General features: G+C 36.9%; 1 protein-coding gene across 1 annotated transcript; it reads right to left on the bottom strand.

Moving 5' to 3' along the window:
- Positions 1-15,604: 15,604 nt before the first annotated feature.
- Positions 15,605-39,900, bottom strand: LOC137766095 (uncharacterized). The gene is made up of 7 exons (XM_068545812.1): positions 39,875-39,900; positions 32,049-32,193; positions 28,784-28,877; positions 23,294-23,409; positions 20,930-21,072; positions 17,527-17,724; positions 15,605-15,650 (listed from the first exon to the last, which is right to left on the bottom strand). The coding sequence occupies exons 1-7, from the start codon at positions 39,898-39,900 to the stop codon at positions 15,605-15,607; spliced, it is 768 nt and encodes a 255-aa protein (XP_068401913.1).
- Positions 39,901-72,089: the final 32,189 nt, after the last annotated feature.

The following is a 72,089-nucleotide window of genomic DNA, read 5'->3' as shown; positions in this document are numbered from 1 at the left end:
GCCTATTTCACTGAATTTTCTCTTTTTTTTGTCAAGAAAAAAGACATTTTTTTCTGAATGTGGCAATAAAATATGTGATTACTAACAAAAGAAGACCAAAAAACTTACACTTGTTTTAATTGGAAAAATGATGTTTTATGTATGGTGTTTAATTTTGTGGCCACTGTTGATGAAGAAGTACTAAAACCTCGAAGTGTTACTCATGAAGACGTACTGGCTAAGAAGTAATGAAATCATAAACATTTAAGCAAGATTTGCATTCGTGACATAAAGAAATATGCTTAACTGTTTGAAAGAAAAAATATTGAAATGAAAAGCTGACAGAAGTATATGTTCACCATTTCACACATAGACATTCTATTTCACATATGAATATTAGTGGTGTATGGGTTAGCTATAATGTAGCACTACATACAATTGCTGAGGCTTAGGCAAAAGACTGTGGTAAAGATTTTTGCTTGGAAATTTCGGGTGTCTCTGCCACAAAGAAAGTAGCTGAAGTACTTTCTAATGCTCCCACAGCCTATTCAGGAATGGGTGAAAGATGTAGAAAACCAAGTCAGAACAAATAGAGCTAGCAAAGTATGTTTGACTACAAGTTGATAGATGAACAGATATTGCCACGTGGCAATTCTTTATTTATATATATATATATATATATATATATATATACACACACACACACACACACACACACACACGTGTGTGTGTGTGTGTGTGATTTGAACATAATGGTGACTATTCTGTCAACAAATGTGGTTCAGAATTTAATTTTAGTTTGGGAATAAATTCTGATGACATAGCTTCAATGACAGGAAAATAATCGGAGTACTTGCCCAGATTAAGGAGTTTGTGCCAGAATGTAAATCAACTCACTGTTTCCAACATTAATGAAATCTTACCTCAAGGGAAAGAAAAAGTCAGCTGAACTAAACAGCCAGCTAATTAGTAAAAAATGTGAGTAAACTAAAGGTATGTTAAATTCTGGACTACTTCCTTTATTATATGACAATAAGGAAGCTTATTGTAAACAACAACTATACATGCTCCATGGTTATCCAGGGGGAAAGTTCTACCAAGAATGCTTGAGTTATGGAACAAACTCAACGTTTCTACAGTGTAAGAAACCAGTTTGGTCTCAGCTTTTTACAGATCTTCAACAAGATGCCAGGCTTGTTTCTTTGTCTGAGATCTGAGATATTTTAAATGATATTTGATTTTTCCATGCGAGGAATCAAATGCAACATGTTTTCCAGTGGCAGATGAGACCAAAGCCCAAAATGGAAACTAGGAGCTTAGAACGACAGTCTCAATAGATTGTTACAGCAGGTCATGTAACTGAACAATTTTCCATGAAGTAGGCGATGACCTTGATGAAGCACATCAGCTAACTGAAATTTCCATAGGTTATTTTTAGAGGTGGAAAATGAGGAATGGGGCATGTTTGTTTTAGAATATGGATATACATCTATCACATAAGAAATTACTCTTGTTCTATGCACCTTTGCCTTTTGTTCTCTCTTGCTTGGCTCCCCTCTGTTTAATTTCTAGAGAGATTAAAATAGCATAAATGAAGAATGTGTCATTTAGTATTGATTACTTTTCTTTGCTAAGAGCATTCCCCTTTTGTCATTCTTTTTTTTTGGTAAATCCAGTTTTTATTCCTCCCTGTTGTATGTGCCTAGATAGTCCTTGTTGATGATGATGATGGTGACGGTGATGATGATGGTGGTGGTGTTGATGATACTGCTGTAGATGACTATAATTTAAAAATCTTAAATATGTGTCTCTTTTGTTCTCTTCCTGGAATAGCAAATTTTACCTTCCAGGGCACCATTTGACTCTGTCACCGAAAGTGACGCATTTAGTTTTTTGAGATATCTTGGTATAGTGGCACAACAACTTTAAAAATGGCATTTTAGTGGAGAAAAAAATTCTATCAAGAACTATAGCTATGTACAAATTACTGCCCCTTTTTACTTTTTTGTTCTCCAACAGTAAGTTTCTCTGTAGTTAAAAAAAAAAAGTCTGATTCATTTACTCATTTAACAAACTCTTGAATCCTGTGAAGGTTTATTCTGCCAACAGATGTGGTTCTCTCTAACCCTTACGCTCATGAAAAAAGGAATACTCATGATGTCCTGATGATTAGTGCAGGTATAGGGTGCCAGATCCTAACTTAATGATCCATTAAGCAGAAATACTGGTATTTAGAGATTCTGAAACAAATCCTAGTTCCAATTTTTTGTTCTGTTCTGTAGATTAGAGAATAATAAGCCCTATTCCCCCACGTTTCATCTTGAGTCAATGCCAACCACACACACATGCACCTTTCTCTCCTGCCTCCCTCTGGTCACCCTAATGTGAAATGCAACTATCCAGATACTGCACTTTTGTAAGGTTTGAAAGGCGTCTGCTACTGAGATGATATGCCAGTAGGGAATGGCAGTGTCCAGGCTTTACATATATTGGGATGAGGAGGATGAAATTTAGGTGTAGAACACACGTGAAAGTAATCTTGGCTTCTAGGCAGCATGTGATCAGTTTTTTACTAGGCCTATTGTGAAGTCCATTGTGATTGATGAAAACACACACTGGGCTCCTGGAGAATGTCTATAAAATGGGGTCCTGGTAGATTTATAGTGAAAGCTATGAAGACTGGAGGTGATGTAGCAAGAGCACTGGTTTGGGAGTCCTAAGACCTGGGATTGAGCCAGCACCCACACTTACCAGCTGGGTGATCGCAAGAAAGTCACTCAAAGTGACCCTGAGTATCGGCTTCCTGAGCCATGTAATGGGAATAATATCACCTCATGGACAAGTTATGAAGATTGCATACAATGTTATGAAGAAATGTTTTACACAGTATACACAGATACACTGCTTCATAGTAATGGGTACTCAGTTTCTCTCATGAGTTCATTCTGCAGTTTACGCCTAAGGCTGCTATGTCAATCAGTAGCTTTCAGTGAGAAATGGCCTTCCTTAAACATTGTATAATTTTCTAGACTTTTCTTGGCATTTCTAGTCCTTTTGAATCTTTCTTTTGGGTTCCCCAGAAAGACTCTTTTCAAATCCAATTTGAATGCCTTCCGGCGCATCTGCCTTTCCTCTGCTCAGGCATCTGCTCTTGCTGTGAGCTCCCGGCTGGCTGGCTCAGGCTTTACTCAGGCCTCGCATCATGGCCCTGCTCCCTAGTTGACCTCTGGTGCCTCTGGATAATCTGTTCTCTCCTCCATTTTCCCACCCAGTCTCAGAGTCTAATTTACCTTTCTTTCCAGTTGGTTAGATAATACTACACTGTTCACTTTCCTCTTTCAGAGAAGAGGGATAACATTGCCTAGTGGAGACGTTTAGGTCTCTACTGAGAGCCTTCTTACAGACTTTCCACACAGACCCACCTCCTGGCTACTCCACCCTTACTTTTGGTCTGCTGCAGTTTTCCCTGGTACAGACTACACTGCCAAATCTGATCTACCAGGCCGGGGGATTATTCTTTCAGGGATTCCACTGGGGTTCTCTCCAGTCTAGGGTCTCGTGTCCCTCAGTAGAAACTAGGTTCAGGTTGTCTTCTATAAGCCGTCTGGGTTCTGTGTAAATCAGATTATGTGGCTAGATACTGGTGGGTATGCCAATAAACTCCTTAGGCCAAAGTACCAGAACCTTACCTAAGACCCCCCTTCTCTAAAAATAATTTGAATGAAAATAATGGACTTGTTTGGAGAGTAAACATTACATATAACTAGATAGACAGTATCAGGATATGTAACTCCTCAAAAAAAAAAACAACAAAAAACTCCTTTAGTATTAATACAGGTCCTGATGGATTGACTTTGTTGTTATTATAAAAAGTCATTCTATTCTTTGTCTCTGGGAGCAATTTTTGTCTTAAAGTCTATTTTTTCTGGTATTAGTGTAGCCATTCCAGTTCTCTTTGGGTTACTGCTTGCATATTACATCTATTACTGTACTTTTACTTTCCATCTACTTGTATCTTTGAATCTAAAGTGTATCTCATATAGACACATACAGTTGGACCCTTTAAAAAGATTATCTGCCTTTTGATTGGGTATTTAATTCATTCATAATTAATGTAATTACTGATAAGGTAGAATAGTAAGACATGGCCAATCAACATCTATTATTCAACCAATTGAAAAAAAGATGCTATCATCTCCACCTTTACGTGAAGACCCAGCCAATGAAAAAATAAAATATTTCAGTTCCCAAATAGCATAACCTTGGTAATTTTCTTTGTAATTTTTATTTGATCAGACAGTCCAATTGAGATCTGACTTTCATGCATCTTTTCCCAAATAAACGTTTTCTCAATAATTTCATCTGAATCTTTGCATGACAGTGAAGTAAATTCTTCTTTACTTGTATAAAAGAACTTTAAAAGGGAGCTTGATATCTATTTAAATAGAAATCCCCTGCATATATATAACATACTTTAGAGTGAAACTACATTTATTACATACTAGCTAAATACTGTTCCCTGTATGAAACTTTGAATCTGAAATTTACCACCTCTCTCTTAAAATATATTAGCAAATATTAGCTATGTAATAAAGATATCCGAACAGGGACAGCTGTTGGGAGATGGAAAGGGGAGGAAAGGTAAAGTGAAAGACAAAAGAGAAATTATATTCCTCTTTCAAATTGAGAAAGTAAAAGACACCAACTGAATATTAATTATAAGTTTGAATACAAAAAATGATATCCCAGCATAAACTAAGATTTTTTTCTTGACTAACCAAGAGAAATAAAACGGAATTAAAAAGAGAAAGAATCTACCATGCAGTTCAGTGTTATTTAATGCACCACTTGAAATTCCTTGTACACAGTCCACATTTTCAAAATACGTGAGAGTGGGACAATTTCTCCACTTTTTTTGAGGCACATAGTTTCAACATAGAAAATATTTAAGGCTTATGCCGTTGAACTTAGCTGAGCAACAGAGGGTGTAGAGCTGCATAAGGCAGTGCTTCTGAATTGATGTTGGTCCCTAAACAATCTGACAGTCTACAAGAGGGAAAGACCATTGTATTGAAAGGAGCATTGAGTTCTCTTAGACGTAACATGTTACTTCAAAGCAAAGTAGAAACCTTATTTGTGTGACTACACTAACCCTTTTTGTGACACTCTAATCACTCATTGAACAAGGTCACCCTTTTAGTTCTCACAATGATGGATTTATAGAATGTTAGTGTTGGACAGTTCATTGAAGACCTTGAAACTCAACTCCACATTTTGCATATGAGTAAACTGGACCCAGATAGATGAAGTGCATCCCTCCAGGTCTCAGAGCTAGTCCCTGGCAAAACAGGCATTGGAGCCCAGTCCCATAGCCTTTTCTTGACACCAGCAGTTCCCACCCCTGGTTGCACATTAGAATCACCCAAGGAGCTTAGCAAAAATAGTGACACCTGAACTTCACATAGATCTGTTTGAAATCTCTGGGGGGATGGAGCTAGGGCATTAATAGTTTTGAAGGTCCCCAGATCATTCCAAAGTAAGGCCAGGACTGAGAATCACATTTATGCCACTCTCTTGCAGAGTGAAAATATTTACAAATATTAGCTCATGGATCAAAATATTTTTTCATGAATTATTTTGCTTTTGCTCTCTTAGCATAAATGATGAAGCATCCATTGCTTTAGGGTAGGCAGATAAAAACCAAGGACAAAAGAAATCAGTGTTCAGCCTTGATTTTCAAGATAAACTTTAAAAAGTATATAGAAAAGTAATAGTTTTAAAAACTAGACTTTCAATGGCAAGAACTAGGCAAAAGAGTTTTCTGGATTCCAAAATCTTTAAGTATCAAAAGTCAGATGTCGATGGACTCAGGCATGGCGTATAAGGGAACCACAGGAGAGAAAGGATTAAGGATATGTTGAAGGAGTCATTTCCAACCACACAGAAATTAGAGTAAAAACAAAAATGATGACCACTTTCCTGGGCTGGTGGGTAGAAGGCTCAGAGAGAATTGGAAGCAAACAAGAGATACACATCATAGGCTGGTTACCGGGTATATTAGGGTTCTTCAGAGAAACAGAAGCAATAGGGTGTGTGTGTGTGTGTTTGTGTGTATTTATTTATTTATTTATTGATAATGTATTTATGTATTTATTATTAAGGAATTGGCTCATGCAATTATGGAGGCTGGCAAGTCCAAAATCTGCAGGGTGAGCTGGCAGGCTGTAGGCCCAGGGAACAGCCAATGTTGCAGCTCCAGTCTGAAGCCCACCTGCTGGCAGAATTTTGGGAGGTGGATAGGTGGGGAGGGCGTGGGAGGGGGAGAGTAGAGGAGGTGGTCTTTTGTCCATTCAAGCCTTCAACTGATTGGATGAGGCCCACCCACATTGTAACCAGTAATCTGCTTTACTCAGAGTCCATTGATTTTAATATTAATTTCATCCAGAAAAAAAAAAAAAAAACCCTTCACAGAAACATCTAAAATAATGATTGGCCAAATATCTGGGCACCATGACCCAGTCAAGTTGACATAAAATTAACCATCACACCCGGTATATGTCCAATTGTGCTTATACCACACCTACTTCCTTCTCTCTCCTTTCCACTCTGCCCCAGTCAAGATTCAGGGGAGAAGAATATCTGCTCCCAGGTGGATCTGAAGACCCAAATGCAAAAAAAAAAAAAAAAATCCTAAGAGACTTGGATTTGTAGGATTACAAATTTGTAGGATTACAAATCCTAATTTGTAGACTGAAGCGCCAATATGAGGATCGTCAAATCCCAAAATCTTATCTACTGCCAGAATTACATTTTAAAAATATGATGGAGTAGAAGTTACACATGTGGTAGCATGGGATCTAAAAATCCTGGCATAGAGTCTTGCATATTGTGGCTGCTAAATAAATATTAGCTGCCCTAAGAATATTGTAAAATATCGGATTATTATCTAGTGAACCGCCCACTGTTACAGCTTTTAAATCAGAGGTAGAGTACATGTGCTCTTTTGTGTAGGTTAAAGGGCTGTGGAGAGTTAAGTGTGGGATATGCATAAACCTTCACCCAAAACTTAGAACAATAATGCATGATAAAATTCATTTGCTTTTTATAACTTTATTTCCTCTCACCAGTGGGCCATTTTCTATGTTTATCCATGATAATTTACTGAGAGAAAAAACACACAGCTTTTAAAAAATGTGTTTTAGACAGATAATGGTTTTTAAAGCAAGGGAAATATATCTAGTCATTGAACAGGTGTGTGCTTGCAAAAGCAAAATAAGTGACCCTTTTAAAACACAGTTTTTCATCAAAATGAGTTTTACTTCTTAAAAAATGATGGTGATATACCCTGTGGATACTTAATATAAATTCATCTGAAAGGCATCCTAGATCTTTTTACCCAGTGATCAATTGCTTTGTCTTTATTTTTATTTTAAAAAGCTAAAGAGAGAAGCCATAATTCTCCTGAATAATACAGACCAATATTCAGCTATTTGCTTGAATTTCACAGCTCTGTGTGAGATAAATGTACATTCATATTGGTTCCTTATTTTAATCCTTAATTTGCACAACAAAGCTTTGCTGTGTTATTAGCTTTCTGTGTTATACAGTAGGCAGAGAGAATATCATTAACTGTCTCTGACCAGATTGGCAGTAGATTGAGAATCTGTAAGAGTGGGATCTATAGAACTTAATCAAGATATTGTTTTGATTGTTTATAGATTTTTACTTAGGTAGAATTCAATTTAATGTTTAATACGAAATCTATCAGCATATTTGTATGTATATATGCAAACACATACTCTAATATTGAGAGTAGAGTAAGATTGGCATGCTATTAAAATGGTATTTTGGGGACTCCCCTGGTGGCACAGTGGATAAGAATCTGCCTGCCAATGCAGGGGACACAGATTCCATCCCTGGTCTGGGAAGATCCCATATGCCAAGGAGCAGCTAAGCCTGTGAGCCACAACTACTGAGCCTGCTCTCTAGAGCCAGCATGCCACAACTACTGAGCCCACGCACCACAACTACTGAAGCCCGTGCACCTAGACCCCGTGCTCTGCAACAAGAGAAGCCAAAGCAAGGAGAAGCTCGCGCACCACAACGAAGAGTAGCCCCCGCTCGCCACAACCAGAGAAAGCCCGCGCACAGCAACGAAGACCCAACGCAGTCAAAAATAAATAAGATTAAATCTTTGAAAAAAAAAATGGTATTTTGGCCGTGGGACTCAGGAATGCCAGAATCCTTCCCCAGAAAAATACCTCCGACAATTTTCTGGAAGGTGATAAATGAAGAGAGCAATGACTAGTTAAACAAAATAACACTTTATTATAAATTAAGTCTCTGCCCCAAAAGCCATTGGCAAAGTCTAGTAAATTACACTGGGATTGAGTAGAACTTTCACCCCAGTTGGATATGTGAGTGGGTGCCATCCTACTGAGCCCAGATTTAATATTAGGAAATGACCATCTTTACAAAACAAAAAGCTACACCTGCCAGCCCAGGAAAGCGTGGAGACAAGAAGCAGAAAAGAGCATTTGCTGTATTTGCCCAGCACTGAGTAGGCCTAGACCACCGGACAGGCACCCCTCCCAGACCAGGGCAGAGTCTCCTGCTGAGCAGGACAGTGACAGAGGCAAAGTGTGTGCATGTGTGTGTGTGTGTGTGTGTGTATGTGTGTGAGAGACAGAGAGAGAGAGACAGAGAGAAAGAGAGAGAAGGGGGAGGGGAGGGAAGGGAGGAGAGAAAGCTGGAGCCCTTACCACTTTCCAAGTGTAGAAGGAGGAAAATTAGGAAAAGGAAAATCAAAGCCCCCTTGAAAGCTCCACCCATAAAAAATGCAGTGGAGTCAGTAATCAGTGTCCAAGCAGTTCAGCCCTCTTTCCTTGGCCTGGAGAAAGAGGGAGAACAGAACTTCTAGCTTGAGGTCTGATTTGGTCAGGGGAAGGAGTGAGGAAATGGGCAGAAAAGAAGCTGGAGCAATCTCAAGGCTAACCTCTCTCCCACAGAAGAATTCTTGTCTCAGTGAGATTTTTGGTATTCATAAAATATTTTTTCAGCCCTATAATGTTGTTTCTTTAGATACAAGTTTTTTCCAGCCCTAGAGATTTAACCTCAAGGAGGATATACTCGAATTTCACACTCGTCCACTTAATACTCATTGAGAACAAGGTTTTGTTTTTGAGGGGTATAAAGAAGAATGAAGATGAATCCTGCTCTTGGAGAAACTTGCATTTTAGACATTGTCAAAAATAATTAGACTATAAGCTATAGAATGAAAAGTACCTTAAAATATTTATAGCTCAAGGACACTGAGGGTTTGGAGAAAAAATTTTAAAAATTTAGCAATAGTAGATTTTACTATGACATTTGTAGAGTATTGTAATAAGTTTTGGAGTAACCTTTTAGAAATTCTGAACAGATCTCATAGAATACTTCTTTTGAAGAGAAAAGAAGCAGATAAGCGAATATACACCTGCACAACTCAAATACTGACGCATCTCTGCAAAGCTCTAAAACTAATTAGAAATTTTGTTTCATGACTGCATTTAGCCTTTAAAAAGATAGGCATCTATTAACACAGTTTGGGAATATAATGACAAGCAATTAGTTATAATTGTTCTGGAAAGAAATAATAACCGGAAGCAGCTGACTTCTAAAGGAATTGCAAAATAAGCTTGCTAACTTAATTCTTAAAATTTGATACAGGGAATTCATTTTAGGAATCTTCCTTTTTAGATGTATATAGAACTTGAAGAAGATAAAATTCTTTTCTTACTTTGGGCTTTCTAGTTAGCTTTTCTACCCTTCTTTCACCATCCTTACCCCACAGAATCTTCATTTAACCATTTATATTTCCCTTGTAATGTAAGAGAAAATATCAGGGTACTTTTAAGAACCTGGAAGCTAAGAAAAATTCCCTGCAAGATGGAATTAATTATGCTTATTTGAAAGATTTGAACAATTAGTTGGAAACTGCAGAAGGCAGATAGCAGTTCATTACAGGGAAGAACTGCCTAAAGATAAGAATGGATCAAAAATAGTTTTCTCAAATATTTCTAATCCCTCAATTTGTTCAAATGTGAACTGGAAAATCTTTTACTGGTTAACATAGAGTTGATCCAAGCATTCATTGGATATTGGTGGGGAGCTGGACTAGTTGATATGTAAGGTTTCTTCATACACTGAATCAGTTTCTCTCCCTGAAATTATTTTCTAACAAAGGAGTTATTTGCACTGTGCCCTCTCTCAGAAAGTTGTAGGTGTAGGATCTACACAATTAACTCCTGCCACTGTTTTGAACTAAGCCATTCAGATAATCATGAACCAACACACATGCGCCATTCAGGGTAAGAATGAAATTGGGACACAAACTTAGATGTGAAATATTAAGTGGCATTAGGAAATCTTTTTATGCCAATCGCCCCGTGTATTGAAGAGGAACTGAATATTTCAGAAGGATGGATGTACCTAAAATTTTTAAGAATGGGAGCTTGGTATGGTTCTATTGAGTTAAATAGAATATGGCCAGAAGTTACCCATCTTTGGCACCTATGCACAAAATTCCCACAAACATAGCTCTACTGCTGCTTAAAAAAAAAAAAAATCCCTGCATACTTCCTAACAAAGTATGTCTGCTAGTATGTTTAGGCTGTGGGAGTGAGTGGCTCATATCTCTGGGGATTATAGAAGATGCAAGGAAGTATTTTACACAGGTCAAGTGAACAGATTTATTTGAAATAATAGCAATACCACTCTTGGACCTGTCATTGTTGATAGCTATTAGAGCTGCTGGCACCACAATGAATAGGTAGACTCAATTTTGGGTTTCACTTTTTTTTTTTTTTAAATATTACTTTATTTATTTATTTATTTTTATTTTATGGCTGTGCTGGGTCTTCGTTTCTGTGCGAGGGCTTTCTCTATTTGCGGCAAGTGGGGGCCACTCTTCATCGCGGTGCGCGGGCCTCTCACTATCGCGGCCTCTCTTGTTGCGGAGCACAGGTTCCAGACGCGCAGGCTCAGTAGTTGTGGCTCACGGGCCTAATTGCTCCGCGGCATGTGGGATCTCCCCAGACCAGGGCTCGAACCCGCGTCCCCTGCATTGGCAGGCAGATTCCCAACCACTGCGCCATCAGGGAAGCCCCGGGTTTCACTTTTATTCAGTCCATTGGCCTTGGTCCAATCGGTTCCCTCTGGCGTAACCATCACCAACTTAAGTCAACCCCCTCTGGCCACACTTCCCATAGAATCTGTACCTCTTAAGATCAGGAAATCAGATGGCTACTCAACACAAGCTATCTCTTAGAAATAGTGTGATATATATCTTGAGACCCTTGCTTGCAGTGCATTTAGCCATTATTCTTCATAGCTATCCACCCAGCGCCTCTTATGAAACCCATGATTTTCTTTGCAGTTAGAATGTTTTTGCCTGCAGGTAATAACTCAATTCAAACTAGTTTAAACAATAAAACACTTTGTTGGCTGTCATAACTCCCCAGTTTTTCATGCTCTCATAACTTGTGTCTATTTCTAATACTATTGCTCTAATTAAAAAATTTTAATACATTTCATCTAAAGTATTATAATTATGTCCTACCTGGTAATTCTACTACCCCATTCATGGTTTCCTATAATAGGCATTTATCCATTTATTCAACATTTTGCATGCCTACTCTGCTATTTGGGGGGGGGGGGGAAACACACCATTGAATAAGTTAAATTGCAGTCCCTAAATTTAAGGAGCTATATTAGCTGGGAAAGGCTAGGCTACAGTACAGCATCAAATGGAATCCTCTAGGTTGATGACATCAGTGTACTCTCTCTTGCTATACGTCCTTTGTAAGATGACTGTAGCTCTGCCCCACATCATATTCACCCCAGGACCTAGACTGATGGAGCAGACTTTAAATGGAAATTTGCCTGCTGGTGTGGCCCAAGGAAAGAAAGTGTGACAAAGCACAAACTGGTTCTCAAAGTTTCTGCCTATAAGTGACATATGTCAGACTCACTTATATTTCACTAGCCAAATCAAGTTGCTTGACATATCTGACTTCAAGGAGTAGAGGAAGTATACACTTCTTCCAGGGAGGACAGTGAATACTGATAACGAGTAAAGCAATCAACCACATGACCTTAAAATTTAGATCAGGGGTCAGCAAACTAGAGCCTGCCACATATTTTCGTAAACAAAAGTTTTATTGGGACACAGTCACACCATTCATTTACATGTGGTTTATGGCTGCTTTTGCACTAAAAATGGCAGAGTTGAGTGGTTAGGACAGAGACCATATGGCCAAGAAAACCTACAATGTTTATTCTCTGGGCCTTTACTGAAAACGTTTTCCCAGCCTGAGTTAGAGAGGCAGCAGGTTACATGTGTAAACAGCTAAAATGAGATGTATCCCACTTTCCTATTTGCTTCATGATTAAAGCCCCTGTTTTTCTGGAAGCAGGCAATGTCTAAAAATTGTTTTTTAATCAAGTTGAGGCATTAATGAGAAAACATACCATAAGACCAATATTTTTTAAAAAGTACTTTGGAACTGCAGAGGAAACAGGTCTGATTGAAAAGATGAGGGAAGATTTTTGGAGGAAATACAATCCAAAGCGAGCACTGAAGGGAGAAAATATGTTCTCAGGCATGGCTTCAAGGGAAAAGTATTGCAGAAAGAAGCAAAAACTTGAAGAAGGAAAGTTTAAGGTATGTTCAAGGAACAGTGAATCCTTGATTATGATTAAATGCTAGGATTTGTGATGGAATGTGGAAGATGAAGGTGTCCCTGGAAACACAAAAATACCATCTTGAATTTTAAAATTAGAACCAAATTATTAGAAGAGGCAGCAAGAGTGTTGAAAGGTGTTCAGGGTTTGAATCTTGGCTTTGTCATGTGATAGTTGTGTGACATACCTTTTGTGTCACCGACCTTGAGCAAATTACTTAACCTCTCTGAGCCTCAGATATCGCTGCCTAGGAAATAAGAATAACTAGAACCTCATAGTTTTTTGAGGATTTAAATAATGGATACATAGTATCTGTCCTATGCTTGATATATAGTAGATGTTCAAAAATTATAGCTATTTTTATTAATATTACTCCTTAAGCCATTGTCAATATGCTTCTCTGACTTTTGCAGCCAGCCCTTTCCTAACTCACATACAATTTCTGGTCTTTGTGCCCCTTTTCCTGTTGTGTCACCTGTCTGGAAGAGTCTGCTATTACCTGCTACCTGTGAAAAGTCTACTCTTCTTCAATATCCATCTCAGATAGCTTTCCATAATTTAAAATTAAATCTCTTCCACTTATTCATATAATAGATATTCATAACACATTTCATTGAAATTAAGGTCTTATGTGTGTGCTGTCTTCAATCATTCATAAGATTCTTGAGGAAAGGACCTGTGTCTTGGTCTTATTAGAATCTTTGTTATATAATTTTACAAGCAGCATTCACTCTTGGCAGAATGATCCAGAAAATATTTTATTTATTTCATGCTAGGATCCCTAGTTAATCAATAAACCATCTTGGGAAAACCTTAGTTCTGCAACTAAGTTGATCTTTATAAATAAGGACAAATATAAGGTCATAAGTTGATCTGGGTGTTGACCTTTCTCTAAATTTTGAAAGCAATTAAATTGAATTGTGTTCTTTCTTATTAGCATGTAGGGAAGGCAGTTTTAAAATCACACTCATGAAATTCTCTGATCAAAAAGAAGCTTTATCATTATTGTTTGCTTTCTAAGTATTTAATGAATAACATAAGGCTTAGGACATCCCTAAATTTCTGTTGTGTGAAAATCACTAATAAATGACAGAATGTTTAAAAGGAAGAAGTCAGTGAATGTGGCTTAAAATTGTACAAGGTACTTCCAATTGTCCCTTTTCCTTTTGATAGGTTCAGATATTTAAAGCAGCACGCTCCAAGCACACTCAGGCTTATAGTCTTGAGAGTGGACCAGATGAGTCCCTGGAGTGTGGGAAAACCTTAGAGCCCTTATTCATGTTAAATTTTTATCCCATCATTTAAAAATCTCTAATTTTATATTTTAAAATATATATTATATGTTTATTTAGTATTTTATGTATATAATTTCTACATAAAAATTATTAATTAAATACTAAATTAACTAATAAAATAAAATAAATTAAATCATTTAAAATGTGTGTGCTCAAAATTTATTTATTGATACGGTATAGAATTAAAAAAACTGGAGATAATTGGTTTAAAGGAAATCAATATACATAAATACATAATGTGTATATATATATATGTTGCAATATTTAGTCATGCATTTCTTGTTTATTAATTTTTAAAGACAATAGTGATTGCTTTCTTTCTATACAGATTGCATTAGGACACAATGCATATTTTTGAAAAAATATTGGTTTCTGGTGGTGAAGTGTCTTGTGGTAGCTTCAGGATCCCATCCAGCATTTTTAAGTTTGGCAAACAGGAGAACACTCTAAAGCAAAAGTTAAAGAAAAAATAAAAGTAACTATACTGAACAAAAGTATTGTATTTCACTTACTCTCTTTATAAATGAGTAGACTTTGCCTATTGTTACAAGAAAGATGAGTGGCTATCACTTTATTCTGTTTTCCTTGTCTCTGCAATGAGGTTACAGTAAAATACTATTCACGTTCACTGAGCTGATGACCCTCCCATAGCTTGCCCTCTCAATGAGCTACTAGATAGTTCAGCAGGTTCTAAGTATTGAGCAGAGGAGTGGAACTGCATAGTCTGTTTTTATAAAAGAATGTCATTCCAGTTTTTACAAAGTCCTATAAAGAAAAAAAAAAAATCAATGAGTGGATTTAGCCAACTAACCATAAGAGAAAGAATGAGGTCACAATATATGTACACATTATAAAGTTCAAAGTTTTTGTTTTCTTTTTTTTAAAGTAAAGCAAGTCCAAGTTGTTTAGTGATAGTTAAGGAAGAATTCTGGCTGAGAGTTATAAGAAGGGGTGGGAAATAATTTTGTGCTGAGTGATTTTGCCTTGACAGAGAGCATTTTTGAAGCTCACATTTCCAATTTAGACAGTCACTTCCAGGTTCAGGAAGCAGTCTTTCATGTCAACCCAGTTAAACAGTAGTTGTATGCCTAGCAGTGTTACAAAGCAGCATTTTCTTTCAAGTGGACAGCTTTCCTGGTTGGGGAGTTCTGGGGGCTCAGGCCAGAGGAAATGCATGACTCTGGCATTGGCCCAGGATGAAAGATGTTTGAAACCTCTCAGGTGGTGTGCCGAGTCAACTAATGATGGTGCCAATCTCCTCGAATGCTCCCGTTGGCTGCATGACTTTCTTAGCTCTAAATGCTTTCTGCACATTATCTCATCCTCACGACAATTCTGTCAAGTTAGTTTTTATCCCCCATTTTAAGTAACTTATCCAAGATCATAAAGCCTGTAGATGACTGAGCAAAGATTAAAAGCTAAGTCTTCTGGCTCCAATGTTCAGACTTAGCTGGCAGGAACTCCTAGTCACTTTCTTTTTAAAAAGTCAAACTATGGTGAACTAAGATAACACTGACTTCTGAAGAATGGTAGAAGAGTTTGCCTGTGGGTGTCCCAGAAAGTGGGCTGCCCTCTACCTACTGGGACTTATACTATTAGCTCTATCGTTAAGTCCTTTCTCTTTTGAACTGTGCTGTCTTCTTATTGGAGGATCTGAAACAAAGGAGGAAGGGAAAGACAGTCACATTTCTAGGTGTCAGTGATCAAGAACAGCTTATACTTAAATAATTCTGATCATGATGTAAAGGGCCATTGAAAGTTTGGCCTAAATCCTCGACAGAGACAAAATGACAAAATGAATGACAGTGACAAAATGAATGCTGTTATAATCCTCGTGTGGAATTTAGGCTAGATAACTAAACCCAAATTTGGATGAACTTGGGACTTCAGCTTAGTTCCTTAGCAGGAGTGGATACTTAAATCCTTCCCTCATACTTTAAAATGACCACATCTTTCTATTTAAAGCAACCCTGCACTACCTCAGTCAATACAACCTGGCTTTTTATAGCGTGAGTGTCAGTGTATATCCACCATATTGGACTCAATCCAATAGAGTGAATACTAGGAAAATGGAAAACCTCATTATATCCCTCATTCCCACATAATTCTATACCACATCATGAATTCTGAAGACAGATTTATAGTGAGACCTCAGGGCATATCAGATTTCAGATAATTAATCTAACACTACTGTTATAAGGAATTCTTTGAAGGGAGGCAAGTGACTGAGTTGGGACCAAGGTGTTTTCTAAAATCCCACATATAAATTAACCAAACCGAAATATAATACTAATAAATTATCTCTATGACTAGAAGTGTGCTTTTTTATGAATAATGTTGAAAAGTCCAGCTAAATCTCCTCTGACTGTAGGAAATAGAATTTTAAACTTCAAAACATTATTATGGTTAAATATTAGTTCAATATTAAAGTAACTGTGCTGCTAGTTTTCACTTATGTAAAAGCAATTTGAGAATTTATTGTCACAGAATATGAAATTTTGCTTTCAGACTACATCAGAGGGAAGGCAACGGCAGTCATGAGATTTATGTAGTACCAACAGAGATTAGAATTTTTACTTTGACAATTTTCATTGTTCATCACGGGTTGAAGAGTCTAATATTATACAGCCCTCTGGAATACAGTTACTGTCTTAGGAAAATGGCAGTGTGAGAAAGGAAGGTAATGAGAACTGTCTTTTGTTGAAATTGGATGTGGAGGTAGGACTATAATAATAGACTAGAAATGGAGTCTAGAGATGATCTAAGCCTCTGTATGACAGATTCACACTGAGAGAGGAGATGACTTGTGGTCATCTGGGGCAAATATAGGTTCTAGAACTCAGTGGCTTGTTTTCACCCTTTTAATTCCTGTTAAGTACCCTAAGAGTGGTGCTGGGAATTAGCTGGAGATAAATAGGTGGGCATATTACTTGGTGCACACTCCAAGGTTGTTTAGATTACATTATTATCATTAAGAATGTTCCCAGTAGTGACAAAGAAATAAAAATGGTTTATTCTTGGCAGGTTTTCCAGCTCTTTCCACCACTAGAGTAGATCAAATCAATTACTTTTTTGTACTCACTTAATTAGTGGTGCCCTTGTGGCCCAAAGGGATGAAAATAAAGCCAGAGAATAAACAATTTATAAGATGGTCACATGGACCTTGATAGGAACCTATATTTAGAAATTTTTTAAAAGACATAGTATCTATTAAACATTATGAGAGAAAATGCATAGGATTTGAAAGTCTAAAATGAAACATCTTAGTGTATGTAAAGTCACATTACAGGAGGAGCCTAAAGTTTGTACAGCAGTCATAAATTAACTGAGAGAAGAATGTATTCAAGATTAAACTCACACACACACAAATCAGTTCAAAGTTCTTTAGGTGAGATTAGAAGCATGAGAAGTTCAACACATGGTAAATAAGATAAATACTTGCTGAGCAAATTTAATCAAGAGGGGAACACCTGTTAAAAGTATAATATTCAATGAAGTACAAAAAGTGACAAGGCGTTTGGGGCCTCACCGTTTCCGGTAGTTTTGGTGAAACTCACAAGAGTTCCTCTTGAGCGTAAGGGATTCCAATGGCGTGCACCGTAAACTGGAGAGCCCAGCCAGAGTCTCAATATGGTTTTCAGCCAAGGATAAATGCTGTATCTGAGGTATCTTTGGCAATTGTTTGAAAGATGTGAGATGGTTTTTGTTCATATTTAAAACTCTGCAGCTGGATATAAAATATAAACATCTTGTCATTTGTCTCCTAAAGAGGATGGTAAACTACTAAATCTTGCAAAACACTAGCATGCCTCACCTAGACCATAGCCCCTCAAAGGTGCGACAGTGATATTTTCTACAAATGTGATTGGGAAGAAAAGAGAAATATGTATATTAAAATATTAAGAGAAAATAAGCAGGATATATAAGACTGTAAGCTTGTGTAGGGCAGGAATCTGTTTTCTTTTCCAATGTATACACTCGGTACCTGGCATTGTATGTGGTCCATGGTGGATTCTCAATAAGTCCTGAATGAAAGAGTGAAGAGCTGCATGTAATCTCAGCAATATAAAAGTTCACCCAAAGAAACATAATAACTTCTGAAGAGTATTGCCCCTAAGTAGTGAGATTATAATTATTTTCCTTTCTTTCTACTTTTCTGTAGTTAAATTCTATATTGAGAAATAGCATTTTAAATCAGGAAAAAAAAGGCCTTTTTATACCAAAAAAACCTAAAAGCTATCCTTAGGAAAAGAAATGTGCGTTAGGCATTTAGGTTGAATACATTTTCCTGACAGATAATGCTTCTTAATATTTTTGCCTTAAAACTGTAATTATATAAAACCATGCAAGTAGAGACAATCATTCCAAATCTATCACTGACACCTTACCTAAAGGAAAAATTCCTTTATAAGCTGGGGTTTAATACCCTGAGACATGGTACTTATTTATGAACCTCATACCCCACAAAGACATTTGGTAAATAATTATTGCTAATGGTAAATATGGTGCTAAACAGAGAAAGGACAGCCACAAAGCAGCATGAAATACACAAATTCAGTTTGAACCCACCCAGATTTCATTGTAATTTTTCACATCCATTATTGTCATTTTTCTTGTTTTCTTCCATTCCCTCTCCATATGGATATTTTACAGTCTTTTAATCATATCTTTGATAACTTTAGGTTTCCACTCTTTCCTAGGTTATACATAATCTTTATTTATTTTTTTAAATAAATTTATTTATTTATTTTTATTTTTGGCTGCGTTGGTCTTCGCTGCTGTGTGCAGGCTTTCTGTAGTTGCAGCGAGTGGGGGCTACTCTTCGTTGCGGTGCACGGGCTTCTCATTGCGGTGGCTTCTCTTGTTGCGGAGCACGGGCTCTAGGCATGCAGGCTTCAGTAGTTGTGGCATGCAGGCTCAGTAGTTGTTGCTCACAGGCACTAGAGCGCAGGCTCAGTATTTGTGGCACACGAGCTTAGTTGCTCCATGGTATGTAGGATCTTCCTGGACCAGGGCTCAAACTCATGTCCCCTGCATTGGCAGGCAGATTCTTAACCACTGTGCCACCAGGGAAGTCCCTATACATAACCTTTAGATGCACGTTAGTACTGTTGCAATTTCTAATTGAAAACCCAGCCCAAGCAGATCCTGTCTCTCTGTCCTCCTTGCAATCTGTTGTTTTCTCATCTGCTTGTCATTCTCTCATTTTCAGTGTATACCCTGCCACTTTCTCAGCCTCTCAGATTCACCCTACCACACATCCTTAGTCAGTCGGATAATGTTAGGGGAGACGAGTGGCAAACCAAGTGTGGTTTTTCCCCTGGGGCAGAAGGGAAGGAGGCTATGAATATACATGCATCAATTTTCTTCTCTCTTGATACATTGATTTGACAGTTGTAAAGTTTGAATTGCAATTATATAATTTTATATGATACATCCTATTTCTAAAGAAAGAAAGGACAAAAGAATACATCTAGAGACTACTAAAGCTCGGTCAAGTCTTTTCTTCAATCATTGGAGTTTCTCTCTCTCTTCTTTTTTTACATGGTAGCAAAGATTTGGAAGTTTACTGATCTGGATCAAGTCAAGTTCACATACTCCAAATTAATGGTCTTCGAGTTCAGTGTTTCCAAAGTAGGCTATGTTACTGTTAAAATTCGTCGTTGTTGTCTGTTTATTTAAATGTGTATTAGAAAAATATAACTAATGCGTCACTATTTTATCCCTAGAAGAGAGTCTGGGGAAAAAAAACTGAACAAATTAATATCAAGTAACTGAATAAGTTAAGGGGACAGTGATATTAAGATTCCTCTGAAATTTTTTATTTAGGTATTTTTAAATTTGTCATTTGAAAAGAACATAAGTAAAATCAAATGCTATCCAAGTTTGTCTAAAGTTGGGAAGGGGCTTTGAAAATGACCAAAGATACCAAGGGACCATTGCATATTCTGACACTTCCTCTGTCTGCCTGTTTCCCTCTCCTGTGCAACTATGATGATCTCTTTTTTTTTTTTAACATCTTTATTGGAGTATAATTGCTTTACTTTGCTGTGTTAGTTTCTGCTGTATAACAAAGTGAATCAGCTATATGTATACATATATCCCCATATGCCCTCCCTCTTGCGTCTCCCTCCCACCCTCCCTATCCCACCCCTGATGATCTCTTTTTGTTGCCCTACCTCAGCCCAGCTCAGAGATGTATCTTAACCTGCTCTGGGATTTACCCTTCCTTCTTGTGGCTGCTTGATTTCCTTCATCTCCTAATTCTCTTCTGGGAACCTCTGTCTGCCCCTCTGATGGCTACCAAAGCTCACTCCAGCTACCCGTCTGCCTGGTGAAGCAAAGGGCAGCTCTCCACAGAGTTCTCAAGCAATCCTGAGCAAAGAGACAGATTATCTTTAACTTCAGGAGCTTAGGGTCCTTGGAATATCAAGGAGGCCATATAAATTTTAAAATTTTTAGTTTGTTTTTGTCACTGTTCTGATAGGCAACCCCTACCCCTCCATTAGAATGTGACCCTGAAGCCAAGACTCTTGTCAACTACCTGTAGAGTCTTTCCCCACAAGTGTTCAAAGAATATGACAAAAAATCACTAACTTAGAATGATAATGTATATATAACGTAATTGTATTTCCAGTTGACAATGCAAGGAACATAGCAGGCTTTTCTGCCAATATGTTCTATGATTACAAATTACTCCCTTAAAAATTGATAATAACAGTATTAATTTGAAAAAGAATAGATCTTTCCCTCTAAAGTATGACATTTTGATGTATAAATTTCCCTTTTTGCCTTGCCCAGGCATCGCTTAGCACTCTCACTAAGACCTGACCACATGAGAGGAGCCACAGTATGAACAGACAATGGTCACGTACCCATATAGCAAAGACTTCACTTTAACTTAGTAACTGGACATGCTAGGGAACAGATACCTTGGCAATCTTGCGGCACTTAAATCCACCAGTGAATTATCCACTAACCAGAGGGTTTCAACTCGAATTAGTCTTCTAAGAATCCTGTTAAAATTTGCAACTTGATAAGGGTCCCCCAAATCCTGAAATGAAAGGTTCAAATTCTGAAGGAAAAACAAATAAAAAAAAAAAACAAGTGCTTTATCAACTTTTAAAAATAGTTATTAATTTAAGATGTGTTGCATATTTAAACCAGCAGTTTTTACTATTTTGTTTTTCGGTCTTCTAAAATATTCACAACATCCAAACACACAATTATTGCAGAGCTTCTCAAGGTAGGGAGGGAAGGTGAAGATCCTGACTGGATCCTGATTAGAATTACACACAAGGTTGGTGGGGAGGGGGGGGTGTCAGGGAGAGAGGGAAAGACCCTCAAACAGATTCTGAAACTTCTCTAGGGGTAAAAAGTAGAGGAGGTAAAGCTCTGTTTGGCTTTAAATGATTAGTTATCTTTAGCCTCCTTGGAAATACTCAGAAACCACACTTATGTACATTTCAGAGTAAGATACCATCATTCAAAAGATGGAAAATAAGATTTTATTTAAAAATAACCTGGGATACATACATGAAGATGACTTGGCATATTTCAGAGATAGTGGGTATTTTATTTTTACTTTTAACATCAGTCAACTTTGATCTCAAGGAAATTAAAACCACTCTCAGTGGTAGCATTGCTCTTGTAAACTCTATTGCTAAAAGTCAACTTAACTTTTTGTTTCCAAAATTTTACCATCAATTTCTGTGAATAGAAATTATTGCATAAAATGACTTTTTTTAAAAAATTTGAAGCAAAATAATTTACTATTTTAGGGAAATATGGATATCTCTATCTAAAAAGATAAGGTCTTGATATTTTTAGACATTAAACATTATAAAATTTATTACTTTAAATTTTATTTTCCCAAAGTATAAAAGGTCTTAATTTAAAATAAAACCAAAGAAATATTAAGATATTATATTTATCATTTCTACATTAAATATCACCTTCTCAAATAGGATTTTTTGACCACTATTTCCCAATAAGGTTTTCTGTGATAGTTTAAAGTTTATTTAGTCATTCTCTGACAGTATAGTTATCTAAAGGCCAATTAAACTTTCTATGATAGTTTATTAGCAAGGCTCCATTGGCCTTTACAATATATCCATGGTTTAAATGACAGCTATAAAGAACGAATGTATGTATACACTGGAATGATTACCTCTAAAAAGAATCCTGGGAGTGGAGGTCAAAGTTTTAAGTGTATTGTTTAAATTTTTCAAATAAATAAATAGGAGCATTGTTTAAATTTTTAAAGAGTAGAATGTATCCATCCATTATATAAGAATAATTAAAATTAATTTTAGAAAGAAAACACTGTACTGGGAAACAATATTCTATTTTCCTGTCTTCTGCTAATAAGCTGTGTGACCTTGGGCAAATCATTTCTCTCTCTAAACTTTCCTTTCCTTTTTGAAAGGAAGGAGTTTGGACCAGACCTTCCCTGAAGCTCCTTCCCACGCCCTAATTCTATAATTCTGCGACATACAAGATCGATCTGTGAAACAAAAGTGGCAACAGGAGATCCCAATAAGTCTCATTTTGGGAAGATTTCCTAAAATCCTCACATACAATTTGATCACTTCAGAAAAAAAATATTGACATCTTACTCTGCTATAAAGAAGTTGATTTATTCTTTTATTGCTACCAATGGCTTAGTCTTCCCAGTTAAATCTTCAGTCCTCTGCTTAAACATGACTTGCTCCAACTGGAATTAGAAGCTTGAGTGATGGCAGCCCCATAGATTGGTAGTGGTCGGGCTAACTACAGGGACTGTTTCAATGCCAGTGGCTCAGCCAGCTGAGTCATTTTCAGCACCAAGAGATCACAGCTTATATCCTTCACTGGTGAAAGTTTGATTTGTTTCAGGATAGCTCTGTTCAGACACAACTGGCTGCCCTAGATCTTCAAAACTTTTGGCTTACTGCATTGTTCAAAGGATTCCAGATTGCATCATAAATTCATTTATAAGGATTATTGTTCAACATTTGACTTTTTTATTATTAAAAAAAACCAATTTCATTCTCAATTCTTTTAAACTTTTTCCAAAGTTCAGCAATATCAAGATAAAATAAAGATTAGAGAATAAGTAGCAAGTCTTGATGAAGAGAAGGGAAGGAAAAAGAGATGGAGAGCCCAAACACCACTATTTTCAGAGAAAGTTCTAAAGATGTGCTTAAAGTTTTGATGTTTATGCTGGCAAATACCCTTAAAAAAAAAAAAAGTGTCGTAATTTAATCAATGAGGGAAATAGGCTTTTTTTTCTTCTTCTGTTTTTAAGTTCTCACCGTGCAGTCCTCCCAGTTTTCTTGCAGCCATGTTTCCCATTTGTTTTTTTCAAGGACTCTTTTCCGTGGAGGCAAGGTACACTCCTGTCTGAAGAACAACTCTTCCGCAGAGGGTCCTGAGCAGAAATCACAAGGTGAGATCTTGGAAGTAGGTTTAGAAAGACAGGATTGACAGCCTCACTGGATGCTTGGCCGGTTGTTTTAAACTTCCACTAGCTATTTGGATTGAGGGAGACAGGATTGGACTCTTATGCCCACATAGTGTGAGCAGTAACAAAATGTATTTATGCAACTTAACACACTCCTGCTTGCCTGCCTAACTGGGTTGGGGAAGAGATGGGGACAGAAAAGATGCCAGGACTTGACCACTTTGTACACTTTCTAATTGTTGAAAATCATTTTTCCTGAAATTTGCTGAATAACTTTCCTCTCATGTCTTCCAAACAAAATAAAGTGAAACCTCTGATTTGAGAACAATAAATCAGATGCGCAGGTGTGACAAGAGTAAATTAATCACGAGATGGTTGTTAAATATTTAAGCCACCAGTTCCTTTGTTTCTCTTCCTGCTGCAGGAAGCCTTGTGGCATTTCTGATGGGCTGACTTCCTAGGCCCTCCCATCACACGATGAGTTATACAAGAGAGAGGAAATAGCAAACAAATCAACAAGTTTATTCTTTTCCATCTGTTTTACTTTTTTTAAGTTTACGGTAGAGTGAATACAGTTATCAGAAAAAAAATAGGGTTGCAGATTATTTTAATTTAAATTGTTCACAAGTTTGCTATCTATGGTCTAGGTTTCTACAGAGGATCAAATGTCAGCTTTAGCTTAAATTCTCACCTATAGATTTCTTTTTAAATGCAATTTAGCACATTGCTAGGAAAAATGTCCTAGCTAAAATATATAATATCTGTATTCTTTATTAGACTCTTTAATTCTGGGCAAATATTTTGAGGTTCAGAGATAATTTGATGATTTTCTAGAGTGATTAAAGGGGAGGAATGACCTCTATTAACTGTTCGGAAAAGTCAACATGTAGAGTTAACTTTTAATCTTACATAAATTACTTCTAGCCCAGGCAAGTGAGAAAAATCATCAGTATAATGGTTTAAATTTTCATATAATTTTCTCTTTAGGGATCATGACGTCACTCCTGACTTTCTCTCTCTTTTGTCTCTCAATTCAATTAATCACCTAGTCCTACCAGCTTTCCCCTTGAGAACCTATCCCTTCCCTTTCAATGTCCAGACCCTCACATCTTCCTACCTGAACCGAAACTACTTTCTCTTGGATCTCCTGGTTTGCAATCTTCTCTCCTTCAACATAGATGACACAAATTGCCATCCAGCTCTCGTAAAACACAGCTTTTACCACAGGACTGACATATTCAAAACATTTCAGATTTCTTATTGCTTACCAAATAAAGATGAAAAAGCCTAGTTCATCAAGCAAGGTTTTCCACAATCTTATCCCAATCTCCATTTCCAAACTCATTTCCTACTATTTTCCAAACTTATTGTCTTCCAAATCGGGTTTGCACATAACTTCCAGGGTTAGGGAAAGGATAGATATCTTGTTTCCAGTCTGGAGTTAAGTAGCAGGTAATTGTGTGACTCCAGATGATTAATTTTAATTTTCTGAGCCTCAGTTTTCCAAGTTTGCAAAAATATGGGGAAGACTAGCATCAAGGGCCCATCAAGGGCTGAATTTGGTGAGAAATTTATGTTTGAAGTTGATAATGTTTTATAAAAAATACTGATTTCTAATACTTTTACACCAACATAGGCTTCTTATTGCCATAGACCCCTACACTCTTATCATGCTACCCCAGGCAAACTTCATTCAGCTCTGATGCCAACCAAGCCCCTGACAGCAATCCTAAACTAAATGATTTCAATTCCCTTCCAACTCTAATATATTGTATTTCGAGTCAGACCTGGGACCATTTGTACCCCTTTCCCCCGACTCCATTTTTCTGGAATGCATGATTCCCCTCATTTCAAAGGTGAAAAGAGCACAGAAAAGATATTGAAGGTATCAGGAACAAACTTCGCTTTTGTGGCAAGTTCATCTGGACTGTGATGTGAGATAATGAGTCCGTTTGTGAAGAATTTATGGAAGGCGATAAGAGCAACAGTCCAATATTCCATTACTGACAAAAACATCCGTTTTTTCATCAGGCACAGGTGGAAGCCAAGAATCTAACCTGTCCTTTTAGACATTTCCCTCATAACAAACTGTAGTGTTGCCACCCAGGGAATCACTTACCCCTGAAGGTGGTAGTATCCCAACCCCTTTACAAATAAAATATCCTTGTGCTAAGAAATGATCTTGTTCATTGATTAGGATGATTGGAGTTAAAAGTTATAGAACTGGAAAAACTGGAACCATCACCTAATTGACTGGGGAGACCTCAGGATTTATTGTCTTCAATACCCCCCCCCAAACTTGGTAGCTTTCTTTGTGCAATAGATGCCCCAGCGTTATTAAACTCTGCCCTGTATTGTTTGTTTGAGTTCTATCGATCTTCTGTTCTTTCAATTATTTCTTTTTAAAGCAGCTTTCAAAGATTTCTTTGAAGTCGGAAGCCAAAGGTCTCTTCCACTGTGAGGAGTTCCATTAAATTGGATTCTTTTTTTTAAACTCAGACCTGGGTGATAATTGAAGATATATCTTAGCAGCTGAGAACTAAATTCTGGAATACCTGACAGCCCAGGGATGTTGGCTTTCACCTGCCATCTCTGAGCTTGTTCTTTTGTCCCCTCACTGGATGTGTAACTCCTAACAGCAGTGACTGAATTAACTTGCTGGGGGATTTTCAAACAGAAAGAATCTATTCTCTAAAAGAATTCTGCCAACAGTTTCCTCTTTTGCTTCATTTAATTGGGAGGAGTTAAGTCCGTCTCTATCTGGCAATCAAAGCCTTGGGAGATTGCTGTTTATCACACACCAGCTAACCTTTCTTTTCATAGGGACTCTTCCTGGATGTACAATTTGAGCAACTGAGATCAACTGAAGTAGTCTTATGGGTGTTTCAGGATCTAATCTAGAAAGAGGGTCATTCTTATCAGAATGCTTCTAAGATGCACTTGTTCTCCATCTCACAAAAACACCCAAAAACCACAAAGCAAAAAACCCAAACACTTCAACAAAATTTAGGGCAACAAACAAAGGACATCTATTTTCTTCACAGTTTGCGGTGATGGGATTTTCCACTATTTCCCATCCCGTAGATCACACTCCATTCTTTTTACGACTAGCCACTTGCGAGAGAATGGGTGTTGTTAATGATTTGTAGAAGCAAAATGTGCCTTATCTCTGCAGAGCAATGATAGCCTCTGCATGAATGGCCACCGTGGTCATGACGAAGGCTCGGTTTGCTGAGTGACGACCTCAGGGCATGACTTGGCTGCTTAAATCAGGGAAGGAGGGAGACCACAGCACTCTTTACACATGCTCATTTTCAGTTTACTCCTAGATTTTATTCTTCTGTCGTGTCTTCCAGTTTCTTCAGTTCTACAGTTCTCTCTAAACCTCAACTCTCCACCTGTGCGCCACAGACAATTTCGTTTTGCCTCGTTGTGCTTGCCACAATTATCAACCACTCCCCTCACACACACTTACACACACATACACGCGCGTGTGCACGCACACTTACACACACACATACACGCGCGTGTGCACGCACACATGAATGCCAACACCCTTACTTTCTCAAATTTTCACTTCCTATTCAAATTTCTTCCTTTCCTGCCTCTCCCCAAGCCCCCTAAACCAGTGTTTCCCATAGCGTGGCCCTCAGATCATCTGCAACAGAATTGCTTGTGATAATTTTAACAAATGCAGATTCCAGGGCCCCACTCCAGACTAACTATATCAGATTATTTGGGCATGCTGCCTGGGAATCTGTGTTTTCCACACACTTCCAGGTAATTTGTCCGTACACTGAAGTTTAAGAGCCAATTAAACCCTGCCTTCGTTAGCCCCTGATGTAACCCTTTCTCTTTCTTTTGCTGATGAACTCTATACCTGTGACACGCATGGCCTCCACGGCCTCTGGTCTCCTTCCTTCCTAATTCCCCATAATTTCTTTTTCATTACTTATTTATTTATTCATTTAAAAATTTTTTTTACAGTAGGTCCCTGTTATCTATTTTAAAAATAGAAGTGTGTACATGTCACTAATTCCCCATAATTTCTTGCTCTTTGAAAAATATTCTAAGTTCTCCAAAGGGAAGTTCTAATTTACCTCTAATAGTACTATCTAATAATATTTTATTATTATAAAATAAATTAATAGAATATATAATATAAATCATTATAATATAAAATAATGTTTTCTTATATAAGCCAGTGCTTAGCTGCAAATAGATATGGCAGAGTTAAAACATGAGAAAGAAAATGATGTTGTGTTAATCACCCTTTGTCAATTGAGTTTGAGGGAAAGAAGAAAGACATTGGTGGGTAAAGTAATGCAATGGAGCGGGGAAATGGGCAGATGAGTATATCTAAAGCAACTTTTCTTAAATCAGTATTACAATTGTACAATAGACAATGTATCTGCAAGTCTGCAAATACAGATATAAGGTAGCCAAGATACTTGATGTTTTGTAAAGAATAAATACTCACTGCAGCAGGAATTATGTCTAATATTATTTCATCAGCTTATGGGGGATGCAAAAGAGACAAGAGAAACGCACACTTTCTGTCCTTACACAACTTATCTACTGAAGCTACTTATAGAAATCAAACATTATGTATATTGGGGCTGCAGATAAAAAATTCTTCATACTGTCACACCAGTACACTTGTAAAATCTGACAGGATGAAAAAGGAATAGTAAAACATTGGTTATTTTACCAAATTTAAAATGCTTAGTGAACATACTAATGAGACTACCTGGTTTATTTAGATTTTTTTTAAGCTTTTTAAAAAACCGATATAGGATTAATCAGCTTAAAGTCATCCACTGAAGTGACAGTGTTATTCATGACCATAAAATTCCAACAAAGATCATTGGTTAAGTAAAATTAATAATATCCTTATGATGGAAAGATCTGCAACTTTTAAAAAACTTGTTTGGGGTAATGTTTAATAACATGGTGGAAAGAAAGGCTCACAATACAAAGTGAAAAAACTCAAGAAACACAATTGTTCACATAATTTTGTAAAGAAATATGTACATGCTTTTCAAAAAAAGACTATCTGGAAATAAAAGTCACAGTGACTATTTCTGGATAATTGAATTACAGGTTCTTCTTTCTCTATTTTCCAATATTTAATACTGAACGTTTATTATTTATATAATCAGCTATAAGAATATACTTTTAAAGGTGGCTTCACTATATTAACAACTCTATGGTCTTGAAACGGGAAATTTTTCTACCTCCAAGTAATACAGGTTTTTAATCCCCAAGTAATGTCTTGTGATCCTCAAGAAACATCCACTAGGAGCATGTACGCAAAGACCACACACTTCTGTTCCTTTACCTTCTCTTACTCTTGGGCAACGCAGTTGACTTCCTTGGATGTCATTTTGTTCTACGTTGTGCCAAGTAAGGTACTTAAAAGAATCTGATGGAAGCTTTAAAATAAGAGAGAAGAGAAATACCATCTGGCAATATATAGTTCACTTACTTTTATGGGTGCAAGTAATACAAACCCATCCCAAACATTCAGCCAAATTGAACTCCAATTACCTAATGGTGTGCTCATCAACGTTATCTTAGTCCAGTCTAAATTATGTATTATTCAACTTTGCATCTCCAACACCTGCAACTGATTTATGTTTGATGACAAATGACAGCAGAAATAAATATATTACCCATTCATGAATCCACTTTACACCACCTCTGATAAACTGTCCTTTAATATTTATTGAATAGCTCATAAAGAATCTCATTCCATTTTAGAAGAGTTGTAATTGTTAATGGCTCTTCATTATATGGACCCCAAGTAATCCCTCTAAGTTAGTCCAGTTGTACAAGTTCTGCCTTTTGAGGCTACACAGAAGAATCCCTCCACATGTGACTACTATTTTAAGTGTTTGGTAATAGTTGTCATCTTCTCTGTCATTTAGTTATTACTAACAGATCATGGTTTACAAATTATTAAATATCCAGGGAAAACGTGGTTCTCCTTGGGAAGAGTTCCATTTTATTGACATTGCTCTTAAAATGTGTAGCCAGTATTGAATGAAATATTTCAGGTCTGGTCATCTTCCTTTTCTGGACAGTATATTATTGACCAGAATATGTGCCACGATCACATCTAGGGCAATCTTATGTTGTTTACTATTACTGAGGTTGTAATCAATCAAAATGCCTGTATTTTACATAGCTTATGACAGTTTCAAGGTTAACACAAACAAAAAGGCATATTACTCAGAAAGGAATATTATGTTAAATACATACGCCATAGATTCATTCTTCTGTTAGCCAGTGTTATGCACATATATAAATGAACCCGGAATATTTGATTTGAAGAAATGTCATTACAATATTTGGAACAACTGCATTCGTTTCACAGAGCAGCATTTTGCATAGTTTATGCTTTGCTTGAGCTGTACATTTGTGTGACTAATACTAACATGAAAAACATTTCCACCATTAAATAAGCTTATGAGGCCCTGGATTAAACCGAACTAAGCATTTCTCTTACTACAGGACTTCTCTGAGCCTTTAGTATCTTAGCATATATTGTGAGTCTGTACTACAAAGTGTTCCCCTGGACTTTTAAACCATAGAACCTTTTATTCTTAGGGCAGCACATGGGACTAGTGCATCCTGCAAAACAGAATTTGGGAAAAGCTGCCTCAAAATAAATTGGGAAGAGGTGGCTTTTTAATAATCAATTAGCTTTGACCTTTTACTTAATTACTTCATCACTGAATGACCTTAGTTGTTCCATAAATATTTCAATATCTTCATTTTAAAAATAACAAAAGCTCTCTCCCTTATTAAGAGCAACATTAAAAAGTTAATTAATTCTTGAGCAATTCTTTGAGATTATTTGAGGATTGGCTAACATACTTTCAAGGAATTCACTCATTCTTCAGAACTATAGTTTAAAAAAACAAGAAGCACAAATACATTTCAGATTATTGAAAGATGTAGTCTCTGGCCCATTCTTGGTTGTTCAGTTTACATGTTTATGGAAGCTTCTTTCCCAACCTGTTATGTGCTTTTGGAATTTTTTTGCTTGCTCCTACCATAGAATAAAAATTTCTTAGAAGTTAAATTTCCTGTAGTTGCCACACCCCATTTACCTTTTGGTGCTATTTCATGAGACTCTTGCTGGGAAACAAAGAATCTAAGCTAAAGCTGTATTTGAGAATAAAGTTTCCATTTTTCAAGTGACATCTAATTTTGTCCAAAAACGTGTCTTTTTTTTAAACTCTTCATCTTATTTGATTTGTAAAATTGCATCCATCCTTTAATATTCATTGCAAATGCTGCCTCCTCCATTTTTAAAATTTATTTATTTTATTTATTTATTTTTGGCTGCGTTGGGTCTTCATTGCTGTGCTCGGGCTTTTCTCTAGTTGCGGCGAGCCGGGGCTACTCTTCGTTACGGTGCGTGGGTTTCTCATTGCAGTGGCTTCTCTTGTTGTGGAGCACGGGCTCTAGGCACACGGGATTCAGTAATTGTGGCATGCAGGCTCAGTAGTTGTGGCTCATGGGCCCTAGAGCGCAGGCTCAGGAGTTGTGGTGCACGGGCTTAGTTGCTCCGCGGCATGTGGGATCTTCCCGGACCTGGGATCGAACCCGTGTCCCCTGCATTGGCAGGTGGATTCTTAACCACTGCACCACCAGTCCCTGTTTTTGAAAGGAGTTATGAGGTTGATTTTGGGATTTCTGACATTGTAGGAAAATGAGCCTTTGCATTTCTTTGTTTATATCTATGTAAGGCTGTCAATGTGTTGCAGTTCTGTGACCGTTGTTTCTTCTTAAAGGAATAGTGAATATTTGTGTCTTACCCTGTTCTTTTTTCTTTTTTAATTCTGATGGACCAATTGATTAATCCATTCGTTCAATAAATATTTTTGAATATTTTGAATTTCAATCCATTCATTTATTCAAAAATATATATTGTACCCTTGCTATGTGTCAGGCACTCTGTCAGACACTGAGGATACGAAGTTAAATAAAATATGGCATTTGTGCTTGAAAAACTCATTTTCTGTAATTTGGGAGGCAGACATATAAATAACTCATTTTGATCCAGTGGGATGAGTGGAACAATTTTGAATGAAGGAAAGGAGAAAAAGCCTGGATGATTCCACTTAGATGTGTTAGAGAAAAGTCTTGGAAGTGGTGAGTTTAGGAGGAGAAAATTTTATCTTGTGGCCAAAGGACATTCCAGAAAGAAAGGAGATAAATCTTAGACTAGGGACAGAATTTGAACTCAGTGGGGGAAAGGAAGGGACGCCACTTTTGTTTCTCTGGTCATTATCTTTTCTACTCATCTTGGTCTCTTTTGTCTTCCTTCCTCCACCTCAGATTCTTTCCCTTGCCTCTTTGAGTTGGGACTGAGAGTACCAACCTTTTATTTTCCCCCCAATTACAAGGATAGGTTTAATACACTTATTAAAAGTTTATACACTTATTAAAATACACTTATTTAATAAGTGTATAAAGTTTATACACTTATTAAAAGTGTATTATAATTATACACTTATTAAAAAGTGTTAAATCCAAGGTAAAACACATTTTTAAACTTATCATTAGGTAAAGGGCTAATCAAAAATATTTACCAGGGATGATATTCCAGAATCCGAACATGAATAAAAAGTTCTGTTCCTCAAGAGAGCCGACCCAGTGTGTGACTCACTCAGATCGGAGGCGTAGGATGAATTAGATGGATGAATCTCCTGACTGCTTGTGTTTTGACCTGAAGAGCTGAATGAAAGAAAATGCTTAAAGTCTTTAAATGTAAATACCTTTGTATAAAACAACAATAACAACAAATTATAAACATCAACTTTCCCAATTAGAGGAGAGATAAATGATACCCTAGGAATTCTGTCATAGTCCTACGCACATTTTTTTATGGCTAACAGTCACTTAAGACAAATTCTCTCCCAAGGTAAGGGTGTCTACATAGATTGCAGATCTTAGAAAAGTAAATCTAATGGTACACACGAATACATGTTTATAGGATATGAACGAGAAAGTCAGCCCTAATTTTGGAATATCATTCCTAGTAGAGCTATCATTGCAGATTTGGCACAAACAAGCCTTAAACTCCATACTGTTTTTCCATTGATCTGGACCTTCCATTTTCCCTGAAATTTCCCCCAAACCTCTTACATTTCCTCAAATTGGTGGCAAACATATTAAAAATTCAGGTTCTTTAATCAATTTTACTCACTTTGAAATAATACTCAAACATTTCACTTAACAACAGTCCAGTTCTCTCTGTATTCCCATTGTTATGCCACTGGGATATAAAATGTCTTTTTCACTCTCCTATATTTATTATTCACTGTTATTCTTGCACTTTTCCCTTTCTCCTTAGCAATGGTTATATGTTTCTCTTTCTGTAATTGGTGCTATATATTATTTTAAGCCAATTAAAAAATATCTAAATATGCTTTTTCACGTTAAGTAAAACTAGAAATTGTATCTATTTCTGACCTCTTTTTACTCTTCGGGGATCATTTTTCAGGCTCCAAGAATCTTAAGAGACAGAATTCTATATTTATGACACAGTTATTATGTAGCTCTATAGCAATTTTACTTACAAGAAACTGACACTTCTTGTATATTGAAGTTGCCTTCATGAAGTACAATGTAGAAAGGTTTTTCATTTTTCATTCATTAACTGATGTGCTATAGTAGAAGAGCATAGCCATTACGTCATATTCAAAAAATAGCACTACTGTGCCATTAAGAAAATAAAACTGTGTCCTATTATCAAGGAGAAAATTATTCCTCCATCTGTTACTAAATAACAAATCAAAGACTTGGTCTCAATTATGTGAAAAAGTCAGAAAATATATGCCTTTCAGTTCTTTTCCACTTGAGCAATTCTTTAATAAGTTGGATATTGTTTCTTGACATTACCAAAGAATACCTTACCATAGCAACAAATTAACAAACATTAGAAGAACAACATTACATTGTGCAAAATTTATTATTCCTGAGGCAGGTAAATCCTACTATCTATGACCAGAGTTTTGGCCAACAATCAGGGAGAAAAAAATGGGGCAAAATGGAACAGTATTTCAGGGGATGAACAGAGGATAAAAGTTGAACTGACTTTTTTGGTTCACTTGTCTTTATGAAAATATGCTAGCCATTTTCTGCCAAAATGAAATCAGGAAAATAAGGGTAATGAACATGACTGAATCCTTCTTCAGTGACTGGTGTTCTGTGATTCTAGACTTCAGTGGTGGTTACACAGTGATGAGAGGCTGACTCGTAAGTGTGAGAAATGGTCTTATTTTGCTTAAAGCAGAGAACAGGGGAAAAATAAGTTCACATAACCAAAATATCTGATGAGAGAGATCCGGCTGATTGGGTTTTCAGTACACTTTTCTTGTGTAGTGCTGCAAGACCAAGCCCAACAGCTTCAAGGTAAAATCACGTTTACAAGTACCTGAAAATTATCGCATCATCTTAGTTTACATTAGATGATTTGAGAGTTTAACTTAAAGAAGTACTTGCGCCATTACCCTGACTACTACTAGACATTTATGAATAACAGAAGGTAATTAAAACTTCGGTAACACAAGTACATTCGCAAATAACATCCCCACTATTTCTTTTTCTCTCCTTTTTTTTTTTTTTTTTTCTGCCGGAATGGAATGAATTGAATTTGGTGTAGAGTTTCAGCTAAGGACAGATGATCTGAGAAGATTCTAACCAGTAGATGACTAGTCTGACTCTCTTCCAGTGTGATATCTTTTTGTGGGTGCCAAAGGCTGGATTCCTTCTCTCACATTCATATACGCTTCCTGGGCGCCACACCAGAGGGCAGTGGTGAAGGGCAGTATGCTGGAATCTTGCAGTAAAACCTTTGGGACATTCTGAAAAATCTTCTTTGTTCCGATACTTCTATCTTAAATTCCATACGGAAGTTTCCTTTGGTCTGCTTTTGGGGGAGAAATATCAGCAAAGAAATATAATTTCTGATCCTTTAGTTTTAAAAAAAAGAAAAGGTAGATCATCCTCAAACTTCTACTCCATCTGCTTTAATGCACACATCACTGATGTCAAAACTGCAAGACCTGTGAGTCTTAGGAGTCTCCAAACAGCTACTGCTGTGACCTCGGGTCACTTAGCACCTCTGGTGGTTCCTTACCTTTAATATTCAGAAGATGATGTGGACTCTGCCTGAGTGAAAAGGTTTTCTGTTTTGTTTTGCAACATTATTGCCATGATGACAACTATTACTAATATAATAATTTTACAGTAAACATTTCTTGAGCACTTGCTATGTGCTAGGCATTGTACTAAGAACTTTACGTAGATTAACTCATTTAATCATTACAATCACCAAACAAAGTGGGTAACATTATTATTTTGATTTTAGAGATGAGGAAACTGAGGCCCAGAGAGGTGGCATAACTTGCCCAAGTCACACAAGTAAATGACCAAGTGTTCTTAAGTACTAGGGTTCAAATAAGATTCAGATAAGCTACTGTGATTCTTTAAATAACTGTAAATCTGTATCATTTATTAAGGTGCAGTTGTTAGTAAGGAAAATCATTAATATTGATTTTTCTTATTCTGATTACTCCACTTAACTACGGATAATTTACTAGTTAATAGAACGTGTAAATCTTAGCAGTGACTATTTACTGAAAACAAAAGGTAAGCCTTTAGTAGTAGAACCTATGAGAACACCATTCCAGATAACATCAAGCTGTTTTTAAAACCCTCTCCTGTTGCCCCTCCCCAGAAGAAAATAAAGCTAGACTTGCAGTTTAGTTGGTATATTGGTTTATTCATTTTTAATCTTTCTGCCTGCAGTGAACAAACAGTTATCATAAATTACAACTCTAAATCCTTATGAAAGAGAAATTAATTTTATTAATGTTGTAGTATAAAGCTGCCACAGAGGAGGTGCCGTGGCTAAAACTGTACATTTGTCAGGAGTAACTTATAGTGTCTTTAAATTAGGTGGTATTATCTGAATTGGCCATCTATTCTTGGTTTTAAAAAGTGTAGAATGGCCAACAAGAAGGAATCGGGTGAGCTGAAACTGCAGGATGAAAAACAATAATAATATAATCTATTAATTCATGAGCCCCTTTCATTGGAAGATTGCAATGTCCTTTACAATCAGGAATTTATAAGCCTCATAAATTGTTGGCTGCAACAGGGTGCTGTTTAATTAAAATGTCAAATTGGTGATTATGTAGCTTTGTAAGGAGAGTGAAGGAGAAAGTGGCAGATGGCCTAGTTTCTGAGGTGAAGCCGAGCTCTTGAGGTGAGGGAGGCTGTATTGGACACACACCAACCAGAAGGCCAGAGGTCACCTTACAGACACCCAGCGTTGTCTAAATTGCACTGCCTGCGACTCCATTTCTAAATGTTCAATTTACATTCAGTGCTGCATCATGAGAGCTTTGTATTTCGAAAGGAAGAAAAAACTCAATCGTATTTTTCAGTTAGCAAAGGACACTCCCCAAATCCTCAAATGCTCTCTTTCTCCTCCCAAAATATTGAGCTAGGTTCTCAAATCTAGTGGTATCTTGCTAAACCAGGTACTTCTTAGGTTACTGGCTAGAGGAAAATTACCACGGACTCTAGAGCATTAAATTTGGGTGAAAGGAGATATCAATCCAGCCTCTTTGATTTCTTTGACCATTCTTCTTATCTTTTAAAATCCAGAATCCCTGTCCTCTCTATGCCTATATTTAAATGTATTCATTTGTAAAACGGGTGATGATTTTACTATCTGCATGCTAGAGATGGTGATGAGATAATATAAAGTACTGGGAAAGGAAGTTTCATGAAATCAAGAAGTAATTTGGTATCATAATGTGTTAGTTTCTGGAATGGCAAATTTGGTATACCAAGTTATTACGTTCAAATTTGGGATGGCTCTAAATTAATTTCCCAGAACTAAACCCATAAATTGAGTAAATAATCATATAGCAATGAACTGTTCTAAAAAACTGTGTGTTTTACAGATATCCCTCAAATTTTAGTACCCAAGGCCCAGGATTGTAACAGATATATCTGAAATTATTTAGATTGTTGATTCTAAAAACATAGCACACTAATTGTAATTTTGAAAAATATACAACTAAAATGATCATTTGTCTATTTCTATCTGAATGGGTCAGGTTTTAATCTTATGCGACCTTGTAGTCTTATGAATTTTGCTTTTCCCTGTTGTTCCAACCCCATGTGCATTCTTATAAACACAAACAGGTCCCCACATTAAGGTACAACAAAAGTAAAAGAACAAACATGTATCAAACTTCTCTAGAGGGAAAGCTTGTAAACTTCAATACCTATTAGTGGGTTCATTGATATTTATAGAAATAAGAAGTTATATTAAAATACCAAAAACAATGAAGATAGACTGAGATACCTCTATGTTCCATTAACAAAATTATATTTAGAAAGTTTTAGAACTTTATTGTAACCACATATATAGCTGTTATTTAGAAGATTCCCAATACTTAAGAATGTTTTACTACAGAAACATAGATCAATGGAACAAGATAGAAAGCCCAGAGATAAACCCACGCACCTATGGTCAACTAATCTATGACAAAGGAGGCAAGGATATGCAATGGAGAAAAGATAGTCTCTTCAATAAGTGGTGCTGGGAAAACTGGACAGCTACATGTAAAAGAATGAAATTAGAACACTGCCTACACCATACACAAAAATAAACTCAAAATGGATTAGAGACCTAAATGTAAGACCGGACACTATAAAACTCTTAGAGGAAAACATAGGAAGAACACTCTTTGACATAAATCACAGTGAGATCTTTTTTGATCCACTTCTTAGAGTAATGGAAATAAAGACAAAAATAAACAAACGGGACCTAATGAAACTTAAAAGCTTTTGCACTGCAAAGGAAACCATAAACAAGACGAAAAGACAACCCTCAGAATAGGAGAAAATATTTGCAAACAAATCAACGGACAAAGGATTAATCTCCAAAATATATAAACAGCTCATACAGCTCAATATTAAATAAACAAACAGCCCAATCCAAAAATGAGCAGAAGACCTAAATAGACATTTCTCCAAAGAAGGCATACAGATGGCCAAGAAGCACATGAAAAGCTGCTCAACATCACTAATGATTAGAGAAATGCAAATCAAAACTACAATGAGGTATCACCTCACACCAGTTAGAATGGGCATCATCAGAAAATCTACAAACAACAAATGCTGGAGAGGGTGTGGAGAAAAGGGAACCCTCTTGCACTGTTGGTGGGAATGTAAATTGATACAGCCACTATGGAGAACAGTATGGAGGTTCCTTAAAAAAGCTAAAAATAGAACTACCATACGACCCAGCAATCCCACTACTGGGCATATACCCTGAGAAAACCATAATTCAAAAAGACACATGCACCCCAATGTTCATTGCAACACTATTTACAATAGCCAGGTCATGGAAGCAACCTAAATACCCATCTACAGATGAATGGATAAAGAAGTTGTGGTACAAATATACAATGGAATATTACGCGGCCATAAAAAGGAACGAAATTGGGTCATTTGTAGAGATGTGGATGGATCTAGAGACTGACATACAGAGTGAAGCAAGTCAGAAAGAGAAAAACAAATATCGTATGTTAGCGCACATATGTGGAACCTAGAAAAATGGTACAGATGAACCGGTTTGCAGGGCAGAAATTGAGACACAGATGTAGAGAACAAACGTACGGACACCAAGGGGGGAAAGCCGCAGGGGGGTGGTGGTGGTGTGATGAGTTGGGCGATTGGGATTGACATGTATACACTGATATGTATAAAATTGATGACTAATAAGGACCTGCTGTGTAAAAATAAAATAAAATAATATTCAAAACTTAAAAAAAAAGAATGCTTTACTACTCCCTATGTTGTTATAATTTTGAAAATTCAACCACATACAACACTACAAAGGAGAAGAATATAGACACTAAAGGACAACATGTGATTAGGTAGATCTTGTGAACAGAGACAAAACTATAATAAAATTCCAAATGAAAGTGACAGTATGTTAGGAAAGTAGTATGACTAAGACTCATTTCATGATGTGCAGAAACGTGATTGAACAAATACTGACACTAAGAAAACTTCTTTTCTTTTTTTTTTTCTTTTTCTTTCCTCCCTCCCTCCTTCCTTCCTTCCCTCCCTCCCTCCCCCTTTCCTTTCCTTTCCTTTCCTTTCCTATCCTTTCCTTTCCTTTCCTTTCCTTCTTTCCTTCCTTCCTTTTTCCTTCCTTCCTTCCTCCTTCAAAAGTTGAAGGTTAAAGTTTAAGTTGTAGCCTAGGCATTACTTTTTACACTGTCTCTAAAGGAGAGACAATTTTATAAAACTTACTAGTTTAAAAAGAATAATACTGATCATAAAGATCAATAATACTGATCATAAAGTACTTTTTTACAGAGCTCACAAGTAAACTTCCTCTTGGTATAGTGTATTCAAGGGTGTTAGCAAGTAGGAAAAATAAAGTTTATAATTGTTCACAGAACTTCTACCCATGTAACTATTGTTTCACATGCCCAATTCTAATTATGACACAGTTTTTAACATTAAAACCAACATAACATCTAGACACTGCTTGAGATGTACACAGTTTGCTAACAAAAACGAAACTTCTGTAATAGAACTGCTTCAGCCTCTGAACCTCTTCCTAAGTATCATTCCTATCTTAACTCTAAGCAGTAAATTTAGGGAGCTATAAATACATTTCATACACTCATGAAACCACAGTGTATTTCATCCTGAAAATTGAAGGTGCAAATCTCAGCTTTTTTAAAGATGAGAGCCAACTTCAACACTAATAGAAGGACAAAAAAATTCAAGAAACTTGCAACCCCCCTAATTGTATATTGTCTAATTATCAGCATGCTTTGAGAAATATTTATGTAACAGCTATAACGTTTAGGAGTGAGGAAACAAGGATTGGGTTTTGGCCCTCTTATTTAATCTCATTTGTGGCTTTATTGATCTAGTAGAAGTCCTGTTTTGTGCTAGTAATTTCATTTAAATATAATTAATAGGTACAAACTAATATTAACTAATAATTCATGGATATTAACTAATAGATATTTCCTTTTGTCTGTCTTATCTGTTTTTCCCCCTGAAATTCACACTCGTTCTTTCTCTTAAAGAGCCCTGTGTAGCTATAAATGTACCACTGCTAGACAGAGGTCCAGCTCTCTCTGTTACGGTATTGATCACCTGAATTGCATTTGTAGCTTGTTGCCTGCTATAGGGGAGACGGTGGCTTCTTTCTCCAAGCAGCCATCATCAGTAACACAGGTTGCATGATTTTACATTTTTAAATGAAATTTGATCCCGGAATACTACCTATGTTTGTTTGTTTGTTTGTTTGTTTTCTCTTAAGGAATGACTGAGGCTACTTTTTAGCATGTCATTTGCTTACCTTTCACACATGTCTTGCTGGTGCATAAAGTTCCTCTGGCCTTCATAAGGCTATTTTTCTGAAGACAGTTTTCATCCTCCTCCCAGGAGGGGCTATGAGAGCTGTCCACCAAGAATCTGCAGCCTCCTTTGGGGGTCTTCCATGTATTCACTGTGACCAAGGGAACAACCTGTTACCTAGCAACCTGGCCCTTCAGTAGGTATTGTTACCAATCTCTCAGTGCTCATCTAAGGAATTCCTGTGCTCCTGGAGCAGCTAATGGTGATCATTGTTTCCAGTGAGTTGCCTAAACTGTGGTAGAACTGAACCTTGGCTATAGAAACATAAATTATAGCAGAGGGAACAAATGGCCTTAGCATCCCTGAAAAGTGTGCTGTCTTCAGCTCCATTATTTCTTGAATTGTTTGCATCTGGCTTGAGTTTAGTTGAAGTGGTACTCGTGCAATGTATCCCTCAGTATTTGGTTTCGTACTGCTCTCCTGTAGTTTCAGAACAAGCAGAAGAGGCAAAAGGGAAGCTATCTAATTCCAGCTTGAACCTTGCTCAAATAAAACACCTTTGAATTGAAGGTACGGAATTCTGCCTTGTTCAGCACAAGGAAAGAAATAGCAGATTTTCGTTTCAAAGCAAATTTTTACAACCTGTCACAGAAAAGGGAGAGAATATTATATTATATTGTATACTCGTTTACTGGTCCAAGAAGTCTGCTCAGAGTGCCTGCTATGTGTATAGATAGCGCGGTGAATTTTTAACTTCAGGAGCTGATAAAACAAAAGTTCTCTAAACCTGTTACTTGCATGCCTCCTTTCCCTCAAATAGAAAAATGTTAGCTCTGCTTTTGGGTACTGAGAATTTGTTGTTTGCCAAAAGCACAGTAAACACTTTCATAGTCTTTACCGCTTCAGAGAACAAGACATTTAGGAAACCATTTTATTCAAAACGTCATTTGAAAACAAGATATTTGGCATGTCTTGGAAAAAACATTATGTTTCCTTTTCATTCCTTTTTCCATGCAGTGGTAATCCATCCATAGACTAACACTTTTCAGTAACCTTAGAGATGTGCTTCATATCAAAAGAGTGAAAACACATTCTCCTCCACATTATGTTTCTGTTAGAACTTTAATTTTACATACAAAATGCTTTAGGCTGAAACTTAGCATAAAAACTTTCTATGCTAAAAAATATAATTTAACATATTTGATAATGATCTACAAATTTATTTGTTTCTATTCAAGTTAGTATAATTTTTTAAAAAAACTATCAAATATCTAAAACATTACATCGCAAATTTTCTGGATATTTTTCCCATGATAGGGGTAGAGATGCCAAATGTCAGACATTTCTTTATCCTTGTCTTTTCTAAGCATCCTCAGAATTTCCCCAAGTCCAAAAATTGTAGACCAATGTTATCCCAAAATGAATTAGGTAAGATAAATTAATCAAAAACTGGTCTTAGTTTATCTTTTTAGCTTTCTAGCTCCAAACAACAACCCCATACCTCCACTGCCTTGGGCAAAACCTATTCATACTCCAATGTTTCGATTCTGACTTTTCCAGAATCCTCAGATCCAGTGTCTCCCCCGGTCTCCCAGTTGATCCTCACCTTCCCTCTCTCCTAACTTCCAAGATCTCTGCTCCCATCCTTACTTTCACTTAGCAATCAGAAAAGAATTTCCAGAGGGCCCCATCATCCATTTATCCACCTACTCTCATCTACCTGCCCATTTACTCTGCTTTCTTCTCATTAACAGGTATGACATCAATGCTTCTATCTTCATTTGTGGACTAGATCCTATCACTTCATCTCTACTCAAGACAATTGATCCAGAAATTCTTCTGCATCATCAATTTCTCCTCTCTGCTGCATCATTCCCACAAAGATATAAACATGCTGTAATTTTTCCCATTTAAAGCAGAAACAAAACAAAAATGTCCTTTGGTCCACTTCTCCATCCAGCTTTATCCCGTTGCTTTACATCCATTACAACATGGGGGAAAAGCTTTGCAAATATTGTCTATGCTTGCTGCATCCAATTCTCTCTCCATTTCTCTTGAACTCACTCAAGTATTGTTTTCACTCCACTACTCTACTGAAACTACATTTACCAAGGCCACTAATGACCTTCAAGCCACTAAATTCAATTGGTCAGTTCCTAGTTCTAATTTCTTTGATCTATCCACTGCATTTGAAATGTCGAGTTCGAGTTACTCTGTCTTCCCTGAAGCACTCTTCATTTGGCCTCTGGGACCCCACACTCCACTGGTTTTCTTTCTACTTTGTAATCTCTTTTGCTATTCCCTACTCATCCTACCAATCTCTTAATACCGGTGTGCCCAGAGCTCAGTCTTTAGACTTCTTTCTCTCTTAACTCACTCTACTAGTGACTTATCCAGTCTCATGGCTTTAAAAACAATTTATATGCTAATGATTCCAATATTTATAACTCCATCCTAGACCCTTCTCTGTCTCTTGAATCCCAGACCTATATATTTACTTGCCTACTTGAAATTCCTCTGGATGTTTTATAGTCACCTCAGTCTTAATATTCCCAAAATAAACTTCTAAATCTCCTATCCAGATCAGCCCCTTTCATACCCTCCATCTATTCAAACCCCAAATCATGGACTCATCCTTAACTACTCTCTTTCTTTCAAATACCACACCCAATCCCGGATGAAATCCTATAAGCTCTACCTTCAAAATATAGTTAGAATCTGACCACCTCTCACGCCCTCCATGGCTACTATGAGACCCCATATTTCTTATTTATTTATTTATTTATTGAACTATAGTTGATTTATAATATTGTGTTAGTTTCAGGTGTACAGCAAAGTGATTCAGTTATATTTACACATATATATATATTCAGATTCTTTTCCATTATAGGTTATTACAAGATATTGAATATAGTTCCCTGTGGTATACAGTGAATCCTCGTTGTTTATCTATTGTATATATAGTGGTGTGTATCTGTTAATCGCATACTCCTAACTTATCCCTCCCCCACTTTCCCCCTTGATAACCATAAGTTTGTTTTCAATGTCTGTGAGTCTGTTTCTGTTTTGTAAATAAGTTCGTTTGTATCATGTTTTTAGTTTTCATGTATAAATGATACCATATAATATTTGTCTTTCTCTTACTTCACTTAGTATGATAATCTCTAGGCCCATCCATAGAGAAGGTTGCTGCAAATGGCAATGTTCCATTTTTTATGGCTGAGTAATATTCCATTGTGTGTGTGTGTGTGTGTGTGTGTGTGTATATACACACCACATATTCTTTATCCATTCATTGGCACTTAGGTTACTTTCACGTCTTGGCTATTGTAAATAGTGCTGTTATGAACACTGGTGTGAGATCCCATATTTCTTAACAGTATTATTACAACAGACACTTCACTGGTCTCCTGCTTCAGACCATACTACCCACATTCTCTCCTCAAACACAGCACCCCGCGTGATTCTGTTAGTATGCAGTCATTCTTCTGATCAAACGCTTCAGTGGTTAGCTGTCTTACAAAGAAAGGACCAGCATCCTTACAAGGAACTACAAGGCACTGATGTATCTGATGCTTTTTAGAAAGTAATATCTCAAAATTAAAAGTACTTTTGAAATGTCCTCAAAACAATCAAGATTCAAACTGAGTAAAGTCCTTTGATAACTTCCAAGTTGACTAATATCAGTTAAGGACAGTTAAACAGTTGGTACATAATGTTAGGCAACTAACTTTTTAAAAATCCTTCTACTTTTCTCTTAAGCTTCAGGACCAGTTAAAAGAAGTATCCCAAATTTGGAATGTGAGCTATTTAAAGAAGGCTACTGTTTACAAGTACTTCTCTGTCTGATGGAGTATTTTTCTCAGTATTGTGAAATCAAAACAAAAGATAAAATTTGTGGGTAGCTTAAGACAGTGGCAGCAGGCTAGTTACCAGATCCTTAATACGTCCTCCAAAAATGATACAAAACAAAAAGAAGAGAAAATATATCTACAGAAAAACTATATATTCTGCAGACCTTGAGCACGGAGAGTACTAAAACTTCAAAATAACTATGAATAAAAAAAAAGTTGAGTGGATCTCTCATGTGCCAGCTCCAGCCTCATTGCACAGCAGCACTTTGGGGCAAGCAAAGGCAGACCAAGAAAAATTGTGGGAAGGACAGAAAAGGATGAAGTCCAAAGTAGATTTAAAACAATCACAAAAAAGATTAAGTCCAGCCTAACTAGAATATACTATAAAAATGTCCAGGCAAATCAGAGCAAGGACTACAAGGAAGAGACTTCAAAGTATGCAAGATGTAAAAGCACAGGCATGATATAAAGGGGACATCTTTGAAATACATAACTTCTGGGAGAGAAAAAAGGTAAAAAGGAAGTGAGAACTTCCCTTTGACAGGAGATAGAGAGGAAAAGAGGAGAAAAGGGAAATCTAAAGGATCTTATAAAACAAAGTAAGTCACTAGGGCTTCCCTGGTGGCGCAGTGGTTAGGAATCCGCCTGCCAATGCAGGGGACACGGGTTCGTGACCCGGGCCGGGAAGATCCCACATGCCACGCAGCGGCTAGGCCCGTGAGCCACAACTACTGAGCCTGCGCGTCTGGAGCCTGTGCTCCGCAACGGGAGAGGCCGCGACAGTGAGAGGCCCGCGCACCGCGATGAAGAGTGGCCCCCGCTTGCCAGAACTGGAGAAAGCCCTCGCACAGAAACGAAGACCCAACACAGCCAAAAATAAATAAATAAATAAATAAATTTATTTAAAAAAAAAAAAAACAGTAAGTCACTAAATGGAAGGACTCACAATCCCTCCTGTGTTTGGTAGAATAATATCCACCTCCCCCAAAAGATGTCCACATCCTAATACCTAGAACCTGGGAATATGTTACCCTACATGGCAAAAAGGAATAAGGTAGCAGATGGAATTAAGGTTGGTAATCAGCTGACCTCAAGACAGGGGGGATTTTGTGGATTATCCATGTGGACCCAATGTAATCACAAGTGTCCTTAAAAGTATAAGAGGGAGGAAAGAGAATCAGTGTCAGAAAAAGACAGCCAGCCATTGCTGGCTTTGCAAATGGAAAGAGGCCATGTGCCAAGGAATGTAGGCAAAAGCATTATCCATAAAAGAGAAAACAGTTGATAAACTAGCCTTCATCAAAGTTAAGGCCTTATGCTCTTCAAAAGACACTCATGAGAGAATGAAATGACAAGGCACTTGGAGAAAATATTTGCAAATAACACATATAATATATCCAGAATTTATAAAGAACGCTCAAACTCAATAACAAGGTGGGGGGAAAAGAACTAAAAAATTGGCAAAATATTTGAAAGGAAATTTGACGACCAGAGTACATATGTGGATGGTGAATGAGCACGTGAAAAGGTGTTTAACTTCATCAGTCATTAAGGGAATGCAAACTAAAACCACAACAAGATACCATTACATACCTACTAGAATGGTTAAAATTAAAAATACCAACTGTGGAGAAATTGGAACGCTCTTATACTTCACGTGGGAATGTAAAATGATACAACAACTTTGGAAAACAATTTGGCAGTTTCTTTACAAGTTAAATATACATCTACCCTTAGACCCATTCATTCCACTCCTAGTTATTTACCTAAGAGCAATAAAAGCATATGCAATACAAATATCTATACATTAATGTCCGATTAGCTTTATTTGTAAAAAATTAAAAAACTGGAAACAAACCAAACGTCTAAACAAAAGAAGTAAATGGATTAAAAATTATGATATATCTATACCATGGAATATTACTCAGCAATAAAAAGGAATTAACTAATGATGAAAATGAAATCTAATCTATAGTGACAGAAAGCAGATCAACGTTTATTTGGGAATGGGGCAGGGAATATGGGAAGGGGCAAGAATGGGATTACGAAGGTGTACAAAAAAACATTTTTGGGTGATGGATATGCATATTATCTTGATTGTGACAGTGGTTTTACAGGCATATACATATGTCAAAACGTATCTAATTGTATACTTCAAATCCATGCAGTTTATTATATGTCAGTCACACACACACACACAGAGAAAGAGTGTGTGTGTGTGTGTGAGAGAGAGAGACAGAGCCACAGAGAGAGAGGAAGAAGAAAAAAAGGAGGAGAAGCAGGAGGAGAAGGAGAAAGGAAAGAGAATGAGAAGAGAAGTAAAATGATGCGGAGGTGTAATAAAACTACAACAGTCACACGTAAGCTCATGTCACAAATTTCTGTGTTCATGGAAATAGCCCTGTTTTTCTCACTGATTGTCTTCATAAGTAATATATACTTGAACTTTAAAATGAGATTAAATGAATGGACTACTGCTTTGATCTCATTTATACATGAGAGTTCCACATAAGTTGTTATTTCTTTACAGGGATGCATTGCTTACAAATATTGGAAAAAACACTGTTTTTTTTTTTTTTGATACTCAGAAAACCCTTCTAAAATGAACCTGTGTATTTACTAGAGGTACTGATGATGCATTTTGACTTATCAGACTTTATCGTGGAGTGGAGATTTGCATTCCTAGACAGGCAAGGTGAGCCATCTGAGCTCCCTCATCCCTGTCAACACTTCAGGCAGAGTTGTGCTTTTATCTATTTTATAAATGGGTTTCTACATAAGATTTAGATTGATAAAATTAAAATCAGTCATTGGCAATTCCCATGAAAATGGAAACAAGGGAATGGTGGGAAAAATGAACTCAGAACATGGTACCAGGAAAGGGTGAACCAATTTGCACAGCTGCAGTGTGGGAAGCCGAGGGGCTCTGGGGAAGTGAAGCGTGAGATGAAGAGTGTAGATTTGGAGATGATGCCCAGTAATGAGTACCTACCAAACAAAATTACTTTGGGATAGCCTTCAACACGTCTACCAAAATCTTACAAACATATGCGAACTACTAGCTAACTAGCCCCCCTCTGCTCTTTCTGCATAATGGTCTTCGCCTTATACTAGGTAACTAACACCCACAAGTAAGTTCCCTGTCTACATCATTCACTACTTGATATCTCTTATGCCAAACACAGTAACTAGAATATAATAGGCATGAAATAAGTATTGGTTAAATGAATGAGCAACAGTACGGGGTCTAGAGTCATCCTACTGATACGGAAGATGGAACCAGTCCACAGCTGAGAGGTGGTCATTAAGCTGGAGAATACTTCACAGCGTTACTACTGCGAAATGTTTGTGTGTTTACATGGGCATTGCTTATGGAAGACATTTCAAGAGACTTCTTTCAGTAGAAATGCACTTTAGTTCCCAACAGATTGATCTGGAGTCTTCAGAAAAGGAAGTGCATATTTTCCTATAGGAATGTGAAGAATAACTGATCGGAAAACAAGAGAAAACCTGAGAAAAATTCCACGGCATTTCTAACACAGATGTATGGATCCTGTCTCACATTCTATTCTTTGGGGAGAAAATAATCATGGAAAAAGCGTTCATTTCCTTCCTGTAAGGTTAAATTGGAGACAAATTAAGGTTTTGCCCTTCCTTTTTCCTGTGGTGTGAACAGTTATGTGCTTAGTGTAACAAAATTTTGAGGACCTGGCCAGGGTCTGGCACATAATAGGTACTCACTGGTGAGGTGAAACCAGGGAATTGGGAGTTCTTCGAGAGAGTACTTTTCTAATTAGCTGAGAACAAGATCTTACCTCCAAAGAGAAATAGGCAGAACAAAGACTTCAGCAGCACCCATTAAAAAGCAGACTAAGAGAGTTCTAAACTTAAACTGAGAGAAATTGTTATTAGGCAATAATGATTAAGAGAAAGCATGAGATGATAGGTCAGGTTTCTGTCATTTTAGATCTTTTTAAATATCCTTGCTTAATGAAGAAACTTCTATCATAGTTATATAAGCATATATATATTTGCATATGTATGTTTATATACAATATAAATTTTTAATCAAAAATTTAATTTACTTAAAAGTAGCTAATACTACAGAGTCATATTGTAAAATAGTAGTTTCCATTTTGAGTCTTTTATAAATATGCAAAAATTTTTAAATTAATTAATTGGCATTGAATTGACAATTCTTTTTCTAAATGTGGTAACTAAAAACAACAAAAATACTATGTTTATAAGTTTATTTTTATTTTTTCCTCAAGGTGTTTCTTTTTTACTTATTTATTTATTTATGGCTGTGTTGGGTCTTCGTTTCTGTGCGAGGGCTTTCTCTAGTTGCAGTGAGTGGGGGCCACTCTTCACCGCGGTGCGCGGGCCTCTCACTATCGCGGCCTCTCTTGTTGCGGAGCACAGGCTCCAGACGCGCAGGCTCAGCAATTGTGGCTCACGGGCCTAGTCGCTCCGCGGCTTGTGGGATCTTTCCAGACCAGGGCTCGAACCCGTGTCCCCTGCATTGGCAGGCAGATTCTCAACCACTGCGCCACCAGGGAAGCCACCTATAAGTTTATTTTTTACATCTGTAACTCTGTTTCTCTTTTTTTATATAAATTTATTCATTTATTTATTTATTTATGGCTGCGTTGGGTCTTTGTTGCTGCACACGGGCTTTCTCTAGTTGCAGCGAGCGGGGGCTACTCTTCGTTGCGGTGCGTGGGCTTCTCTTGTTGCAGAGTACGGGCTCTAGGCATGTGGGCTTCAGTAGTTGTGGCTCGTGGTCTCAGTAGTTGTGGCACACGGGCTTAGTTGCTCTGTGGCATGTGGGATCTTCCTGGACCGGGGCTTGAACCCGTGTCCACTGCATTGGCAGGCGGATTCTTAACCACTGCGCCACCAGGGAAGTCCTCATCATCATTTCTAAAATGAAAAATCTATTAAATAATCCAAATAGGAAAAAATTATCTTCAAATAAAAAATACTGCATTAAATTAACAAAAGGTTTCTGTTAAAAAAAAGCCCTATTATGTTTTCTTTATTTTCCCTGTTTGCTCTTGGCTTTGCTGATACTAACTTGTAGACTCATTTTTGGGTCTTTGGCAGTCACTGCTCTGGAGTTGATTCTAAGAAGGAAACAGGCTGCTGGAGTGTGCATAATGGAGTAGGAACATTTTATTTATTTAGCGGATTTATCATCCTGAAACTCACAGAGGGCCATAGGGCACGTCATGCTAATATAACTCATGTGTTATAGTACGATAACATCATGTATACACAAGGGGTTTATGTGAAATATGAAGAAAGGCTTTTTTGCTTTCAGATAAATAATGGGATGAGTTAACAGCTCAACTCTGAGAGACCTAAAATATGAGTACAGGATGGTTCTGATAAAAGGTGCAAGAGAATAAACTAAATAGTATTTGAGGTTGCCTCAAATCTGATGTTATTGCACTGCTGATTCATGGAATATTAAAATTTTTCTCATGCATATATCGTCTTTTTTAGCCTAACACATGCTAACTGGTAAATTCTAAAGACTATACTCTCTACAGTAGAAATGGCAACTAGCCAAATGCCAATGAAACTCATTTTTTAAAATTTACATTTGCAAAAAAATATGATATAATATGTGCCAAGAGTTCTACTTTGTTTTGCCAATGCCTGTTAAAATTACTGATGTTTCCCAGTCATAATGAGTTGCTTCTTTGGGGGAAAGGAGATTAATAGATGTTCAACATTTAATGAAACCACTGTATATGCTATACTTTTATTGTACTCTAGTTTTTATCTCCAAATTTTGGCTAATATACTGATGTTGGCATATATCACATCACCTTTTAAAAAACAACTTATTCCTAAAAACTCATAATATTTTTTGTTACTTTTCTTTTTGAATTCAATCAACCTGTCATTACAAGTAAAATTATTAAGTGCTTAGTGACAATCTCTAACAATAAGATTCCATTTCTGGCTTTACTGTGCTGAATGCTTTGCTTTATGTTTTAATGTGAGATATCTAGTCTGGTAGAAATAAGTCTAAAGGCATCGAGTAATTTCATTGAATTTAAAATCATTTCAGTTAACTGAAACCACCATTTAGCCTGGCAGCTCTGAGAGAAACGATTTAAAAGAATTATTATGATAAATACCAAAGAAAAATTCAATTATATTTAAAACATTTATTCTTATTTTCTTCAACAAATAGGATTCGTTGTTCACTATAGTTTCCAATGGCAAAATTTGACAGCATAAATATGGTAAATAAGGCCAAAATGCTGAATGGTCATTGCTCCTTAAATCATAGGATAAATCAATTTTTATAAAGAGCTGTCATTTAAACAAACTATTTTTCAGATTAATTAAAAATTCTCTCATGGTTTATAATAAAAGACATTTAGCTTCTACTGTGTGTGCTAGGCATCATGCTAGGTGACAGAAGTACAATAGTAAACAAGTCAGACTCCCTTAAAAAAAGAAACTTGTATTGTAAAGGTGACAGAAGTAATAGGAAATTATTAATTTGCATGAAAAGTGCTACAATAATAGTAACCATAAAACAGTTAGAAATCACTTAGGAGGAACACAATGCACTGGGATGGCAGAGTGTTAAAGATGACTTTCTGGCATCTAGGCTGACACTGGGAGTTGAGCAGGAGTCAGGTAGGCAAAGAAAATGATAGGAGTGTTTCCAGAGAAGGAACAACACAGGCAAGAGGCTGGAGGTGAGAGAGCGTTGTGATTTGGGCATCTTTGGTAATTTAGTGTGATTAAAACCAAAAGCTGTATATGGGGGGGGGGGGCGTGGGAGGAAATGGGATGAATTGGGAGATTGGGATTGACATATATACACTACTATGTATAAAACAGATAACTAATGAGAACCTACTGTATAGCACAGGGAACTCTACTCAGTGCTCTGTGGTGACCTAAATGGGAAAGAAATCTAAAAAAGAGGGGATATATGTATACATAAAATTGATTCACTTTGCTGTACAGCAGAAACTAACACAACATTGTAAAGCAACTATACTCCAATAAAAATTAATTAAAAAAAAGAAATAAAACCAAAAGCTGGTTCTTTGAAAAGATTAATAAAATCAATAAACCTTTATCCAGGCTAAGAAAAAAAAGAAAGGAGACAAATTACTAACATCTGAAATTAAAGAAGGGACATCACTTCAGATCCCATGGATGTTAAAAGGATAATACAAGAATATGAACAACTCTCTGCCCACAAATTTGATAACCTAGATAAAATGGGCCAATTCCTTGAAAGACACAATCTGCCAAAAGTCACAGAAGAAGAAATAGACCATCTGAATAGACCTAAATCTATTAAAGAAATTTAATCATTAATTAATAACCTTTCAAAACAGAAAGCACCAGGCCTGGATAGTTCACTGGTGAATTCTACCAAACATTTAAAGAAAAAATTATACTAATTCTGTGCAATATCTTTCAGGAGATAGAAGCACAGGGAATACTTCCTAATCCATTCTGTGACGCCAGCATTAACCCTAATGCCAAAGCCAGACAAAGACATTATGAGAAAAAAGAAAAAAAAAAAACAAACTACAGACCAATATTTCTCATGAACAAAGATGCAAAATTTCTCAAAATATTAGCAAATTGATTCCAACAATGAAAAATATACAAAGAATTATATACCACAACCAAGTGAAATTTATCCCAGATAGGTAAAGTTAGTTCAGCACTGAAAAATCAATTAATGTTATCCATCACATCAACAGGGTGAAAAAGAAAAACCACATGGTCAAATTAATAGATTTAGAAAAAGCATTTGACAAAATCCAATACCGTTCATGATAAAAACTCTCTGTAAACTAGGAAAAGTGAAGTATTTCTATAATTTAAATTTTTAAATCAGTTTAAGTAGTAATTTTGTGGTAAGTTGTATATTTAGAGATTGTTTTCCAGCTTAAAAAATTAAATCTTCAGATTTTTCAGGAAAGTAACTATATGATGATGAAGAAGAAGAAGATAGGTAGGTAGGTGGATAGATAGATTTTTTAGTCAGGTTTATTGAGGTATAATTTATATATAATAACTTCATTTTTTTTTGGCTGTTCTGTTGTATGAATTTTAAAAAACACATACAGTTGGGCTTCCCTGGTGGCGCAGTGGTTAAGAATCCGCCTGCCAATGCGGGGGACACGGGTTCGAGCCCTGGTCTGGGAAGATCCCACATGCCACGGAGCAACCAAGCCCGTGAGCCACAACTACTGAGCCTGCGCGTCTGGAGCCTGTGCTCCGCAACAAGAGAGGCCACGATAGTGAGAGGCCCGCGCACCGCGATGAAGAGTGGCCCCCGCTTGCCGCAACTAGAGAAAGCCCTCGCACAGAAACGAAGACCCAACACAGCCAAAAATAAATAAATAAATTTATTTTAAAAAAAAAACACCACATACAGTCATGTAACCACTACCACAATCAAGAGAAAAGCAGTTCTATGATAACTCAAGTTTCCTTTTTGTATCATTCTAGTCAATCTCTTCCCCCCACCTCCATTTGTTGGCAACTACTGATCTGTTTTCTGTCCCTATAGTTTCTCATTTTCCAGAATGTAATGAAAATGTATCCATACTGTATGTGACTTTTGAATCTGGATTCCTTCTCTTATTATAATGCATTTGAGGTTTACTGATATTGTTGCATATAGTGGCAGTTGTTCCTTCTCATTTCTAAATAATTGTCCATAAGTATATGGACATTTAAGTCATTACATAGACCCAGGAGTGGGATTATTCACTTCCCAAGTCAAAGTGGGCCTTAAATTCAATTTTATTTCATTGCCAAGATTTTTGAAAATTGTTTCAATAATCTTTGCCTTTCCAAAGTTGAAATTTATGAGTGAGATTATGCCTATATACAAAAGAAAAGACCATATTAAGTCAAAGTTTAGAAGGAGATGGTTTTTCAAACAAACAATTTGGTTTGAGGAGGGGTGTGTGGAAGAGTGACCAGGTACTAGGGAGGAAGGTGTCAGGGAATGGATGGAGTCATAAAAGGTCAGATTCAAGGTAGCAGGCAAAATTCACTCTACTACTGAGGTCTCTAGTGAAAGCCTGGGAGGTGTTGTGGGAAATAAGGGTTATGCCAGTGTTCAAAGGGTAATTTACAAAAAAGTGAAATCATGATTCTCATACAGATTTAAAAATGAACGTGTATTAAAATTTTTTTTAACTCATTAATGATAAACTGGTAAGATGTTACAATCAGTTTAAAGGGAACTCTAAACAGTTATATTCATAAATCTGGAATATTAAAATGAATGTGCAAATAGAAGCAAAACTAGCTTCTTCCACAGTGAGTGATGGAAGTCAGTTGGACCTCTATGGAACAGAATTTGCATGTCGTGTCTATAGACAAAAATTATTCTGCATTGTATCAGTTATTTACAAAGCATGGAGTTGTAAAATACCTCCCATCAAACTGGAATCAGATAAGACAGAAAGGTGTGCTCTAGACAAGTGCCAGGCAACCACCTGCCCACTGGTCAAAGCTGGCCCACAGTTACTTTTTGTAGGTCCTGTAGTTAAGAATGCTTTGTACATTTTTAAAGGGTTGTAAAAGCAAACAAACAAACATTGGTAAAAAGGAAGAATAAGCTAGAGGCATATGTGGCCCTTATAGAAGAAGTTTGCTGACCCCATTTTTTGGCCTTTACTCTAATGCAGAGGTCAGCAAAAATATGCCAGCTGCCCAATCCAGATGGCTCCCTGAGTTTTATAAGTAAGGTTTTATCGAAACATAGACACACACACATACTTTTTAAAAATTTACTGTCTATGGCTGCTTTAGTGCTACAATGGCAGAATTTAATAGTTATAACAGAGCAAAGCCAAAATATTGACTCTCTGATCCTTGATAAGAAAAGTTTGGCTATGCCTCCTTGGACAATACATGGTTCTCCAATGAAACACAAATGTATTCCTCCTGGGAAGATCTTTTACTTTTCCTGTCTCTGTTTTTTCTTCTGTTTCTTTTGCTTGGTTTATCCCATCTTTTCCTTCCTGTCATCTATAATTCTTTCTCATATTTTTCATCCTTTTTAACTCTTTCTTTCTCCATTAAATAGCCCTAACATGGAACTAAAATATAATATTTTAAAACTAATTTATCAAATGAAATTTTAGATTCCTCCCTAAATCTAAAGTAAAACTGTACCTCTTTTTTCTCACCACCTCTAATACTCTAAGAGCCTAAAATTAATTGGAAGTCACTTTTCACTGTGTTGTAAACATGTCTGTGGGTCAGTGACCCTTAACGAAAAGGACCTCTCACCTGAGAAACGAGAATTAGGGGTCCAGTTAGTTGCCTTCCCTTTTCCAAACAAAACAAGGAACATTTATTGACATTTCAGTAAGTGAGAATTGAGAAAGTGACTTAATATAATCTGCTTTGAATGGCTCTTTACTTCCACTGGTATGTACATAAAGCGGTGTGAAGTTGGGATTGACTACTAAAAGTATAATGTCAGCATTTTAAAATATAAGTGTATATTTTAGATAGATTCTATCATAAATATAAAGCGTGATGTCGGCATTTTTAAAACCACAATATTCCCAAGCAGTGGGGAGATTTACAAGGAAATGTTTTCTGTCCCTCTCCCCTCTGCTGATTCTCTGTTGTCTCCCTAATCCCATCCTAGTCTCCTTTATTTTATCATTTACCCCTGTACATGTCTTAAATGTCATTTTTTTTCAAAATACCATCCTTGATCCTCTTCTCTTCTATTTCTACATTCTATGAGCGTTCTCATCTACTCCTCTCATTTTAACTACCAGCTAATGATTCCCAGTCCATATCTTTAACTGAGAAGTATAACTAGAGCTGTAGATGTTACACGTATATATGCATAACATACATATTAAATTGTCATCTGTAGTTCAGTGATACTGGGTTGAACTCAACACAGCATCTCTCAGTGCACCCCATAAACTTTTATTTCTACATTCTTCCTCATCAAGCATAAACTTAGGAAACAACCCACACTCCTTTACCCTCATTTTCAATCAATCTTAATTTTTTTTTTTTATTGCAGTGGGGAGGTATACTGGTATCTGCAACTTCCATTGAAATACATAAAAAAGATAGATGAAAGGATTGAGAGATGGATAGATGACTAGGTATGTGATAAAGCAAGTATAATAAAATTTTAATTGTAGAATTAGGTGGTGGTTATATGCGTACTGACTGTGAAAGACTTTAAACATTATTGAATGTTTCAAATTTTTTCATTAAATGTGTTAGAAAAAAATCCTTTCAATTTGCCCCCAAAATACCTTTAGTGACTGCTACTGCTTTAGCCTAAACCCTCATCATCTCTTACCTAAACTATCATGTTTGTCCCTATTGGGTACTCCTAAAGGCAAGTTCCCTAAAATGTTGCTACTCACAGTGTGGCCCACAGACTGGTGAACAGCCAGCACATCACCTGGGAGCTCATAGGAAACACAGGTCCCACCAGACATATTGAATCAGAATTCACAGTTAAGAAGATCCCCAAGTAATTTATATAAACTTTGAAGTGTTGAGAAGCTCAGCTCTATATGATAACTCTATCCTACATCATTCCCTTGCCTCAAACCCTTCAGTGGTTTCCCATTGCTTACAGGGTGATATCTAAGACCCTCAGTGTGGTTGCCTGTTGTGAACATTTTGAATATTTCCAGAGCACATGTGTTGTGTCTCATTCTGACTCCCCTTTCTCTGACACTCTCCACATACCTTGACTCAGCCTAACTCTGTCCTGTTTGTCCTTCAAGATAATTTAGTCCACATTGCTTTCTTATTACTTTGGCAATATCTTTATTGTAGCCCTGTATCTTACATTTTTTTGAAATAAGAAGGTATCTGTTAGTTTTCCCACTAGGCTGTGAACCTCAAAAAAACAGAAAATGTATCTTATTCATGATTCTATTCCCAAGTATTTGCACAGTTCTTGGTGCGGATGTGGGCTATTTAACAAATGCTTCTTGAACTTAACCCAAAAGCAGCTGACTATCCCTGCAGGTGTATAGTTCAATGTGGAGTGGTGGTTCAGAAAGAGATTGCTAAAAGATAAGCAAACAAGTGAAACCAATTTTTATTTTATTATAGCTACACTCATTTAGCTATATCTACCTATCTACTTTAAGATAGGTAGATATAGTACCTACCTATCTATATCTACGTTCCAGATTCTGAATTTATTCATAAAAGACAGCTATTTCATTAAATGTGTGTATTCTGAGTTCAAATGAAAAAGCCATACAAATTCACTCACTATGTATTTACTGAATGTCTATAAGAACAGGGCTAGTCTTACTGAAATGTAATGTTGCTTTTGTTGCACTTAAAGAGATCTTCTAAGTGCTTGTTTTCCAAAAGTTACAGAAATGATATTTTATCAGTTTTCATGCTTAATAGATGAAAACACAATGTCATATTTATCAACAAAGGCAATGAAATGTCTTTTAGATATTCATTGGGCAATCAGTCACCCGTCAACAAAGCATAATTCAAATCTCATTTTGACTTTTGCCTGTGAGATTATTACAACTAAATAGAAAATCAAATGTTTTGGGTATATACGTTTTAGTAGGGTAAATCAGAGCTGAAAGTAAAAGAACAAAAAGACTAACAATTCCTATCCTGGACCATGAAAACAAATTCTTCCAGTTTAAGCCCTAATCCCATTCACCCTCCAATAAAGAGCAGTTTTTAGCCATATTAGTAGTATAATAAGATATATTTAAAGTTTTTAAAATTTAAGTATGTTGGCAGAATTCATCTAACTTTGAAATAATATTTTAGATGCCAATCACATAGAAGTAAGTAAGCTAATTATCATTTTATATAGAATTAATAAACTGAGAAATGGAGATTCTTCCTTCCAACCTCCTTCCTTCCACAATATTTATTGAGTGGTTATACTGAGCAAAACATTGTGCTATGCTAGGCTCCAGGGATTCAAAGGTAAAGCATTCCTTTATTCATTCCACAAATATTCAGCACCTTCTACATGCCAGACACTGTTCGAAGCTTTAGAAACACAGCAGTTAGTGAACAAAGCGTCTGTGCTCTTGGAGTTTATATTCTAGTGCGTGAGACAGACAAGTAAACAAATGGGTAAGGAGTACAGTTACAGACAGGTGCTCTGAAAAGTGAAAGACAGGGTAATGGTATAGAGTATATAATGTTGGAGAGCGGGGCAAGGATGACAGGGTAATAGTATAGAGTATATAAGGTCGGGGAGCAGGGAAAGGATGCTATTTTAGGTAGAATAGCCAGGAAAGTCCACTCTGAGAAGACAGTATTTGAACAGAGCACTGAAAGAACTGAAAAAGTGAGCAATTTGAAGATTGGGAGAGGGGAGAGGTATTCCAGCCAGAGGGAACAGCAAATATAGAGACTCTAAGATGAGGCTGAGCTTGGGGTGTTTTCAGCAAAGAAAAAGGGAAGTTGGAACGCAGGGCACCAGGTAGAGTGTGGTAGGACAAAAGGTCTGGAGGGGAGGCATGATCTGAGGATCCTTTGATGAGTTTGGATTTTATTTAAAATTGGCTGGGAAGCCACTCAAGAGATTTAAGCAGGGAAAGTTTGTGAAATGATTCTCTTCTTAGAAAGATCACTCCAACTACCATGTGGAGAAGGAACCATAGAGAAACAACTGGAAGCAAAGAGTTTGGTTAAGAGGCCATTACAACAATTCAGGAAATAAATAACAGTGTCTTAGATTTCTCTCCACGTAGGTAGAGAGAACTGGTTAAATTGGAGATGTATTATAAAGGTAAAGCTGATAGGATTTGTGTTTGATTTAGATTTAAGGGAATTGAAGGAGAATAATCAAAGAAGACTCCTGTGTTTAAGTGATGAAGTGACTAGTAAATAGTGAGCTAAGACAGTAAGTGTAGGCAGAAGTTTGTGGGAAATTGAGATGACATAAGATGCGCCTTAGACATCAAAGTGGAAAAGCCAGGCAGGCAGTTTGATATGTACAACTGGAGCTCAGAAGACAGGTCAGGGCTGGAAGAACACATTTGGGAGTAATTCACACATAGATGACATTTGAAGCCTAGGGGCTGGATGACATCACCTAAAGACGAAATAAATAAAATAAGGCTTAGCACTGACCCAAGTCCTAATATCTAGAGCCAATGAGAAAGTTCGAGAAGGTGCAGCCAGTGATATAGGAAGAAACCCAGGAAGCAGATCAGGTTTCATGGGCATGTTACCAGTGCAGCACACAGTGCTTTGCACTCAGAAGGGCCCCAGACTTGGTTGCTAAGCTGCCACCAATTCTTACTTATTTTATCTTTGAATTTGTGTTTTGTAGGTGAAGTCTGACGGGACAATGGAGCATGCAAGCGAGGAGAGAAGATACACACAGTATGTGTTATGAGCCATTCCTTGACACCCCACTCATATTCCTGATGCCCCATGAGCACAGAGTTCTAGGGGACCCATGAGGTATGGGTGTTCGATGAGGTTCCAGTGGAGTACATGTAAGCATGTTACACCGACAGCAGAGCACGTGGTGGTGTTGGTGCTGACAGCCTTGAGAGGTGGTGCTTTCTGTTCAAACCAGAATTTGCTTTTCAGACAGAAGGCAATGGTGATCTAAGAAGCGTGAACCACCAAAGAACCCTATCCTATCCTTTCTTACTTATGTTACTGCTATGATTGAATTGGGTCCTGCTGCTTGCTGCTTACAAAATCAGTTACGTACTGACAGATGGTAGAAAGGAAAGGTGCTTTTAATCAGAATGCTGGCAATCTGCGGAGACGGTGGACTCAGTGTTCCCCAAAAACCGCCTCTGAAGATTCTGCTCGGCCTTGAAAGTTTTAAAGGAAAGGAAGGGAGCAATCTCAGTTAATCATTGAGATGGGGGTCAGAGTCATCGCCATCCCCCACTGTGTGCAGGCTTGTCACTCCTCGTGATCTTCCTCTAGATATCATCTTGTTCATAGAGCTTGTTCACACAGTTTGTTTGGAAGATTACTGAAGGGGAAGCTAGGGAAGACATCTTGTCATCTGTTAATTACTTATTCTTCATTTCTACTTCTTTGATCTATGGAAAGAACTGACCAGTTAGGGAAGGTATTTTTTTATATATATAAATTTATTTATTTGTTTTTATTTTTGGCCGTGTTGGGTCTTCGTTGCTGCGTGCGGGCTTTCTCTAGTTGCGGAGAGCAGGGGCGACTCTTCGTTGTGGTGCGCGAGCTTCTCACTGCGGTGGCTTCTCTTGTTGCGGAGCACGGGCTCTAGGCGCGCGGGCTACAGTAGTTGTGGCACATGGGCTCAGTAGTTGTGGCTCGTGGGCTCTAGAGCGCAGGCTCAGTAGTTGTGGCGCACGGGCTTAATTGCTCTGTGGCATCTTCCCGGGCCAGGGAAGATGCTAGGGCCAGAGATGAGTAGAGCATGGAGGTGCTTGGTTTAAAAGTTAGTTACAATATAGCTTTGTTAAAGTGACAAGAAAAGGGACTTCCTGCTGAGGGTCGTTTCCTGCAAAGAGCTGCTTACATTACTTCCCTGTATTAGCCAACCACTCACCCTGAAATGGGAAATGTAGAAGGAGAGGGAAAGATAGAGGAGCCCATAGAGACTTTTCCTTTCTCATCCATAAGCCAAGGATAGAGAGTATTGATAGAATGCAGGCATCTCAAGAAGTGAAATAAAAATATCTAGATTAGTCTTGTGCAGCACTTCCACTGCTCTGTAAAAAATAAAAAATATATATGCGTGCATGGGCTACAAAATATGAATTGTGTGATTCATACGAGTTAAATGCTCTTATATTTTCATTAAATCTGGCATTGCATAATATAAATTTGAATGGTAAAATTCATGTCGATAATTTAAATTCTAAATTTTTCTTTATTTATGAACAACATAGAAAGCAAATTTTTTTAAAAAATGACAAGTTGAGGGAGAGACAGTGGAAGAAAGGAAAAAGCTTTATGATTTACTACCTTAGGGCCTTTTATCCTTGCTTTTTGAACAAGGGAGCCCACATTTTCGTCTTACTCTGGGCTCACAAATTATGTAGCTGGTGCCACCAGAAGAATATGGTGTCCTGGAGTCCAAGTGAAGAAAGTGCTTCCAGGAGGAGGGAGGGATCTGTCAACTATGTCAAATGCTGCTGAGAATTGAGTGAGATAAGAACAGAAAATCAATCATTACCTTTGGCATGGAGACTATCCAGTTAAAGTCAATTCTGTCAGAGATGGTGATGTATACGTGTATAATAATTTAACAATAGTAAAAATAAAGGGGGAGATTTATACACTCATTTTTATCTGTGATGTTTTCTTTTAAATATATTAGCTTTATTTATTCTAATTATGTTTTGAGAATAAATTAGGATTTGTTCAGTGATAAAGTGGAATCGCCCTAAAACTGAAACAATTTAAGAAATATAATTAAATTATTACTGTTTATATCTTCTGTTGTGGCAGGTTTAAAAATGCTATTTTATTTTTCTTTCTCTTTATTTTCTTTCTGTTTTTATTTTTCGCCTTTACTTTCAAGATGCCTACACAAAATGGAGTAAATTATAATTAGATCAAATTGGCACTAAAAAAACGGCTTGTTAAATAAAAAACATGTATGTTTCCTACTTTGCTAGCAACATAAAAAAATGTAGTTGAAATACAACGACCAAAACCCTGCCCTCCTCCTTATATTATTACCGTAAAAATAAAATTTTTGAGTTCATTCTGTAGTACCTGAAGTCAGCCACTAGATGGCAGATGTTACCATAGTCAACAAATCGTTACTTGAAACTGGATATAAGATCACTTAAAATTATGATTTTGCAGAAACGTAAAACCCTATTGATTCATTCTCCCCACCCTTCCTGCTCTTGAAGAGCTCATTTTGGGGGCTTGAAAAAGCTTTCCCGTATACATATACAAGATGGATAATTCAGAAAGCAATTCTGGAATCCTATCAGCTCCATAAAACATAATATTAAATCACAAAACTGAGTAACAAATTGCATTTAAACGACTATGAAGATGAATGGCAGTGTCGTACTGGAATGTTTTCAACCAAGGCCAAATGGATAACCACATTGATCTTGCATTTTGTATCTTACAAAGAAGGACATGATGTAAATAAAGATCACGGAGCAAAGCTAATATATTTACTGCTACGTTAAACTAGTTACAGAGGATTTTAAAAAAACTTTGATAAATTGTTTGTTCATTTGATTACTATGTTGGTTATTTGTTCCTTATACGGCAGTTGCAATTGAAGAGTACAGTGAGGAGGAAGAAACCTGAGCTGTTAGAATAATGTTATCTGCAGAGTTTAATGCTGTCCCCCACATATAAAGATTGAATTTTAGAATCTGCTAGAGATTATAATTCTAATTAATCAAATTCCTTTTGTGGGGTTGCACATTATAATACTTATATTTTGACTGATAACTTGAAATATATTTAAGCAAAAGGTGAACCTTTGTAAGTTTGTAATTTTCCTAAGGTAATGCAAGTACTGTTCTTCCCTTATGATAAAGGGATTTTTTTTTTTTTTTTCTGTTTGACTATTTTGTGAACATTTTATTAAGATAGCTGTGGATATCCTGCAATATTTCATACCAGGTATCTTTTTTTTTTTTTTTTTTTGGAAAATAGTGAAAAAACAGGAATTGATTAACGTGATGGGAAATTCTGGAACTTGAAAATAAAGAATCAGGGTCAGAAAATAAACCATATTCCCTACTGGAATTCTGCATCACCCCTGACACTCTTTCCTCTCTCATTCCATGATATGTACTCTCTCCTTTATTTTCCTCCCATCTCTCTGCCTGCCCCTTCTCAGTCTCTTCCCTGGGTTCCTCTTCTGTCTCTTCTTTAATTCTTTGGCTCTCAACATTTTTCTTATCACTCTTCACTATTGCTCTATAAAACCTTGAGCATTTAATTCATTACCAGTGTTTCAACTGCAATGAATAACTAGTTTCTCTCTAAATCCTATGAGTCAGCATCACATAGGGGTTATATTTAAGCTCTGGCATTAGACTGCTTAGGCTCAAATACTAGTTTGACCACTTAATGGTTAGGTGATATTGATAAATTACTTAACCTCATTGTCTTAGTTTCCTGTCCTGGAATTTTAGAATGATGATAATTCTAAATCTTGTTGTTAGGTTAGAATGAAGCAATTCATGTAATGCACTTAGCACAGTATCTGGCAAAAAGTAAGGACCTAATAAATATTCCATCTAGGGCTTTTTCTCAGAAAATAGGGCCATATACAATGGAGATCCTCACTCTGATGTCTTACAAAAAGCTTAAGATGATAGATCCAAATCTTACAAATCAATACATTACCATCCCTAAATCAGTTTCCCCAAAGATGGGAAAACTTTACTGTTTAATATTTAATATTGTAGATTTTTTCCTCTAAAGTCAAGAGCAAAGGTACCTACCATAGCCATAACATTTATCATTATGTTGCAGATACTAACCAGTGCAATGAGACATGAGAAAGCAATTACTGAAATATGAATAGGAAACAAAGAAGTAAAACTATGTTTATTAAGAGAGGATGTGATTATATAGCTGGAAAATTCAAAAGAATCCATGGAAAAATACAATAATCAACAAGAGAATCTGGACAAAATAACAGGTTATAAAATAAGGATATAAAAATGAATAGCATATGTATGTATATATGTTTACAAACCTATACATAAACATATATTTGTATAAATAAAAAACAGTTTGAATATATAATTAAAGAGAAGACCCCATTTATGATAGAAAATAAAAGAGAAAAAAATACTTTAACATAAAGTTAACAAGAAATGTCCAAAACTTATATGAGCAAAACTGGAAATTGCTTTTGGAAAAAAATAGATCTTAATGAATGAATCTCTCAGTTCTGGGAGAGAAAGAGAGGCCAACATCATGAAGATGTCAGTTTTCCCTAACTTAAGGGCTGAGAGAAAAAGCCACTGTAAAGCCTCTGTAATTCAAACAATTCGATATTAGCACATGAATAGGAAGACAAACCGAAGGAAAAAGAGAAAATCCAGAAATATATCCAATTGCATATAGAAATTAATATACATTATAGGTGGCATCACACATCACTGGGTAAAAGATGGACCTTTAAATAAATGTTGTTCTGATTACTGAGTAGCCATATGGAGAAAAATTAAATTGGATCCATTTCTTACACCATAAGCCAGGATAAATTCCCAGCAGATCAGATATTTCAATCAAAGGTATAAAAAAGCACCATGCATATATTTGAAAAAGCACTTGTGAATTCCTTTATAATCAGGGAATGAGAAAGCTTTCCTAAATATGACTCAAAATCTAGAAGCAATGAGAAGAAAGATTGACAAATTTTATCATATAAAAATTAAAAATGTTTTCACGGTAAAAATACCATACCAGACACAAAGTAAAAAATACAAATAAGAGCCTGGGAAAAAATATTTACAAAATATACAGTGAAAGGTGTAATGATATATAATACAAAGGTATCTCTAATATATAAAGAGCTTCTAAAAACTGAGATGAAAAAGGCCAAGAACTGATCTACAGAAAATTCATAGAAAAAGATATGAAAATTACTCTTAACTGAATGAAAAGTTGCCCAACCTCATGCACAAGTTGATATAATTGTTCACTGGGTGATGGGTACATGGGAGTTCATTATATACATGTATATCCAAATTAGATGGTGTCATTCATCTGATTGAGAACTTCAGGTGGCTTCTCATAGCCTACAGTAAAAAGTCCACTCCTTAGCATGGCATTTAAGACTTTTTAGAATCTGAGTTTTGCCTGATTGTTTAGTCAAATCCCTCACTATTACCGAACTCCACAACATTATGTTGTGGTTGCATCAAAGGTTTTGTTATTCCCCAAACGTGGCATGTATTTTTTCATCTGTCCATGCCCTTCAGCATGCTATTTCTGCTGTCCACAGTGCCCTTTTCTCTGTTCTCTGCTTGGGAAAATTCTACCATTCTTCAAAATATACTCAGAGTTCAAGTATTTGAACTTGCTTGCTCCTTTGAGTTTCCATGACACTTTCCACAGGCATCTATTAAAGCCCTTCTTACACAGTTCTATAATAATTGGCTTTGATGTATACCTCTGCCGTGGATATAGGGTACTTTCTTGCCCGTTTCTTTAGTATTTCTACTACTTAGCACAATGCCTGGCCTCAAAGAGGCATGGAATACATTTGTTGAATAACATAATTTTTATGCACTTGCCAAAAAGACTTCAACATTTCCTATATAAATCTTTCAGGACAGATGTCAAGGGGAATAGAAGCTAGAAAATAGATTCTTGCAGACTTTGTTTACTTAGCACCCTGAGTTTTGGCTATCAGTCAGGACTTTTAGTTAAACAACATATATTCAGCTCAAACTAGCTCTGCAAATGGGCAGTGTATTTGTTCTGAAAGGCAAATCTTGGAAAGTAGTTTTAGCTTCAGAGACAGTGGATCGATCTCTCTCTCTCTCACACACACACACACACACATACACACACACACACACACACACACTTCTTCCCATTTCTGATTGTTGTCTTCATCATCTTAGGCCTGTGATCTCCATGAAGCAGGAGCTGGTAGCAGATAGTTCTGGGCTTATATTCTTATAGCCTTGTAACTAACAAGGAACAAAGCTATTTCCTGCCAGATTCCGTTAGAAAAATTTCATGAAAATACTCCGATTCGCCTGAGTCCTACATCTGTCTGTCAGCTAATTTCCATGACTAGAACGGTAAAGTATGTGATGGATCCCAGTCTGGCACCCAGGCCCCATCCTGGGGGGTGGGATAATGTGATCAGCAGCCCCCGTCATATGGTCCCCATATGAGGACCATATTTTGGAATGTGAGAGGAGCAGCTCCCCAAGACAGCAAAGATCTTATCTGGACGTGCAAAGGAATGACTCTCCACCATACCTGTGAAGAAAATAACAAGATCCAATGTTGGAATGATGTTATACAATTTTACGATTAAAATTTTCTTATTCCTGATAAATAAATATTGTAGCTCAAATACATGATAAAATATATCAATAAAATAAACAGCTGATGAGGAATCTTATTTGGACACTTTCATCTTTTGCTTCTCCTTTCTAATTATTATTATTTTTTTTTTGCTCTTATCGTCTAATTATTTTTTCAATAAGGATCCACCCAAAGAGTAAAACTCCCGAACCTAAACTTTCTAAGTTTGATACTTTTTATTATTTTAGTCTTTGTCAACCATATGCCCTTTGTTCTTTCTTTCACTGAGCATATTTCCCCCAAAACCAAGTACAGTATTCAAAAAGAAAAGAAAAAATTAAAGAGAAAAAAATTTTTATCTGTGAATAAGTTACTGCTCAAAGGTGTTTTGAGAGTAGAAAAAAAAAATGGAGCAACACTTCCATGATATTCACTCTTAACCAAATTTTCTGATAGCACTTGTGATGCTGTTATAGCATCGCAGTGCTCTGTATCCAGAAAATTGGGATGGTTGGGCAACTATTACCACCCAACTCTGGGAACTACAGTTAGGAAATGTGATCTCAGCTGGGGTGGTAACCCCAACAAGCAGCTTTCTCTTGGATTTATTTGGTCCACATACATTTGATTGCCCATGATGGGCAGAGAACTATCCTAGGAATAGCGGGTAAACAAGAGAAAATCCTCAAAAAGTTAACCCTCCACAGGAAGAGAAGTGTTGCAAAACTGCTACGTAGGATTTTGAAATAAATAACTTTTCTTAAGCAAATTAAACCCTTAATGCAAAGATATACTTATTTTGCTTCTCTGTATTTTTATTACAATGAACATATATTTCAAAGATAACAAAACAAAATTAAATGAAAAGTTATTGTAAAATATAAAAAATATAAAAAAATATAAAAGGGTAAGCCTTCACCATCAAATATGTCATCAAATAGGTACAAATCCCATTTCAGCCAGTCACCAGCTGTGTGAATTTGAGCAAGTTAATCAATATCTCCAAGGTTTGGTTTCTTGGGCTATAAAATGGAGCTAATAATTCCACCTGCCCAATGAAGCTGTGAGTATTAAATAAGATAAAATGTAATAAAGTGGTTAGCACTATGCCTGGAATATAGAATTTGCACAAAACAGATTATGTTCATTATTCTTGATAAAAATTTGAAAGAAAATCTCATTTGAAGCTTGGACAAATGCAAAATCTAGGAACAAGTGGTATCTAACCCAGTTTATTCTTTCCCAATAATTGAGCAAATATGAATTTTCTAGACTCTTCCAACTTTATAGTGAACCCTCTTAGAAGACTCCCTAGGGTTCTCCAGGGCTTGGGCTACTGTTGCCACATGTTTTATTTCTAGTGGCAGGAGCTGGCTAGAACTTTAGAGATCTATAGAACCAAGTGAAATTTGTCACCGAGAGAACCCAACCTGGGGTTATTGCAGTCTGCATGTTTTCCTCTAACTGAATCTCAAGGGGGGAATAAAATGGTGACTTTTCTCTTTCTCCTTGTTCCTACAACTTTATTTTTCAAAGGTATTCAGAGCAGAAGTGGTGAATGGTGACAGCCCCTTGTTTGCCTCTTCTTTGGTCTTCCCTCCACCCTCCTCTCTTGTCCCCCAGTTCTGGATGGGCTCTTAGTGTTTCTTCCACACAAAGAGAAAGTCAGTTGCTGACTCTCCTTCTACTCAGCTGTCCCCAAAGTTTTCTCACCGCCAAACTGGGCTTTCTTTTGAGAGGGACCTCTTCATTTCTTTCTCTTGTCCAAAATCTACTTTAAAACAACCAAAAAAGTGCATGCAGTTTTATCTTCCTTAGAGGTTTTCAGCCAATTCAGACTGTCAAACTCTTGACTTAAGTTTATTTTTCCCTGACTCACTATTTGTGTAATTTTAAAGATGGAAGTTGCATTCTTGTATATAGCAATGCAACAGAAACAAAACAAAACATAATTCTCACTAACAGAATTCTTGGAAAACAGAGTTGATGGCTCTCTAAATATGGTAGCTACTACTACTGGTTCTTCTATTAATGAACATTTAATGAGCACTTACTACTTGTCAGGCAGGGCACAGGCATCATTTATTTAATCCTTTTAACAACCTTATGAGTCGTTATGATTTTTCCCCCATTTTATAGTTGAGGAAACTGTAGCTTAGAGTGGTTAAGTAATTGGACCAAGGCCACCCAGGTGATGAGTGATGGAGTTTGAGACATACTAATTAAATTGTTGAGCTTAATGGATTCTATGATTTACTCAGACAGGAATATAGCCATTGAACTAAATGTTTTAATGTGTGCAAAAGTCCATTCACAAAAGCATGAATTTAGCTCTAAAACCTGTTTGCATTGAATGAACAACAAGAGCCATTTATCAATGAATTACAGTATATTACTCTTTAAGCTTAATCTGTATGACCTACTGTTCCAAGTCTGAGGGCTTCTCAAACTTTAGCACTGAAAAGGAATTTAAAATCTACTTCAGTGTTTTTCCAACAATGCTCTGGGGCTGTCCAGTCCCACAGGGACTGTCTTGGAAGAAGGGGCAGGTTTATCTGTCACACCTGGTGTTGTCTGGATGCATGATTACTTGATCTTCTACATAATAATGATGTATAGATCATTTTATTTTATTATTTTTTTAAATAAATTTATTTATTTTTCGCTGCGTTGGGTCTTCGTTGCTGCGTGCGGGCTTTCTCTAGTTGCGGCGAGCGGGGTCTACTCTTCGTTGCGGTGAGCGGGGTCTACTCTTCGTTGCGGTGCGTGGGCTTCTCATGGCGGTGGCTTCTCTTGTTGCGGAGCATGGGCTGTAGGCGCACGGGCTTCAGTAGTTGCGGCTCGCCGGCTCTAGAGCGCAGGTTCAGTAGTTGTGGTGCACGGGCTGAGTTGCTCCGTGGCATGTGGGATCTTCCCGGACCAGAGCTCGAACCCATGCCCCCTGCATTGGCAGATGGATTCTTAACCACTGCACCACCAGGGAAGCCCTAGATCATGTTAAACTACTGCTGTTCTGTAACTCGTTGGTAAGTAACTGGTAGTTCAGAAAATTTGGTGAAGCATCCACCAAACCGATTATCTAAATGTTTAAATTTTCAGTCAGTTTTGGTGGTAGTGTGACTTTGGTTGCATGACTTGACAAGGAAAGAAAATGTGTCACTCTTTGTGAGATTTATGTCAGGAATGTACAAACACCTCAGGTACTTCTGTTTTCAAATATTCAGTTCCAGATTTTCCATATTCTATGAAGTATCCCCCAAATTCTAATTTATAGAAAACAATAACTGACTGAATTAAGTCAGTAAACATTGTAAAATGAACCAGTCACAAAATCTGTTGCAACACAAAAGATGTGAAATCGCAAATCAGGGGCAATCTGGCTGCATTAAAAAAATTTTAACTACTCATGAAAATGCCTGAACATGTAGCATATATGAGGCACAACTCTTTATGAATGTGGTCCTTTTCCAGTCATAAACTTTTTTAAAATCATGATAGTAGAAAAGTGGTATAATTGAGGTTGCAAAAAAAAAAAAAAGAAACAAAAAAAACTGATGCAGTACAATGTGTGTGATGGGATAATCATTATGTCTATTACGAGTCATTACTTTGTCTATGGTCAGAAAGAGTTTGAATTATATTCAAAAGGATTTAGTTATAATTTTGTGTATTATGCACCCAGGCAGAAATAAGTTTTCATGTACTTATGCAATAAAAATATACAGATATGAATAGATACATAATCACTAGAAGTTAGTTGCTGGAGTATGAGTGGTAAGGAATGACTGCCTGAGTTCAAATCCTGATTCTGCCACTTACTAGCACCTAAGCTTGGGCAAATGACTTCATTTTTCTATTCTTTTATTTACCCATCTGTAAATGAGGCTAATAATAGACCCTAAATCATATCATTGATGTGAGGATTAAAGGACTTAAAAGAGCACCTGCACATATTGTAGTACAAATACTTGCTGAGTGCCCTCTCTGTGTCAGGCATTGCTCTTTATTCTGGGGACATCAAGGTGAACAAGACAGAGAAGGCCTCTGTCCCAGTCCGCAGCAGTTACATTCTAATACAGGAGAGAGAAAATCAGGAAGCACACACCATAAATAAATCAGGTAATTGAAGACTATGATTAAATTCTAAGAAAACAAGAGCATTTTATGACAATGGCTGAACGTACAATATAGCTTGAGAATTATGCTTTTGTTTTAATACACATGATATAAGCAACATACATGTACAAGTATATAGATTGACAGTTAGTTTTTGGTGCCCCTTCACTGAAGAACTGGTGAAAATACTTTGCTAGATTTATCCAGTTAATATATTGACCTCTGTTCAACCCAGGCTGGTCTCTTTGTCTTCCTCGTGCTCCCCAAGTTCCACTGCACTTTCTCTTCCAGAACACCCTATTTATTTCCAGAGCTGTGACTTTCCTACCAGCTTGCCACACACTAACTGCTGTGAGGGCAGCAGAGTACTGCTAAAGAAGCTTTGCTTCCCTCCCAGTCTGTCTGTACAAAATGCCTAGGGTTAAGAGCTTTTATTAAAAGGGCATGTCTTTTTGCTGGGTTTGCATGACGCTGTAGCTCTTACAGTCTGTCTCCGCTGGTAGTACTGCCTTTCTCTTGCAGGCTTCCTCTGGATCTTGGCCCATTGTCTTCTGTGCTGTCATGATGGGTTATTTAGCCTAGCTGGTCTGGAAGAGTAGCTTTCTTTTTTTTTTTTTTTTTTTTTTTTTGAGTAGCTTTCTTATTGGGGTATGAACTGAAAGCAGATTTCCCTCATCGAACAGAAATGAGAACGCCATGACACTTCATATGTATCGTCATTAGCCTCTTCGAGGCTGGACTGGCTCAGAAGTTTTACTGATTAGCCCTTTCATGCCTAACATGATATAGGCAATGTCAACTTTAAAAAAAAAAAGCACAACCTAAAAGTTGTGAGTTAAGTTTTGTTTGGGGATCGTACTGAGGACTATAGCCTGGGAGACAGCCTCTCAGATAGCTCTGAGAAACTACTCCAAAAAAGTAAGAGAGGAGCCAGGATATAGAGGAGTTTTGCTGGGAAAAAACGTGTAGTCAAATATCAAAAGATTACTGCTGATCACAAAAAGCAGACATCTCAAGTTAATGAATTTAGTGCTTTTTCATGTATGGAAAGATGCAAGAATATGGGCTCATTGAAATTATTCCTTAGATATGCATCCAAACTATCTAGGGCCAGTATCCAAAGCACAGAATTCTTCCTGTGTTTCTCCATCCTGAATTCCCCTCAGGGTACACCCTCAGGAGGGGTGGGGCGTGTCTGCAGTGTCTGACGGTTTGATCCTAGTAGAACTGGAATGGTAGGCAACAGTGTTTGTTTACTGCAATGGCAGGCAACATTCCCTGTCCACATCAGCAATAAAATATAGTGTAGTTGCTACTGCAGAGTGGGGGAAACAAATCAGACCATAATGTCTATTATTGGAAAAATAATTCTTGCTAGATCGTTTATGCTGGATTTGGGGTTGAAAATATTTGCTCATGGGGTAGAAGTCTCTGATACGGAAATGTTGTTATGCATGTAGCATGTATAATAAGAACTGTCTGCTAAAATAATTTTGAGTATTTTTCTAGAATCTATGGTGAATTGTAAAGACTGGGTCAATGAAAATGGAAGTTGCTTCACTGGCCCTATTTTAATGTCAACAGTATTAAAGCATCAGACAAGCAGAGGGAACAGTCAGGAATTTGCTCTTTGGGGGCAAACCCTCTCAAGAGGACACACAGCCTTCTCTTCAATGTAAGCTGGACCTTCAATGGGGAGTATTTCTTAAAGCTTGTTTTTCCTTTGTTTTTTCAACTTTAACACATTTTCATAAAGACAATTGTGAGATTGCAGTATGGGAACTGTATCTCAAAATGCGGTACTAAGTACCTAGTTATTTATGCAGAAATCTTGGAGTACTCAAGGCTAGTTTCACAGCAAATAAAATATTTTTTAATTATTCATAGTAAAGTAACACAAACAGTACCTTCAAATTACGACTGAAAAATTAGCTAGCATTTATTTCGCCACTCTCCATTGTTAAAAAACAAAATTCAGCTGAGTAAATTTGAAGATGTAATTGGCTTTATTCAATGATTCATGAGTCGGGCAGCATCCTGTCTACCAAGTAGAAAGGAGCTCCAAGGAGCTCTAGCAAGTAGAAAGGAGCTCCATTTGTATGAAGTGGAAGGCTTTTGTAGGCTGAAGGGGGTGGGAAAAGGAAGTTTCTAACAAAAAGTGGATTTGTTCAGGCAAGGTTACCTTCCTTTAGGGGAGAGGCAAGAGTCTGTCAAGCAGATTACCTCACTAGTGCTGATCAGGTAATCCCAGGTTGACTGGGGAAAGGTCACATTCCTAGGAGAGGGTGAAACTGCAGTTAGTTTAGGTATTAGGCCTTGGTTTGCTGTCCTGGGGCAAGTGACTCCGTTTGGGGCCTGTTGTTCCTTTTTATTTTTATTTTTTTAGCACATGTTAGCTGTATTATTTTATTCTCACAATCCCTATGAACTAGGTATTATCATCATATTGATCTCGGGTCAACCTGCAGCAGCTTGAAGGAGGATTTCGGTTCCTGGCCAGAGAGAGACTGAAGTCAGGCTGTGGCAGTGAGAGCGCTGAATCTTAGCCACTAGAGGGACCAGTGGCAGTGACAAGGCCCTGGCCCGTCAGCTGTGTAGAAATGAATTTCCACATAGAGACGGAAAGTAGTGAAACAAGTAAAGTGTTTATTAGGAGGAAAAAGGGTACGTGTGGATAGATACAGGTGAACTCAGAGAGAGAGTCGCGCCCTCATGGTAGTTTGAATCACTTATATGGGGCATTTCTTCCGGGTTTGCTTTGGCCAATCATCTTGCTTTGCCTGGTTCTGAGTCCGTATTTGGTTTGTCTCAGGGTCCTCCCACATGTGCGCGTGCATCTCTTAGCCAAGGTGGATTCTAGTGAAGAGGCCTATGGGTAGGTTAACATCACTTACTATGAGGTGATGCCCCCTATCTTTAGACCTCCGAGGAGGCTTTCTGTGCATTTATAGTTGGGAAGGTCTCCTTGACCTTGAGAATGAGAAATATGTGGTCTCTATCTTTTATCTGGGAGAGCTCAGCTTTTCTCTCACTCCTGCTATTTCAGAGTATCTGTCCACAGGGGACAAACTCCAGCTGCCCAGCCTGGGGCCCATCTATCTCCTACCTCACTATCAGTTCTTGTGCTGCTTTAACTGAGGCCTGGAAAGACTTCACCAACAAAATTCCTAAACATTATGTCCATCATTGGCATCACATGGATTTCTAAAGGGGTAAAGTTCAGGAAAAGAATGAAAATTGAAT

The sequence above is a fragment of the Eschrichtius robustus genome, chromosome 6 (genome assembly GCF_028021215.1).
Source record: "Eschrichtius robustus isolate mEscRob2 chromosome 6, mEscRob2.pri, whole genome shotgun sequence".
NCBI classification, from domain to species: domain Eukaryota; kingdom Metazoa; phylum Chordata; class Mammalia; order Artiodactyla; family Eschrichtiidae; genus Eschrichtius; species Eschrichtius robustus.
Note: the sequence above shows the minus strand (reverse complement) of the source record. Positions and strands in the feature narration are given on the sequence as shown.

Bases quoted from the DNA above. Each gene is read 5' to 3' on its own strand.
- LOC137766095 (XM_068545812.1), bottom strand. From the start codon at position 39,900: ATGCACCAGCAAGACATGTGTGAAAG. The intron at 32,194-39,874 runs GTAAGCAAATGA...TCTTTCATTCAG, and splicing joins CAGCAAGACATGTGTGAAAG to CTCTTCAGGTCAAAACACAA. The intron at 17,725-20,929 runs GTATCTGTTCCC...TTTTATATCCAG, and splicing joins AGTGCCGCAAGATTGCCAAG to CTGCAGAGTTTTAAATATGA.